This window comes from Cydia strobilella, chromosome 4 (assembly GCF_947568885.1).
Source record: "Cydia strobilella chromosome 4, ilCydStro3.1, whole genome shotgun sequence".
NCBI classification, from domain to species: Eukaryota; Metazoa; Arthropoda; class Insecta; order Lepidoptera; family Tortricidae; genus Cydia; species Cydia strobilella.
In genome coordinates, this window is record NC_086044.1 from 4,496,861 (window position 1) to 4,568,949 (window position 72,089).

Genomic DNA, 72,089 nt, shown 5'->3' on the forward strand with positions numbered 1-72,089 from the left:
TAGAAGATGTTGATGTCAACTTTAGCCAGTCTTCTCCGAGACCACGGGGACAACGCCGTCCTCGAAACGTCGGAGGTAAATTTAAAACTTATTTTACGCGATTAAGTCCCGTCGTTGTAAATAATAATGTAACTGTCTGATAACTAATGTTTCTCATACCTTTCAGGGTATGATTTTAACAATTTGCTACGGTGGGTGATATGAACTGTGCGTCGTCACAAATTCCATTTTATAAATGACCTTTACTGTTTAAGCACTCCTCCGTCTTTTTCCGCATATTCCGAAAATGCGAAAAACTTACACCGTGCGGTACTAAGTGAAAAGCCCTTGGTTAGATACGCTACGCCTCCATAGTAAAAGTATATATAATGCACGCTGCTCTGCTGGCCCAATACATTGTCACTAATTAATCCGGAACACTCACGAAAACCTGCGTCTTCCTCACACTTCGGGTTCGAAAGTTATTTTGAATTCAGAAATCTGCCACGGAAACCCGTTTACCTTTATACCTAATAGCCATATGACTACTAAAAAACACAAATTAAAACATTACTTAATATTTAGGTAATAAAATAATTCAATCAGTTCCCTTGTAAGATCTTCTTTATTTTATTTTTCTTACTTGTCCTATTTAAGTCACTCCCACCGTATATTCGCAATGTTGAATTTATTCAGGGAACGGCAGGTAGAATGCATAGTGCATACTTGCATAGCAAATACATCTAATTTGAATTCAATCTTAAATGTTAACTAACGGAATAACTGAGAGCCGAGCAGGATACCGAGTATACAAAATGCTAGAGCGGCATTCCAACCTAAAAATCTAAATTTGATTTGATATTGATTAATCTGTAATTCTACAACGAGCTCACGAGGAACCCGAAAGATTCTGACAATGTATTCCATTATATTTGCAGACTTAAATGTCCTATAAATTGTTCTGTTTACGTAGCGCCATCTTGTTATTACATTCAAAAGCAAAGCAACCAAATAACTGAACATTCCAAACAAAGTGATCTTCTTATTTTCATTGCTCTTGAGTATACTCAACAAGAACTGCAGCTTAAATAGACTCTTAAATTCCTATTTTCTGCTACACTGCGCGTTATTGCGTCCACACGTCCGAATAAAAACTGGACATATTTGCAGTTCAATATGGCATCGGGTGGCCATTACAGCGAGACAGGCGCGATATTGAGAAACACATTCATCATCAGACCACACCGCCGGTTATTAACGGACAGGGATAGAACCGCGTATCGTACTTAAATACAAGTTTTATTTATTTATTTTTTATTAACTAACTTTACATTTACAGTTAAACCAAACATGCAAGTTATGGGTTATAAACATATATGTACTTAAAACCAAGATAATATGCTTATCACGTGGATATTGATTCTAGGTAGGGGGCTGCTGTGGCTAGGAATTTCGGTTCTGATTGTGAGAATATGTCAAGAGTGGGATTATGTAAAATTATGTTAAGTTAAGTGCGATAAATAGAGGACTAGTGACTAGTGTCATTGTGCTGGTATTGGGAATTACGAACATGGGTGAAATGCGAGGTCTAGAGTTATCTAGTACGGGCCACGTGTTTTGACTTTTGAGAAGAGGCGAATGGAACGAATGAGAAATTGATGGAGTACATAGTGAGAAAAGTATGGATTTATCATTCGGTGCCACTTCATTTGGTAGCTTTTATATAGAATAGAATATAATATATTTTATTTGTAGTAATTGTACATCGTCATATTCAAAAATTATTTACAGTTAGAAGAACAGAACAATTATTATATTAATAATACATTTAGGTATATGCCAGTCAATACGTTTCTATGTATGTTGATTAGATTGTATATATGTGTATGTAAGTGCGTTGGGGTAAGTTGAAAACAGGGATAAGATAAAAAGTCCTCCATAATTCCGAATGGCGTGTAATAATTTTATTGTTGGCAACATTGTTTAAACTGCCATTTAGTTGTACCCCGTCGCTCAGTAATCAAACCCCACGTGAAGGGAAAACATATTTATGGCCATTGGTACCGTATCACCAGAGTGTTATCGATGGATTCGGGAAAGTCTATTATTTGTTCTTACCCCCAATGTACAATTATTCAACACAAGCGTTTTTATATTTTGTTTTACGCTCGTTCCAATGCAACACTAATCACTTCATCAAAAACCATTCCTTCTTACCCCAACGCACCTTAAATTATTTGTCAGATAGGTTCAGATTTTTCAATCATTTTTTTTTATTTCACTTTTTTTCGTTTGTTTTGTCAACAAAATATTTCGTTTGATTGTGATTTTTAAAATTCCCAGTAGGTAAAGTCAGCTGCAGAGAAAAGGCACCCCCCCTGCATACAAAGTTCTGTAAATTAGTATGGACGTGGGGTACCTTTTCTCTGCAGCTGACTGTACAACCAGAGGGTACAACTAGCTTTATTTTCGACACTGATACATTTAAAAAAATATTACATAATATACACTAACGTAATAAAAAAACCCTTTCTATAATAAGTAGTCTGGAAGCTGGAAAAATCACATACAAATCGTCCAACGCTGCTAAACTACCCTCAAGAATATACAAACTCAAACTACATAATATGTATTACAATTATGCACTATGCCAACTTAATCAGTGCTGCATCTCGCTCTGAATTAATTTCTGTCGGCAACTCGTTAACCTGGTTTCTACGTCTTGGAAATTAGTAAAAGCGCTTTTAAATTTAATCAGCTGCTAAATACTAAATGCATCAGTATGTGAAATCGGTGTAGTGAAGGAAGTTAAGAGGCCCCGGCAAGCTCGGTTCTCCATACAAACGTAGTTGGCTAGATTGCTCTGAATCTTTGTACTTACAATAGGATAAGGTATATCTAGGTCTGTAATTAGTTTATGTAGGTTCAGATACAATAGTTAAAAAAATACAGCGAATGTAAGTTTTTCATACAAAACTTGCTTTTGCTCTGTTTCGTTTGTTTTATAAACTAATTACAGACCTAGATATACCTCATGTCATTGTCTGTGCAACGTTATATTACAATCCAACACGTAGTTTTAAAATGAGAACGAAACTCCGTTTGTACGTGAAGGCGAAATTCGGTGCTTGCCGGTGACTTAAACAACTCTGTCGTAGAGTAGGTTACAGTCCAAAGTTTAAATTCAAATTGAATGTCACCCACAAAATATTGTCTCAAGAACACAAACAGAAGGATACGTGTAATATAATGTCAGCATTTCCAATACCTGGCTCAGCCGCAGCCGCCGCCGGCTGAGCAGTGTTCCATCTCGACATTTGCATCACAAGGGAGGCTGCGGCTTTGTGCACGGTGAGGTGACGGGTGATGGGTGATAGACGGGGGCAAAAATGCAATCGTATACTGCTAACAAGCATTTCATGGCGTATAATCTAACATTAGATTAAATGAAGTGTTGCCTAGAATATTTAGAATATGAATATTTTTATAATAGTACTGTTTTTAGGGTTCCGTACCCAAAGGGTAAAACGGGACCCTATTATTAAGACTCCGCTGTCCGTCTGTCTGTCTGTCTGTCTGTCACCAGGCTGTATCTCATCAGCCGTGATAGCTAGACAGTTGAAATTTTCACACATGATGTATTTCTGTTGCCGCTATAACAACAAATACTAAAAAGTACGGAACCCTCGGTGCGCGAGTCCGACTCGCACTTGGCCGATTTTTAACGTTTTTTTTTATGAATTACTACTATATGGGCTGAAAATAAGGTCAGATTGAATATTTCTAATGGGAAAAATTCTAAAATCGCGTTTAATTCTTAATTGTTCTATAGAACAGCAAAACATAATAGTTAGACCAAGATAACTCTGCAACGATTTTGACAGCGCAGACTGTGCAAGGGTTATATAAACGTCATAATTTCATAGAAGTTTGACGTTTAAAATAACATTTGCATAGTGGGCTATCAAATTCGCTGCATATTTATATTGGTCTAACTCTGGCAAAATTGTTTACTCCGCTACAATGGTTTACTTCAGTTAAAGCATTTAGTTTTAATAACAAAACTTCCGTGAGACACAGACATATTACAGTCTGCGCCGGTCCGTCACCGTCGACGCAAGCTCCTGATGACGCTCCTCGGTACGGAGTGAAATATGTCGAGCGTTTTCGACTTAAAACACGTGAGTGACCCGTTATTAATATATTTAAAGCATTTAGTTAATGTTCAATTTAAATGTAATGTATTCTCGTGTAATTTTACACGTGCAAACAATGTATAGGTAGTTATGTCTTTTTATTAAATACATTTAAAATTATTATGTTTTGTTTCAAGCTGCATGCCTCTTTTTAATTAACATTCCTTTGTTATAGTATATTACACAATATCTGCATGGGAGACATATAAAACATATCTCGGAAAACATTAAAAAACTCCAAAAACGGCTCGGCTCTAACCGTTTCCGAGATCCCCGAAATATATAAATATATCATAGAGGAATTGCTCGTTTAAAGATATAAGTGAAATGTATGAAAATTATCCGTAAATAAACATGAATAAAACTCTAGATTCTAGTTAGGACAAAGAATATATTTTCCGACACATGACATTCTTAGTCTCATCGAATCAACATAGACAATCATGCGGGAGGATACATACCAATAAGACATTGATGTATGTTGACGAACTAAATCTCAAAAAAGAAATGCATTTATCTACCTATATGATTGTTATTTGTGATATTGATGATTGTGATGAACTGCGGCCTTTTTGACCAGACAAAAAAATAATTAAGAGTCCCCAGCAAGCTCGGCCGAATTTCACCTTCCCATACGTGTTGGATTGTAATGAAACTTTGGACATACAATGTCATCTAGGACTGTAATTAGTTTATATAGCTCCAGTTTATAAAACAAATGAAATAGAGCAAAAACAAGTTTTGTATGAAAAACTTAAATTCGCTGTATTTTTTTTAACTATGGTATCTGAACATCTGAAGCTACATAAACTAATTACAGAACTAGATATCCTATTGTAAGTACAAAGTTTCAGGGCAATCTAGCTAGTTGTTTTAAAATGAGAGCGGAACTACGTTTGTGTGGAGAACCGAGCTTGTCGGGGACCCTTAAGTGCACTGAATTTCTACGATATAACAATTTCTCATTAAATTATGGAAACGCAATTTATTTCGCATTCCACTAAATAAGCAGACAGACAGAATATTAATTAATGCACCTACAGAACAGACGTAGCGCGAATTCCTTTGAAAGTCGAATTTACTGCAACACCGAGGGCGGCATTCGAACTTCACAAACTGATCTTAATTTGATCACATTTTTAGATACAGGAATCAGGTACAAGTCTCTCCTATGGACATACCCACAGTTAAGGGCTAGAAAGCCTAGTTTTCTGATTCATTTCTTCTCTCCTTTTTTAACCGACTTCAAGATTTCAAAGGTGTCGGACTCGAATCCATGTTTTAAGGTGATAATTTTTGCCCTGCAGTATAAATTGTGCCCCATAATCGGTTAAATTTTTTTGGGAAAGTTACCTACTCACACTATTTATTGGTGATTCAAACAGGTTTAGGGCATAGATGGCACTAATATAATTTAGTCGGTAGTTTTTAACTTTATATTATTATAGATTTATGTTATTAACTTATTAGTTTTATTAATATCTTGAGCATCTAGCTCGTACGGATATTGCGAGCGAGACGCACCTGCAAGTGACGTCAAAATGAATCAAATAGAGATCAATATGTATAATTCGAATATCTGATAGAAGACATCGTGTTTAGAATGCAGGTGCGATCTCAGCCTGAATACCTTCCACCTCAATTCAACAAGCGGCAAAGTCGTATGCAATCTGAATACAGTGCGGGGCAAATGAACCACTTCGTCTATTCAAGTTGTATCAAAATTGAATAGACAGCATGGGACTGACTGAAGACTTCCAGCATAGGATTGACTAAAGGAATACCTTACACACGATAGTAGACTGAGCCACAGAATAAGTAATAGTATTATCATACAGAACGGCCACGCACCGCCCCGCCCCGATTAGAATTACCTCGCCCCGCGACAGCAGATTGACGGCCGTTTGCCAGCCGTTCAGTACTATTTTTAAGCAACTTACTCACACAATGACGCATGCCGCGTGCACAGACGTACCGTTCACACATAGAAACGCAAGTGATTTTTCATGTATAGCGTGTCCGCCCTGGACTGAGTTAACTGAGGCGAATCGAATCACAGGGGGACTCAGGTCAGACACAAAAATCTATTGATATTTAAAATATTTCTTATGACTGGCGTCGCAGGCTAAGAGAAGAGACGTGCGGTGCAATTTTTATTGTGCTCATATCGATAGAATATTTGAAGTATTAACGAATTTTGCATCGTGATCCGATTCGCCCTGTGATCCGATCACGAATTAATAAACTAGTGGATGTGAAATGACTCCTATTTAGTATGAAAACCAGTGTCGCTAAACTCACACATTCATAGCCACGTTAAAATACGTCACACACTTACAAAATTGCTCTGATTCGTACCAACTTTCCATACCAAAAGGTTATTACCGGTGGACATTTCTCGAACGAATATCAACTGTAGGCTACATGAGTGACGGTTTAAAATATAATGTCAAAGCTATATGACATACGACTCTTTCATTATCTCATTCATCTCACAAAAGCTCGCTCAACGTTCACCTAATACAACTACTCAACACCAGATGGCGTTATTTTATATAGTTTTAAAATCACTTACTTATTACAGCCGAGAAAAGGGCTAAAAAACCAGTATAAGTAAGGTCTAATTACGCATGGTTTGTTACGGATCTCACGGTCACGTTACACTGGTGTTTTCGAGATCTCTACACGCCTGCGAGTAGCTAACCGTTGGAACTTCGTTCCATTCGATATAGGGAGGGGACAGTGTAATCGGAGTGTTTTATCGATATTTGTGTGTTCAGTTAGGTATTGATATTTTATTACCGTATGTTTTAACACATTTAGATGATACTTTATTTATGATTATAATATAGGTAGTGATAATCGTGATTGTATGAAAAAAATATGTAATACAGTACAACAAATATCTAACTAGAAATTTGTTTCTTATTAATTGACCAACTAGGTTGTTAATGTGAACATTAAATATATCTTAAAGTCAAACAGATAAAATCATAGTTCTTTAAAGGTCTATTAACTCAGTATTGCTGTTATTTTGTAATAACAAATCTGCAATTACTTACATAGGTCTTTAACAATATATTTACTTGTAGCAGCATTTAAGGCCAATCTAGACGGGACAACCTGATTAAATTGTCAAATTAATTGTATGGTGTGAAAGCATACATGAAACTGGCTCATCGATCCCACTTGATTTTATTGTAAGATTGTGACCTATCAAATCAGGAAGGGGGGCGGCAAAATTCCAATATTTGACGCTAGTTTGCGTGGTATGGAACACTTTTTATTAATTTAGTGAGCCCGAATGTCACTTATAATTACTAAATTAGTAACTAAGTTTTAGGCGTGTGGACGCTAGATGAGATGTATGGCAATTTTATCCCCGGAAATATTTCTCTAAGAAATGCTCCGAGCAAATGGTGCTATATTTTTGCGGAAACTAATTTTCTTGCCCAGTAGCATTGATCCATTTATTTTTAATATCGGCATCTTGTGGGAACCTACAATAATTAATAATAAAGAAATAGAAAATATAAATCGTTTATTCATGGCACATTGCATGCATTGTACGCATAAGTACATTAAGTACCTAGTCTAATTATTTTAACGATGAAAATATGATGGGTGTAAAAACCAAAAACGTATGTAAAGGAATACGAAGGTTTGAAAGGTTGCCATGAAATGACCCCGACTTAGTGCTTGATGACCAGAGCTGCCATATTTACTTAGACATTGATTATCCCAAATAATAATTAGAAACGTGTCTAAAATAATAATTTATTACCGAACCAAACATCAAACTTGAAATATCGTAACTTTAACTTTATCGATATAAATATCGACATTGCGCAGCATCTGAGTAGCGAAGTTATTTGACATTTAGGATAGCGAATATTCCAGATAAACGTAAAGAATAGTGACAAAGGATTGTGAACTCTAAGTTCTAACTGATAAAATATACATTTACTTAACGAACATTCGTAAACAATGCAAAATAAACAGATTTTTCGTATTTATCGGATTATATTTAAATAAATAACCACCGGTGATAGGAAATACCTCCACGTGAAAGATTTTTTAAACCGCTGTGATTTCTGCAGCTTAATACTGCACAATACGGCATTTTAAATTTAATTATCAATTTTTGTTAGACGAGCGTACGTACGACGTGAATGTCATTCGAGCATGAAGTTTACACAACAACTGAGCATAGTCTGTGCATAAAGTAAGTCGGTCGCTACTATCTGTCGGATAGACGGGAACGCCCACTTGCCATCTCCATCCTACTCCGTGGATCCGATTGCCTCGGTTTACCCTATTTGAGAATTGATTATATTTAGGCAAAGAGTTGGAAGAGTTGTTTGTGGTCACTGAATTGTCAAACATCAAATTTTGGCAACCAGAGTTACCGCATATGTACCCCGGAGCGGTAAGATTTATGCGAGAAGCGAGAACGCAGTAATATGATGAAATACTGGATATATCCACTAAGTAAACTTACTTTTCCCATTCTGGATATGAGTTTACTTTCGATGCTTCCGTAAAACACTCGACACAAACGGCCACACATACCTACAGGACCCATATACGGCTTTAATAACCCTTTCCGTAAAAAGTCGGGGAAAAAACTATCTCTAGAAAGAAAGCAGCTTTCAAAATTCGAACGTCTCATTTTTCTCCCAACACACGCAACGGGCATCCATCGAAGTATGAAAACTCCCGTCTTTTGTTTCTTTGTATGGCGCCACCAACTTCACTGAGACAGATACAGCGGCGCTGCAAGCGACGGAGTGGTATTATAATTGCTTGCCAGGCGCGGGCGAATGAAGAAAATACAGGTTGAAATTTTATTCACCATTCACTTCGTAGTGAATTTATAAGTCGTACTAAATAAATTGACGACAGTTTTTACCAACTCGGACTTATACTGGTTTGTGAAAGCGTTCGAGTTGTGAAGCAATAGGAATACCACATTTTAGTTTCAATTTTCACTGAAAGCGTTCGAGTTGTGAAGCAATAGGAATACCACATTTTAGTTTCAATTTTCACCACCGTCATAGGTAAGTCGGTACTGAGCTATTTTTATTTGTAGCTGTGTTTTAGAAGTCACCTTTAGTTCCGTAGTAATGAGAGCGGTTTTAATAAGGCAGGAAGCCGATTCCGTCCTAATAATTTGATAAGGTTTTGATATCGTTTTAACACTATCCTGAGTCATATCATCAATTCATCAGACATCTCACGCGCACCAAAAGTGCGAGCGAGATGCCTTATGAGACGAAACCTGATTGCATTTCGTGAGGCCTGATGACGGGCTCACGTTGGTTGGTGCAGCGACGGACGCTGACTCGTTGAGGTCGTATCAAAATAAGATCAATACCTTACCAAATAGTTAAGGCCCAGTAAGTTCGTGTTCTTCTCTCGCTCTCACAGCGTAAGCGTAGGCGAGATGGAAGAGCATGCCCGCGGGAGCGTGGATATCATATTTTTTAATTTTAATTTTTTATACGCTTAAATAAATAAAAAAAGTTCGCTACGTTTACGATTTTTAAAAGCAATTTTCATATTTTTAGCTTTTGTGCATAATTTGTAACAATTTTTTAAACTGCATTATAGATCTATGTTCGTGATTTTGAAAAACTGAAAAACTCAGAATTCGAATCAATACCCTTCCTCGAGAAAGGTCTCAAGATTGCTAACGCAGCGTACTAACGTAGGCGAACAACACGCGAAAACGAAGCGAAGCGATGCGGCGCGGGGTAAACCAGTCCTTTGATACCTATAGAAGTGTCCTACGTGGGCGATCTCGTTGCGAACGCGAACGCCGTGGGCCCGCCGCGCCGCTTCGCTTCGCGTTCGCGGGTTTTTCGCTTTTACGTAAGACGCAGCGTATACTCTCATTTGTAATTAGATTCCAAAAACTAACCTCACTTTTTCTCTTTTCCGTATGTTTTAAGAAACTAAACAAAGCTAAAAGGATACATCTATATTTATTTTAAATGCTAGAGTATGCAAAAGGGAAATTTGAGTTAACTTCTTTAAATATTTTCCATTATTACGAAAGAAAAAGGATCTGAGTGAGGTTAGTTTTTTGGAATCTAATTACAAATCAGACTATAATTAAATGTATGGCAGCCGTGTTGTGATCCAAAAAAGCTCTACGACTTTAAACTCCGTTTTCTGAACCTACTGCACCTTAAAGCAGAATGGGCCTCCAGGTCTCATCTTTGCGATGATTAAAATAAAGGCTTTCATCGAAGGTTTCTGTTTATGTCTACTTGTTAATGTTTAGTTACGGCCGTTACGGAGAGTAGATAGAGGAGCGTAAGGACCGTAAAGTAATATGCAGGGTGGCTAAAAAATAAGTGCATTCCCGTTGCCAGGGAGGTTTTCGGATTATACTGAGCAACTTTTACTATGGGACCAACCACGAAATCGCAAAAAAAAAAAATTTACCCTCCCGTAGAAAATGGACCAGCCTGAAAGACCAGGTATGAAACAGGCAATTTTTTTTCGTGATTTCGTGGTTGGTTTCATAGTAAAAGTTGTTCAGTATAATCCCGAAACCTCCCTGGCAACGGGAATGCACTTATTTTTTTGCCACCGTGTATAATATATAATGTATAACATATATAACAAGTATATTGGGAAACTAATGAATAGTTCTTACCTGAACTATATACAATTGTGACGTTTTCAACTAAAAGGTACTACATTGTCGCTTGTCGATAAGGTTGATTCCAAATTGAAGCTTTATGGAAATAGCGTCTTATTGACAACCGACAATAAGTACCCTTTTGGTTGAAAATGGCACAATTAATAATTAAGGGGATATCACTACACCTTATAAAACCTCCGCCGCGTTTGTCTGTCTGTATGCATGTATGTATGTTCGCGATAAACTCATAAAACTAGTGAACGGATTTTCACCTATCAATAGAGTGAATATTGAATTCTTGAGGAAGGTTTAGGTGTATAATTTGTTAAGGTTTTGTGTAAGCCGGGGCGGGTCGCTAGTATTTGATATGATAGGCTCATCTTAAATGCCAGCAACGCATTTACAACCCCTCTGATGTTGCAGGTGTCCATGGGTGACGGTAATCGCTTACCATTAGGCGATTCGTTTGCTCGTTTGCCTCCTATATAATAATAAAAAAATTGCAAACAGATAGGATATGCCAGATTTTCTTAATTTAATTGCCCGATAGCGATATAATATTGTAATTTTTTACTTTTATAAAGACAGTCCTCGGCAAGCCCGAATTTCACCTTCCCATACAAACGGAGTTTCGTTCACATTTTAAAACCACGTGTTGGATTGTAACGAAACTTTGCATATATACAATGACATGAGGTACATCTAGGCACAGAATAAGTAATATATCCATGGAGACTATATAAAGGAGCCAAATCTCTATGTATGAAAAGTGTCCATCAAAAAACAGTAATTAGGCGGCGCCACCATACACCGAAATACTACCCAAAAACAACCTACGTAATTTGGTCGGGTTATTTGTTGGTTCATGTTATACTCATGTCCCAGAGCCTAACTACCGCCACCGGAGAGATTAGGAACTATTATTTAAAGCTGAAAGCGGTCACTTTTGCAACAACTCTGCAATAAGAGATTGGCATCCTTTCTATACCATCCATAAATATATCATCTACTATGTCACGGACAAACACACATATTCACGTTTAACTTAATATTCTTTAATATGTTTTATTTTTGCGTTGTAGGTTTAAAACACATCAAAGCTCACTGCGTTTCCGGCTCACCAACCTATTTCTTTTATCGCAAAAAGGCACCTAGTATCCTTTACAAAATAAACATTTCAGGCGAATGGTTACTGACGGGCTCTTTGTTTGCGTTATACAAAAGTCGAAACTCGCTTGATTGACAGGTGCCATGCACGTTTGCCGTTTTGACAGATCCAAATGAAACAACGTCCGGGTACAGAATAAATAATAGTAAAGCCTGACCAGGAATATATGATCACGCGCCATGTTGCGGAATTTCACTGGAACTAATAGTTTCATACTATACTGAACTGTCACCCTATACATGCGAATAACAGCGCCCTCTTGACATTGATCATATATTTCCGGTCAGGCTTTACTACCGTACAGAAAGGAAACTTCCTACAAAACCGAAGTTTGACAGCGGTTCAGGGTCGAATCATGCTGTCCCTTTCTAATATATGGCACTATCCCGTTCGGCTATTTAGGGTTGTCAAAATTCAAGTCATTATCTTATCTGTGGTTGTGCACGCAAAGGGACGTCAGGTTGTGACAACCCTAATAATTGCTCGGAGCAATGTTGAGCCGAACGGAGCCGAGTTTGCCCGAATCGAGGAGTTTCGCAGTCCTGGTCCGGGGTCCGGGCCAGACAGCCAAATGTTTTTCTTTATGGACGTATTTATATCAATGTTTTACAAGAAAAATGCATTTAAATTTTTCATAAAAGGCAAAGAAACTAACGTCTATAAGAAAGAACACGAGTTAAATTACGATCTGAGTATAATAATTATTATTCTTCATTTTCTAAGAATAAAATTATCGACTTAAGGCACTTTATTAATCGTTACATAATTAGAGAGGGTATGTTTTATTTCCTTCCTTTTTTTTACTAGTTTTATTTACTAGTTTCCTCAATGCTCCCCTCTATCATTTTCAAGACAATCCAATTAAGGTCAGGTGGCGCAAAAATAACACAATTTATTTAGCCCAGGGTAAGACGACAATAATAATGACGATTCCATAAGTGTTCTCATCTCACCCCGGTGCTCATCTTACCCCACCCCCCCTTATTATTAAAAGAGGAAAACTAGTTAAAACCTAGCTTTCCTAGTAATCCATCCCGTTCCGCAGCTGCAGGTAGCCTCACAAAGCAGCTTTTAATTAAAAGCAAGTATTGCCGCCAATTAAGACGAACTGCGTCTGAGCAGCCCGCTCAGCGCGCTAGGGTGACAAGGAATTTATTAAAAGAAATATAGGTAAAAACAAAAATCAAGATAATATCAGTTGATTTCTGCGGTTCATGTCTGTGCGCGAGCGAAGTACATGTATACGCCCTTGCAGGGTGACCATGTACCAAATCTCTATGTAACACCTTTTATAACCATGGTTTTTGCATTAAATAAATGAAATGAAATAAATGAAATAAGCGCCACTTGCACCATCCCACTGACTCATTGTCAAATTGTATTGGTATTGGTAACCATGATAACTCCAGGTTTAGAGACCCCGGTAAGCTGGGCCGAATTTCACCTTCCCATACAAACGGAGTTTCGTTCTCATTTTAAAACTACGTGTTGGATTGTAACGAAACTTTGCATATACAATGACATGAGGTATATCTAGGTCTGTATTTAGTTTTTATAGGTCTAGTTTATAAAACAAACGAAATAAAGCAAAAACAAGTTTTGTATGAAGAACTTAAATTCGCTGTTAAGCTGTTGTTTTAAATTTATTCTAAGCTTAATAGCATCGATCGCAGACGTTTCTGCTTGTTAAGAATTAATTTAAATTCGCTGTATTTTTTTAACTATGATATCTCGCTTTTAAAATGAGAGCGTAACTACTTTTGTATGGAGACCTGAGCTTACCGGGGACTCTTAATCGGTTAACCCCGGGTTAGTGGTACGGTGCAAGTGGACCTAAGTATATTTAGTATCGCATAGGTATGTGACGTCTCCTCTGTCACTGACAACGTCGTGCCACAAGATTGTAACAGATGGCGTTAGCACGTTTTACATCGCGCTTACGGAGTTCCGAAAGTCAAGTCCTATAAATACAACTTCTGAACAACTCTCAGTGGACTTGGACCCCCCATGCACAACCCGCACAACAACCGCCTGATTCCTGAAGCTCTCTCTCTATTGCCCTCTCTCTACTTACCACAGGCATACAATACTCCTTCCTCTAGTCACGACCAAAACGTGAGGACAATTAAATAAGTGTACCTAATACCTACCTTTATGCAATGAAGTTTCGTTGAGTTAAAATAATTCTAATTATATGTTGCATACTTTTTAAAAGCCACCAAATTAAAACCGCATGAGACACCCCTCCGTGGTTAAAAATACTTTCTCATTTATTCAGCTTATCAATGCTACCAGCTACAATAAATCTGGATTAAATCATTTATTCCAACGATTCCGCTGTCATTTTTTGTCATGGCCACCCTGAACGCGACGGCGTCAGTACAAAAGAAATTACGGTTGTGACGCCATTTTAATTTTATAAAAGGTTGGCTAGAACTGCAAAGTAGAGACCTAGGATATACCTAGGCTGCCTGAAATCTGTGAAATAAACCTTAAATTAATTGAATGTAACACGACATGTGTGTCTGTCATTACGAAAATAATTTCTCAATCGCGAAAATGACGTTATTACGAAACATAACAATAATAACAATTAAGGGGATCCCATGCCCCAATGACCTTCGATTTGAATCCCTTAGTTTTGTAATGTTTTTTGTAGCTTATCATATTAACAGCAACGGATTTTAGAAATATAGTATCCCATATTTACTTCAAAGTTCATTGTTTTCGAAATATTTGGCATCAAAGTTGAACAATTTTAAGCTAAAAAAACTGGTTTTCTGGCCATAACTTTTGTGTTAATTAGTTTAAAATTAAAACCTTAGACAAATTTTTAGAGACGTCTAAGACGAACCCAAATATGTAGATTTCGTATAAGTAAGATCTTTCACAGCAATCGAGATACGAAAAAAGTGGTTTTTTAGACAATGTTTAAAACAATAATAAATAAATAAGTATTAATTTTTTTCACAATCCGGTAGACAAAAATGGAGATAAAAGATTGAAGAACCGATAGCCGCTTGTCTTATAATTCTATATGTAGTGCAAAAGTAGGAGATACGATTCAAAACTTGTCAAAAATCGATGAAACCTCAGGTAGCCCCTTAAGCTACACAGTCGCGGTAGAAGTATAAGCAGTTAAGTTGCTCGCCAGAAGCAATTTCAGCAAACATCATTTGGCAGGATTTTGACACAAATATATGTGCTTAAAATTTTCATTATCCTATTTTCAATGTATGTAATCTTACCAGTTTTTTAATGAGTACGAAACAATCGTCATTGAAAGAATGTTTAATATATTATAAAAATGAGTATAAAATTAATACATAGGTACATATTTGTATTGGCAAAAAGCAATCAGGTAGCTACAGAAAAGTTTTGAAGTCCCTGACTTCTGAGCTAGATAAAAACCTGTGTTGTAAGACGTTCTTAATAAAATTTAAAGTTATCAATTGTACTGAGATGACAGCTGCCGTATGCACCCAACCAATCTGATAATTTAAAATATTCTAGGTAAATATCTAAATCAAATATACAGCATCATTAAATAGTAAGGTACATAGAAAAAACCTTGGCACATAATTATACCGATTCAAACCCAGCATTTCCAATTTAGATTCAAGACATCAGCCACGATTGAAACTTGTATAACTCATCAAAACTTTTCGGCATTTTTCGGAAAGGTTTAAATCGGCCCCATTTATAAGCGTTCGCTAACAATAACTTTATCGGGCACTTTGAAACTGAAAATCGCTTTAAAAAATGCTATTCTATAACCGTAAGTGGGTAGGTTGAGATTTTCAGTCTCGAAACGCTTTTAACCCTTTTAAGTGAATAAAGGGCTAAAGTCTGTTATTTTAGTGCTTTAAGGCACTTTAAGCCCCATTAAAGGTAAGGGCGGCTGGAGCCGTAATGGCAGACTTTTAATGTGCTTTTAATGTACCCTAATGATGATGTTGATCTTATTTTCTATTCGGAGATAAAATGAGTTGTTTTTATTGGGTATTATCCGACCTCAACCATAAGGGATATAAACAAAAAAGTCATACGTACTTTTTGTAATTGTAAATACAATTTATACGAGTAGACACTTGACTGCGTAGAGGTGCGTAGGGGTGCAGGCGGGGTGCAGGCGGCCTCTACAGAGTAAAAATTAGTTTTATCAGGCCTATACTTATCCAAAAAAAAAAAAAATGGCCAGAGAGCAAATTGCGGATCTCTAAAAATAAGCTTTCCATTTGCTCGGACGGGCTTATTTTCTCATTTCACATTATCCAGAATTCCCAATCTAAATATCGAAAACAAAATGGATTGGATATCGCAAATCCGACAAGAGTGTTCGCGATCCGCTTAATCCAAGTTAATAAATTTAATTAAATAAATTTCAATTTATACGTTTTTACCAACGATACGCCAGTGATCCTATTAGAAATATACATACGTAAAATTCAATTTGTGTTTTTATACTTTTTATATGAAAACATGTCAATATTTTGTTTAACAGCTATATAATAATGTTTTTATATTTTCCACGAGGCAATCATCCCGGGCTAACAAATCTATTTCAGGCGACTGCTGATTAGTTTTACTGGGCTTTTTTCGCAAATCGACAACCATTATTGGGTGAAAAACTATAGGTACTCTAACCACCCCTCAAAAAATGCTCCTCCATGAAACCTGACAAGGTTTTCAGGTTGCTAACTGCCTCCTTTTGTGCAGATACACGGAGACCGTAGTACCTGTACATATTCTTGTTCCTACTTGTTTGCAATCCAGAATAATGTGTTTTGTTGTTTCCTCTACTTGCTCGTAAAAGTCTAATAGTAAAATAAAATATTTGTGTTGATATGTCGTATTTTTAAAGTTGAGTTACCTGTTCCTGTTTTAGACGTTTATTTTATTACGAAAGTATTTATTCTTTATTCTTTATTCTTTATTGTATTGCAGTCATGTTCATAATACATTAGGTGTTACAGTTTGAGGATGGTAGGTACATGACACCCTGTCAGGGCACTCAATTTTCTTAAGTCTAGGTAAAATTACATGCATCTCATACAAATAGCAATAAAATCTATATTTATAACTTTATATTTTATCGACGTTTATGCAACGTTAAATGTATAATGTATTTAAGCGAGTAATGTATTTAAGCGAGTATTATATTTATTATACTCATCAAGCAGCTCAAGTTATTAATGAGAGTGAATTTGTTAGAAACCTCGTGGGGATCAACCGGTAAAACTACAAACTACTGTTTTTTCTTGTTTGTCCGTTTTTATGGTTCCGTACCCAAAGGGTAAAAAAAACAATTAAAAAGAAAAAAAAAAAAAAAAAAAAAAAAAACAAAATGACAGTTGACATTTTCACAGATGATGTATTTCTGTTGCCTTTATAAGAACAAATACTAAAAACAGAATAAAATAAATATTTAAGTACAACAAATTGGATTTTTTTGCCGTTTTTTTGCGTAATGGTACGGAATCCTTCGTGTGCGAGTCCGACTCGAACTTAGGCGGTTTTTTGTTCTCAGTTATCTATTGACGTCGAAAACACTGTGCAGTTTTCTCAAAGGGTTTCATTTATATTTGAACAATCGAGATGAATATTTATTAGGGCGTCGTTTTTGTGATTGAACGTTCACTTCATTTCGCTCGCACCAATTAGCGAGTGACTTTAAGAGGGAAGAATATAGCTTTGCGAAATAACGGTACCTACTTTTTCTATGAAATTTCCTTTTTGGGAGTAACCGGTTTGATTTTGATAACGATCGCTTCAGCATAATATATATATTCTAGGCTTATAAGTTTCGCTTAAAAAAAAATTGTATTGCAAATTTTGGAAAAAGGAAATAAACCCAGTTTTTCATTGTCAATTTTGTTTTCTTAGCCTATTTTGGTGTCCCACTGCTGGGCAAAGCCCTCCCCTCGTTTTCTCCACTCGGCCCTGTCATCGGCATTTCCCCACCATTTGTGGTAGAATGCGTCCAAGTCGTCCCGGCATCTCCTTTTCGGTCTCATTGTGTCAATAACGTACTAAAAAATCATGGAGAATGGAAAATATTTAGAAGTGGAAAAACGTTTTCTCTTTTTGTATGGACGAGTACGTATACTTCCCTCTGGTCGTATCAAAATAAGATCAAAAACGTACGGTGCCTTACCAGTTGAATTTGAATCGGGTTCCTGGCGGTATGTCAATGTTATAATTTGCTTGACAGTTCTCTAAGGAATGACAGCTGCGGTTGTCATGTTTAACGAGGATCAATTAATTTTGCCCTTAGGGCTGAAAGATTGTAATGAAGTTTAATTATAATTATTTTTTGTAGATCTGTAGTTTAAAAAAAAAAAGAATATCATAGGACATTCACACAAATTGACTAAGTCCCACAGTAAGCTCATTACCTGAGGCTTGCGTTGTTGGTTCTTACACAAAGATATACATATATAAGTACTATATAAGTGAATGATGAGATGACGGGTGACAGAGAGGTATGGAAGAAAAAGACATGCTGCGCCGACCCCAAGTGAATGGGACAAGGGCAAGCGAATGATGATACACAAATACATAGAAAACCTTATTGCTCAGGAACAAATATCCGTGCTCATCACACGAATAAATGCCCTTATCAGGATTTGAACCAGGGACCATAGGCTTCATAGGCAGGGTCACTAGCCACTAGGCCAGACAGGTCGTCAACATAAACTTTACAATTTAATTAAGCTTTTAAAGTTTGAACTTGAAACTTCTTTAATAATTGCAAAGATAGATATAACTCCGTAATAGATGGATACAGTCTAAGAAAAAAACGTGCCTAGAAAATCACGAAAATTTGATTCTCGATCAGATGGCGCCACTACCTTTGGCTTACTTTCGTATAGAGGGCGCTGACGGTTTCGTTTGTTATTTAACAATTTTAACGCATATCAGTGAAAGAACATGGGTCAAAATCATAAAAAATAATTAATGTAAAATAAAATATTTTTGTTATCCATATTTAAATACATTTTATCGTATTTTTATAAATCTTCATTCTTACTTTTAAAGTGTGTCGATAGATGGCAGTGAATTTACTGTGGTTACAAAATTTACTATGACAATACCGCTCTATCTTATTATCTTATTATACCTCTTTGATAATTGATTTTAAGCCCAGTTTAAATTTAGATTAACCTTTAGCCAGAGAAGTTCGTAATTCAGTTAGGAAAGTGCTGATGTATAGGCGTCGCGGCGTCACCGCATTCCTCTTTAAAAACTTTCATAGACGTTATGAACCGTATCAGGACATACGGGGCATCACGCTGTTGCAAAAAATAATTGACATCCATGAAAATCTAGATATAATGTCGACACGTTTTTAGGGTTCCGTACCCTAAGGGTAAAAACCGGACCCTATTACTAAGACTCCGCTGTCCGTCTGTCCGTCTGTCTGTCACCAGGCTGTATCTCATGAACCGTGATAGCTAGACAGTTGAAATGTTCACAGATGATGTATTTCTGTTGCCGCTATGACAACAAATACTAAAAAGTCCGGAACCCTCGGTGCGCGAGTCCGACTCGCACTTGGCCGGTGTGTGTGTGAAGGCCATGTTATGTGTAACTTTTTTTCGGAAATTAAAGATACTTGTATTCTAATTTCGAAAGGTCTCATTGTCACCTGTATAATTTCTTATAAAGTTTTGTCACTATACCATTGGGATAGAGATGTACGGCGGTGTCCTTTTTTTTGCAGGGCTCAGCATTTTTTAAAGATAATTTAGTTTAGATTTATAAACTGAGAACTATGTCATACACTAATAATAAAATGTATATATATGTAGTAGTGTAACTACAAATCAATATTTAATAAAAATAATATAATGTTACTATCTAGTTGTATTAGTTTGATTTATTTATTTATTTTATTATACTAGGTGTCGTTTTTTTGGTGATACAAGATATATATATATACGGACTCGTGCTCATTTCTATTATCAAATTTTACTATAGCAGCAACTGAAATCACATAAAATCTCGGTCTCGATACAATTGTGTCGAATTGAACGTTAGTTTTTGCGATATCAGGGTCTTAAAAGTCGTAAAAAGTTACTTTTAGTAATGAGTGCAGACGCGTATTTATTTACATTTATATTTTATATCAACTTAATTATTTGGTTCACCCCGTTTAGAGTTGTCAAAAATAGTTATTTACGATACAAGTGCGGAAAAGAGGGAATTCGAAACGAGTGGCGATAAATTAAAACACGACCGCAGGGAGTGTTTTAAATCGACAGGAGTTGCGAATTACCTATTCGCACGTGTATCGTACAACGTTTTACAGTACATATGGCCCTTTAAACTTTCGACATATGCACGAAAAGTGCGAGAAAGTAGGACCATATGTACTGTAATTTTTTTTTTCTTTATTACATCGAAGACGGTTGTTGTTTCGACCTGTGTGTTCATCGACATCTAGTGTTAGGCGCTGGAGGTAAATTCAAACTTTAAAAATATAATTTTATTTTTGATTTTATATGTCAGGTTATATTGATAGCTGCTTTTGCCGGCACATTCAGCTCGGTCGGGTGAGATACCTATTTTTACGTATTATTATATCAAAATTATGTTATTTATAAATTTCGAATATGCCTCCTGTTTAAATAATACCTCTTTGTGTCGGAGCCGACGCTCCCGCTGTTCGTTATTAATCGACCCGATATTAAGGGCGTAATAAAATGTTTTGTGTAATTGGTAACTGTCGGGGTTGACGAGAACGATTATGACGAAATAATGATCATTAAAATGTTTAATTACTTATCGTTGTTTGTTGTTCTAAATACACAATTAAAATTTAGCGAGGTTCTTCAAGTCATTACGATTGGCACTTAATATTGTAAGTTACACAAACGGAGTTTCGTTCTCATTTTAAAACTACGTCTCTGATTGCAATAAAACTTTGCACATAGAATGACATGAGGTATATCTATGTCTGTAATTAGTTTATATAGCTCTAGTATCAACAACGGGGCAACTTGCCGAATTCTACACCAAGCCAGACGACGCAACGGAGCCACGCTGTTATGTCGTCGCCCAAATCTTAAATACTTAAGTTTTTGTGTTTTCTCGTAGGGCATTGTATCTTTGTATTTTTATTTGTTTTGTAGTTCGCAGTGCCTTGGTAGTAATACTGTAATGCTGTGTAACTAATTTGAATAAATAAATAAAACAAACGAAATAGAGCAATAACAAGTTTTGTATGAAAAACTCAAATTCGCTGTATTTTATTTATTTGGTGCTTTGCAGGTACCGATTTTCACTAAGGTTTGCCACAATATAGGACTACACCTATTATAATAGGAAACTTAAACTCACCGTCAGAATTACTCATGTCTAGAAATCTAAGAAAAACCCTAATTATTAGTCTTGGACAAAAGGGACAATTGTCAAAAATTAATTTTCCTAGATCTTATTTAGTCAAAAGTTCAGATGGAACAGAATATAGGAGAAATACTCAACATATTAAATTGTTTAATTCGTGTCTGTCAAAGTCAGTGTCTAGATCTAGTGATAATGTCGTGTGTCTCACAATGTCAGTCAGTCAAACAGTCTTAGTCAGAATCTGTCAAAGCCTCAGTCGAACCAGTTGAGTCAAACAATTACAAATAAAAATGATCAGTCACAGTCAGTGTTTCATAATAATGAAGGGTTCCAGTCAGAATAATATATGTCAAAATTATGAAAGGGGAGTAAACTGCACGTAATATACATACCTGATTATTATTATTATTATTAGTCAAGTCATGTCAGTATAGTCCAATAAATAATTTAAATCGCTTTCCATCAGGTGATCCGTCTGCTCGTTTACCTCCTATTTCATAAAAAAAAAAATGTGTCAAAGCTCAGATTCAAGTGCTAATAATGAGTATTAATTACATCTAGTAATTCTCATGATCCTGTGCCAAATCCAAATTCTACTATAAGTAACGATCCTATGTAACTACAATGTCTAAATTTAATGATAATGTAAACAATGTAGACTTACCACAGAGACTTACCATGCACGCAAACATACAATGTTAAGAAGGAGCATCCTCGCTATAGTTCGAGAGGTAGACTATTGAAAAAACTAATAGGTTAAAGTCTAATCAGGAATCCACGATCACGCGCCATGTTGCGGAATTTCACTGGAACTATTTTTTTCATACTATACTGAACTGTCACCCTACATGAGAAAGAACAGCACCCTCTTGACAATGATCATATATTACTGGTCAGGCTTTAGATTTATATTTATTAAATAAGTTGACAACATACTGTATTAATAATTATTATTATTCTTGACGAGGTTTCACTGAAGTTATGTCATCTGATCAGTTAAACATACCAGCCTTTAATTAATTATAGGTAGTGTAAAACCAATGTAAATTACATAATCTTTTGTGGTAAAAATAAATAAATAAAACTGATAAATTGAATAGAGGATCTGTATATATTTTCAAGTTCCCGGACCTTTCCACGGCACACCATTATTATACCACCATCGGCACCATCTTTCCCATCACGGAACAATGGTGTTCCGGACCTTTGGGAGGCGTGCGCGGAGCCAAAGCCAATACGTAGAGGGGCCCTTTTGACATTTTAATGAAATGTAAGGGGTACACCGAGCGGATGCTGCCCTTGCCCGTGTCATGCGACGCATGCAGAGTATGGCTGGTAATTAAAATTTCACCATGTATTACGGTTTGATAAGTATAAAATTCCTCCACTTTAGGAAGCGACAACATGCATTTTGATAATTAGTAGACCATTCTGATTCCAACAATAGTAATTGTCGGTATAAACCTTTTTGGTCCTACGAAAATCGTAAATAAGGTAGTTTCTACGAATTGGCCTCTCCTCTATTATAGGGCCCCGTATCGCCGTTGATGGCTATAAAGTCCTATCGCAGCGCGGAATTTTACACAACCAGCGTACGCCCCGCGGTATTGAAAGGGGACACCGAAGTCTATAAACGCTTGCAACTCAGGCGGTGTCACAAGCGATATACCGAACATTATAGATACAGAGATTCAATGTCATGACATGTTAAAAGACAAATGCAAGCCTTTCGCCAACAAAACAGTGTCTCTTTGGAAGCTCTGGCAATTTACTATCTTATTTACTATGAGAATCACAACGTTATTAACAAATTTAAATAAAAAAATAAGAAAAAAACGCACCTCTTAGCTTACTCATACATAAACGGTTATGAAAATAACAGAAAAAAATATAACTATGAAATTGCCCTGCATCCGCTGTGCGAATTACATACATTGTAATTGGCGTCGGGTGTCTATCTAATCGAGCATTTTCAGGTTGCACGTTGACGCAATGGACCGAATCACGTTCAAAGTTAACGGGGAGCCATGTTCAGGTATGGATTGTGTTTTAACAGACTTATCGAATATCTATCTACTCTAATATTTCGCGCCATTTTTTGTCACACAAATATTATGACGACACAAACAACATAATATGAAGTTTAGAAGTAATTATCCAAATGTTGTCCATAATGTCCATGAAAAGAAACAAACACTTAAAACCAGGGACCGAATACCGGTATTTATTTCATACAAATTAACCGGTTTTCAATTTCGGTATCTCGGTAATTTATGTATATTTTTTCATTTCATTTAGGTGATTTGATAACTCATTGGCCTTACCTAAATACCATTCTACAATATCAAAGAAATATTTCGAATGATACGTGATATTTTGATTTAAAGTTATACCGGTAACGATCCCTGCTTAAAACAGCCTCAACATGACAAAGGAAGCATAAATATGTGCGGTACCTAAATCACGGCACAGCACCAAAGCCTGATTTATTTTATTCAGTTTTGTAATTTTTTTAGTCTTCAGATTCGAAATTTTATTGAAATCACCAATAATAAATAAAAACCATTCCATTATAAAGCTTTCAGTTGATACCAAAAGTTTCACATCCGGGTATAGAATTACAAAGATATTGGGTGCGGACGAAAAAATAGAGTGGATGCAATACTTTTGCACGCGTGTAGTCTTTTTCTTCTCAAATAAGTATGTACAAATGTTTGCACTGCAACGCCATGACTCCAAGTTAAGCATCGTAGGCTCCCCAGATAAAATGTGTGGGCACAGTTTGATGACGATAAATTTAAACAATATTTCCTCTTCCCAGTGAGTTCCGAGGTGGACTCGGACACGACAGTAAACGACTACGTGCGCGACACTCTAAACCTCAATGGCACCAAGTTCATGTGCAAGGAGGGTGGCTGTGGAGCATGTATCGTCAACGCCACCATGCCGGACCCCTACACTGGCGGCCGACGAACTATGGCCATTAATTCTGTGAGAATACTTTCATCATCACCTGCTACTACTGGCCACAGGTCTCCTTTCACAAGAAGGATTGGGCTATAGTCCCCACGCTAGCACAATGCGGGTTCAAATTTGAGATACATCACACACCTTTCAATGTCTTATCAATTATTATAATATTATATATGTTTAAGAAATAAAGAATAATTATTATTGTAGTGCATTACTTGAGCTGTTCCCAAAATTGCACATTAAGACGTCTTTTCGAGAATTGGTTGAGTGTCACACCTAACCCAATTTCGGACACAAAAACTTTTTTTTTAAACTAGAGTAATATTTTTTCTTAACAGTGTTTAGTATCAATAACGTCATGTCAGGACTGGGAGATCAAGACAGTAGAGGGAATCGGCGACCGCCGTAAAGGGTACCACCCCGTCCAACGTGCGCTAGCAGAACACAATGGCACACAATGCGGGTACTGCAGCCCTGGTTGGGTTATGAGTATGTACAGGTAAAATGTAACATTTTTTTTATATAACTTGAATAAGGTCCAAAATGCTTCTGCTTAAATTAGTTATACTTTTTTGGGTTCCGTATTAAAAAGGTACAAAAAAGGAACCCTTATGGTGCGACTCTGTCCGTCCGTCTGTCTGTCACATCGCTAAATATCTCGAGAACTACTAAAGTTATCGATTTGAAATTTGGAATAGTCACGAACAACGCTAACTCAGACACATTGTAAGATTTTTATTTTATTTAATTAAATATGAAATATGCGCCATATGAAGAGGGCAAAATTTCAAAGTCTATTTACTAGGTCAATGGAGTATTGTTTGAAAGAGCTGATGTACCTTTCAAAACATTTTTTTTTTCATAGTGATTTAAAAAAAATCCCCCCCCCCCCGTTATCTGCGAAGTTTACCAATGAAAAATCATGAAAGTTTTACATTATTATAAATATGGAAAAATGTAATCACGGCTCTATCTCCGAATTGAATTTGCAATTTTGCCACCTTTGCGAGTGTTTCTTATACTTAAATTTTTTTTAAGTATGACATTACAATTTTATTAAAACACCTTCTTAATAAATAAATAGATTGCAGAAATCGGTTCACATGATAAAGAATTATTCCTGAAAAACCAACATGCCTACCGGTTTCGCAAATGAGTTAGGTAGCCGATTTGCCGATAGATGGCGCTGTACATAATTATGCTTAGTATACTTCTGGTAAAAAGTCTTTTGTGTTTATAATTACATGAGATAATTGAGAGTTTGTACGTAACCCTAGGTGCGCGAGTTAAACGAACTAACCTAACCTAACCAGCTAACAATTAATTTAATTCTATCCCTTCATCATCTTGTCTCCAACTCTCCACAATCCAACTTGTATTAGGTTACGTGACCGTTTCCGTCGACAGTGCTGGGTGCATGTTTTAAAGTTTTGATAACTTTTATGTCACTATTGGATATTTCTTAATACCATTTCTCCAAACCAGTGAGTAAATCTTTTTGATTCAATTACAATATTCACCATAAAGTAATATTTCAGCTTGTTGGAGTCAAATCATTACGATCTCACCCAGTTACAGATAGAACACTCATTCGGTAGTAACATATGTCGTTGCACCGGCTATCGTCCCATATTTGATGCGTTCAAGACATTCGCAAAAGATGCACCGAAGCCTGATCACCTCACTGATATAGAAGATCTCAAAATATGTAACAAATCTTGTGACAAACCATGCGATGGCAAAGATTGGTGTTTAGTTGACAAAGTTAACACTGGAACGAATGAAGTGAAGAAGATTATTTTGAAAGACAAACGTACATTTTACATAGTCTATGATCTCAAACAAATTTTTGAGATTTTTAATAAGGAAGGCGATGATTATATGTTAATTGGAGGAAATACCGGAAAAGGTAAGGGATAAAAAAAAAGAAAATTTAAAGCCTATTAATCTTTTGAATGTTACCATAGTAGTTCCGTTTATTCCCGACATTTCTTCTTGTCATACATGTTATATCATCTTCTAGGGGCCTACCCAATATTCGCATATCCACGTGTCCTCATAGACATAAGCAGAGTTCTGGAACTAAAGACGCACGTAGTGGATCAGAACCTGGTGCTGGGAGCTTCGACCACCCTGAATGACACGATATCGATCTTCTACGAGATCTCACATCAACGCAAGGAATTCAGTTATCTTGCTTTGCTTGCCGACCATATAACATTAGTGGCTCACATTCCTGTTAGAAATGTAAGTACCTTATCAATAGGTAGTTGTCCCTTACTTTAAAGGGATTGGATGAATTCTTCTTTCTCTGTCGCCCATCTTATCTAGTGCAACTACCTTACTTATGACCCTAATAGGCTGGACTTACACTGTCTGAAATTCGCAACGGAATTCATCATATAAATTAAGCTTCTTAATTCCAAACAGACGGAAATTCAACTGTGATTTTGACAAGCGTTACGAATTCAGAATATGCAAATCAATGTTATGAATTCCTATTGCACCTCTTTCCATACATTATCTATGGACGAGTACACACACGCCGGAATCAGATTACGAATTTGTCAGTTGACATTCTTGAGAGAGAGTGAGAGAGACGCTCGTGAGACTGCTGACACATCGGAATAGGCAGGTGTGAGGTATTATATAGCACCGGAATTCAGACTATGAAATTCCGTTGCGAATGACTGTGTAAGGCCGGCCTTACCTATACATGGAAAACACCTTAAACATTCTAATTTGCTCGGCTATCTTGCTTGTATCCATAATATTTGTACATCAATTACAGGATTTGTTCAATATATGAACTAACTTGGACTTTCATGTTTCCAGATAGGCACCATAGCTGGCAACCTTATGGTTAAACACAGAGTGCCCGTGTTCTCGTCTGACTTATTCTTACTGTTGGAAACTATTGGAGCTGTTCTTGTTGTCGGTAGGTCAATGTTCTATATTAATGTATTAACCGAAATTAATTTCATATACCTACGAAGAAAAAATGACCAAAGCCTCCAGTGTCCAGAGCTGGAATCGAACCAGTGTCCCCCGTTTACCGGACAGGTGCCTGAACCAGTCGGCTATCCGGTCATGGTGGCATGGGATGAAATTTCCAAGTACCTATATGATAATATGACAATTTCCTAAAGGCTTGTGGCACCCCCTGGCCATCTCTAAGGTAGAACAATATGGTTCAACCTTCTAACCGAATCGAACTACCTAATAAATAAATAATCATTTCGAATCACAATTTATCCCAAGTTGTTTTATCATTCACGTAGTCTTGTGTGGTATCATAAGCTTTAGAATTAAGTTTACGCTTTACACAATTCCAATCTCCTAGTTATTTCTCTATTGATAATTAGATTAAAATTATTGGTGTGTGGTTATGGAGAGCCATATGATTTGATAGTTCAGGGATACCTATTAATACTTCTGTCCCCGGAGATCACAATGAAAATTTTTCAAGATTCTATAAACAATCCAAGTTCAAACAGATTTTCCAATATTTGAATGAATGGATGAATCAATAATATACCCACGACCAGACGAACTGTCTGGCCTAGTGGGTAGTGACCCTGCCTGCGAAGCCGATGGTCCTGGGTTCGAATCGCGGTAAGGGCATTTATTTGTGTGAGGAGCACAGATACCTATTTGTTCCTGAGTTATGGGTGTTTTCTATGGATCTAAGTATTCATATATTATATATATCGTTGTCTGACTACCTATAACACAAGCCTTCTTGGGCTTTCAGTCTGTGTAAGAATGCCCTATAATATTTATTTATTTATTATTTATCTATTTAATATTGATTTCAGGTTAATAAAAATCCATATTCTTGTTAGTACACATATGTCAAAACGTTGGTTTGTATATTTGCCACGGTTGTTCTACTTGATGGTATAAGTTTTTCATTCGCCGGTACTCTGTGAGGAACTTTTTTTTGACGTGATAACGTCTTATAAATCGATGAATACCATGCATGGTAGCATGCACGAAAAAGTATCACGTTGTGGACAGATCTCCATGGTAACGTTACGTATACAAAATAACGATAATTCAGTGATAACTGATATTAATTCAATTCAATTCATAAATAAAAGTATATTTTTCATCAATGTTTTCTTATGACGTTATCAAGTAAAATTATCGTCCGTAAACCGACTTTACAGACAACCATTTTTTTCTAGTTGATAAACATGGAATGGTGTATATGGTGACCCCAGCCGAGTTCCTTCACTTGGATATGGCGGGCAAAATTATAACAGAAATCAGGATACCACCGTACTCGGATAATTATCGCTTTGTGTCACTCAAGGTACTGAAGCATTATTATTGCTATATATATTATCTAGTCTGTAATATAAACATAAAATAAAAAGAAAGGTTTACCTAACAGGCGAGATGTTCTTGAACTATGGACAATATGATGCGACAAATGATAAGAAACTTACGTTTCACCCTCGGAAATCTCGCTCCATATTTAATATTAACGTATAAAATATTTCTTGACGTGTATCGTTTTATACAAAGTAAGACAGTCTGTTTCGTTTTTCTCTGTCCCAGATCATGCCGCGAGGTCAGAGCGCGCATGCGCAAGTGAACGCAGCTTTCTTGTACGAGTTCCACAATGATGGCGAGACCGTGCGCTCGGCCAGGATCGTCATCGGAGGCATCTCGGCTACCTTCGTGCACGCTTCGCACACTGAGGAGTAAGCCAGTATTTGCAGTATTACTAAAGAATGTACGAAGCATGTATATTATTTATACTTATAGTACACATGCTCCGTACATGATAAGTGATGGAGTATTTGGTGCATAGTTATCCTACGACTGTTACCTCGACAGAGAAAAGGGTGCGCTTCGTTAGTATTGTCATTGATGTCTTGGCTGTTTCCGTGCAATCTTCACATACAATTAGTAAACTGAGTAAATTTTCTCTATGAATTTAGCAACGACGACGAGAAGGCGCTTTTGCATCAAGATCGTATTCGGTGGCCTCTCGACAAAACATGAAGAGCGTAATGTTTATGATCACTTGTATTTAATTATCGAAATTCAACAGATTCTAAATGTCCTCTAAAGGACCATGGGCAACTTTGTATGGAGCCTGGTCCAAAAACCAACAGAAATGAGAGTTAGGTCATTAGATAGGTATTTCTATGTACTTCATTTCGTTTAATGGGAAGTATGAGCACCAAGCGGAATTCCATTGCAGAACTGAGATATTGGTATTTTAGTCAAAATGTCGTCACCCTTATTACCTAGGCAATAGAGTCCACCGCTGGGCGAGCGCGGAAATCCATTCGCCGGACTTTAAGGACCTACAAGTTTGTGCTAGATAGTGGCTTCTAATTGAATCATCTAGAGGACTTCGTGACGATCTTAGTGAAGGCCGAGAGTTCAGCATTCTAATTTTGATTCTAAAACTCCTTCCGTGTGTCTAGATACGTGGTCGGCAAGAAAATCTTCACCGACGAGGTGCTGCAAGGAGCGCTGAAGGTGTTGGAACAAGAACTGAAGCCTGAGGAAATCGCCGGAGAATTGAAACCTGAGTATAGAAAGAAGTGTGCTTTGGGACTTTTTTATAAGGTGAGCAGAACAAAATACCGCTCTTGTTACGTTTTATGCAAAAGTGTAAAAGTTTAAGTACTACTAGTATGAACATGATGTGAAATTAACTCACAATAATATAACTAGTTGAATATTTCCCCATCATCAAGGTTTTAAAAACACCCATATACGAGATTTTGCTAACTAATGTAATTCGTGTCCAGGGTCTTCTGATCCTGATTCCTGAGAACCGACTGAACCCTCGCTATCGCTCGGGGACGCGACGCCTTCGTAGAACAAGACCTTTATCCAAAGGCTCTCAAGAATTTACTACCAATCCGCTCATCTGGCCTATTACGGAACCGTCTCCTAAGGTAAGAGACACCTTACAAATGTATGACGACAAGTAATTTCATTCGATAGATAACTGTTTTTATTACACAAATATATCCAGTGGTTATTCGAAAACCCTAATGGAGCTTATAGCTTTGACCAGGAACACAACTTCCGGCTAAAACAAAAATGAAAATCATGTTGGTTTACAGGTAGAAGCATTGATCCAATGTGCTGGTGAAGCAAAGTACGTGAACGACCTGTCAACACAGCCCCGCGAGGTTTTCTGCGCTTTCGTCACCTCGGACATCTGCACCGGAGAGATCGAGGAAATTGACCCTACACCCGCATTGGCAAGCAATGATTACAAGTTTTTGCTTAGTTTTGTTTTACATACCTGGAGCATGTGTATATTTGTCTATGTACCTATCTGTTAAAACGTGTTTAAATCTCTACATCTTGGTCGCGATTAACCTCCGCTATCGATTCCTGAAATAGACCCGAGACGCTGTTATGGCAAATTGAGAATACTTGGGCTGCCTATCCACTGAGGCACAATCTATATCGGCAATACTATCGGCTGATTCCCCGCAGTTCCGCTCCGCTCCGCCTCAGTGAAGCGAGGAGAGTAGTTATAGTTATAGTAACAGTCATTTATTTTATAGTTAGTTGGAATATATGTGGTCCAGTTAATGTACCTACTTTCTTTCCAATACCTACCTATATTTAAGGTTTTTTCAAGCCCTATACATACATAATGTTGTACTTTATGATTGACTGTCTTTTTTTTTTCATTTCAGAAACTACCGGGTGTCGTTGCTTTTTTCTCAGCAAAAGACATACCGGGACCAAACAATTTTCTACCACCTCAGGTACCGACAAATTTAAATAAAGAAGAAATTTTTAGCGATGGACAGATCAAATATTACGACCAACCTATCGGAGTTGTAGTAGCAGACACTGACAGACTAGCTAACCGGGCTGCTCTGCTGGTCCATGTCAAATATAAGAAAGATACGAGAAAACCAGTTCTAACTATAGCAGAAGCTGTAAAGGATCCTAATAGGTAATAAAAATAAGTAGGAATAGCGTATACCTAGCTTTATAACCTCTATTTGCCAAAGACAGGGTGATTTCTAAATGGAAAGTCCCAGTCAGGCCTGCCGGCTGCTGGTAGTAACAAACGTTTCTGATTATCGAATAAAGGATCATAAAGACTTTACCACCATAACCACACGTAACTAAAAAATAATGTAACCCGTGGACATGTATTCTGTATTCATGAGTTAATTGTAGTTGTATTTGGTTTTATGTTTTTTTTACTGAACGGCAGTTTAAATAATTTCATGAGTATACATTTCGATTCCAGGGTATCATTATACTATGCCCTACGAGCACGAAATGCAGGCGCAAATGTGCAAAGAGTTATCAAGGACTATAACAGGATATTATATCAGTACCACTTCTCAATGGAGACGCTTCACAGCGTGACCAGGCCTAGTGACGATGGCCTGGACGCATACGTCAGCTCGCAGTGGCCTGACGCCGTTCAAACTGCCTTGTCATCCGTTCTGGATATTCAATCTAATCGGTGAGTCGGTTATTAAGAAAAAAATACGAATAGGTACGTGCGATTTAGAAAAAAAACTACTAGGTGTTTATAACATTCGGCTAATTTCAACAAAGAAATGACAGCGTTTGGAGCAGTTTCTTGTGAGGACAGGTTGTTAACATGAACATGAAGCACGGAAAGACGTACAAGAAACTACGATGTCATTTAAGGAACTACGATGTTTATGAAAAATCATCATACCCTTACTATTAACATTATAAGTATTATAACGCTACCGTCGGCTCTTTATTCGAGACAACTGTTGCGATTTTTTGTGTCTAAAATCATACTACTTACTTACTGTAAAGTGAAAGTTTTAAATCGTTGCTTAATAAAGTTATTCCGTTGTTTTCATAAAGCATAAGCCTTGTCATACCTCGGAACGGTGGTGGATACGGAATAAAGATATCTCGACCTGGCTGGAATGCGACAACGTGCGCATTGGTCACTTATCTAACGAATCGACCCTGCCGCTTTACCATGGGTATCCAGTCCATGTTGAGAGTTTTAGGGAAGAGGCCTCCGGTAACTTTAGAATTTGAGGTAAGACTATTTAGCTGTATTAGACTAATCTTTATTAGGTGCGACATCATTTGACCATATTTCAAATGTAATGGGTTGATACCTAAATAAACAACATTTTTATTTTTATTTATTTAGGTGAAAAAAGCGCATGATTTTTTGCTCTTCAAGATTTGATGATCATTAAATTATATTTGGTGTTTGAATACAATCTGAACTGTCGCGATTAAAATAGTAGAATTTGTGTCATTTTAGACTTTATTTTTTTAGTGTTAGGTGTAGTTTTTAAAGTTAGGGCCTGTAGAGTTAGAAGCTTGGCTCTACAAAAGATCTGATAACTTCTTGACAGTGCGAGCCTTATGGTTTCGTCTTGGCAACATTTTACATGAAATGTTTTTTGGTGGGATCACATTATTCACATTCAAATCTGATGCTTATAACAAGCAAAAAATGCAATGTTTCACAATATTAACCGTTCCAGGTAGGTGTTGATGACAGAGGTGAGATCCAGTACCTGGAATACCATATGTACGAGGACCATGGCTACGTGTTCAGTGACGGATTCATCGCTCTAGCGCCACCCGCTATTAAAAACTGCTACGAGAATTCACGCTGGTCAATGAAGATTTTTAATGTTCTCACAGATACAGCAGCCGCCGTGTGGATGAGATCGCCAGGTACTTAATGATTCATTAAATGATGATGATAGATAAATATAATTGATGTTTGCTTGATACATAAGTAAAAATTGTCTATTTATTTATGGACTTTGAAGGTTTTTAAGGTTTTTGAAATAATTATTTTTTTTGCTGGCAATTTTTCAAGACTAACTGCTCCGCATTGTTTTTATTATTTTTATGGTAAAATATATTTAATATCTTATAAGTTTAAGGGTCCACTGAAAATCAGCGTCGTTGCACTAAGTGCTCCGACAGTCGACACATGCTGAATGGTACTTATCCTCTCAACAGACACCAAATTACATGTGTCACATGTTTAACATGTGTTTATTTTAGGATTGTGTTGCTTCAAATAAATTATTTTCACTTCCTTTCATATACTAAGGAGTTAAAATGCCAAACATTGTTCTTAATTTAAGGCACCCTTGAAACAATTTCACATACTGAAATGGTGATGGAAGAAATATCTTACATACTAGACAGAGACCCCGTGGAGGTTCGACGTGCCAATCTTAACCCTCAATATCCGGAAGTTTCTGAAATGCTCGACGAACTGTTGCAAGATAGAGAATATTATAAGAGAAAAAGAGAAGTTGACGAATTCAATTCCAAAAACCGTTGGAAAAAAAGAGGAATACGAATTTCCCTCATGAGTTGGTCGACCCCAATTAATTCCGGATTTCAAGTTGATTTGAATGTGTTACATAGTGACGGAACTGTGGTTGTAAAACATGGCGGTATAGAGATAGGTCAAGGGGTGAATACTAGAGTGATCCAAGTGATCGCATACACTTTGAATATTTCTACAGACATGGTGAAAGTAAAAACAAATGATTCAGCAAATGCAAATAGTTACACAACTGGCGGTAGTAGAACTACAAGCTCGGTGTGTCTTGGTGCTATTAAGTGTTGCCAGTTGCTGCTTGATAGGTTATCAGTAATCAGAGAAACGCTGAACAACCCTACTTGGGCACTTTTGGTGCAAACTGCATACTTAGCAGGAATCAATCTTGAAGCCAGTTATTACACGACATCAAATGATTTGGTGATTTACAGAGTGGGAGGAGTTGCTATGGCTGAGGTTGAGTTAGATATACTTACAGGAGAGCATGAAATTAGGAGAGTCGATATAATTGAAGACGCTGGAACACCGGTCAATCCGGTACTTGATATTGGACAGGTAAACTTTGCATCATAACATATTTTTAAACACGCAATTACATATAGTCGTTATGTTCCCTATAATACGCTTCGAAGTTGCCAGTTTCGTCTGTAACAGGATTTTCATACAAAAATTATTCGTAACGTTAATTAATCGTTTTGCAGATCGAAGGTGCATTTATCATGGGCATGGGCTACTGGACCACAGAGCACATCATATACGACGAGCACACCGGAGAGGTCCTCACGGACCGCACCTGGTTCTACGAGGTGCCGTGCGGGGCCGATATACCTATTGACTTTAGGGTCAAGTTAAGGAAAAATTCTTACAACCCCAGAGAAATTTTGGGCAGTAAAGGTGAGTTCCATTATTGGAAAACATTAAAATTATAAAATTCATAATAAAAACGTAACGCGCGCATTTGTCTATTTTATTTATTTTTGTACCTAATAAATATCCCATCAATTGTTTTAGGCTGAAATTAAAAATTGTTCTTCATGTAGATTGTAGGCCTACTTAAGGATGAATATAGTAAGAAGTAAACATAAAGAAATATTATGTAATTTTTAGAAATGATTTGTTTACAGCGGTTGGAGAACCTGCCACATGCTTGTCGATATGCGTAGCATTTGCTCTAAGAGAAGCTATAGCAGCATCTAGACAAGAGACCGGATATCCCCGCACGGAGTGGTTCCATGTCGGTGGGTACTAAAATAATCCTTTTGGGAGAAAAATTTAATTAGATAATGGAATTTTTTTAAAAGGTGTTGTTATTTATATCTAAATAAGCTTAAAATAGGGTTACTAGCGCCATTTAGTTAATATATACAACATGTGTGTTTCATTACTTTATTTAGAATAGTACGTAGTTTATTTCGTTTGTAATAAATCGGGAAATAAAGATGGAGATACGCGTGCGCATAGATAGGTGTGTACCTATTTGTAGACGGGCCAGATCAGTCCTGACCTCGCCTTAAAGATAAGACTTAGTTTTCATTTTCATTAAGTAACTATTTTATTTTCTTGCAGACGGCCCGTTCACATTGGAGGCAAACGTGCTATCAGCAGACGTGCGACTTGATGAATTCAAATTCAAATAAGGGTATGATATAGTTAATCACCAAAGAAATGTACCTAACTTCTATGACCTAATTAATATGATATGACTGGTCACTAAAGCGCTGGTGGCCTAGCGGTAAGAGCGTGCGACTTGCAATCCGAAGGTCGCAGGTTCAAACCCTGGCTCGCACCAATGAGTTTTTCGGAACTTATGTACGAAATATCATTTGATATTTACCAGTCGCTTTTCGGTGGAGGAAAACATCGTGAGGAAACTGGACTAATCCCAACAAGGCCTAGTTTCCCCTCTGGGTTGGAAGGTCAGATGGCAGTGGCTTTCGTAAAAACTAGTGCCTACGCCAATTCTTGGGATTAGTTGCCAAGCGGACCCCAGGCTCCCATGAGCTGTGGCAAAATGCCGGGACAACGCGAGGAAGATGATGATGACTGGTCACTAAAATAATAGATCAGTCACCAAAATTGAATTGGTCGACGCACCACTAAACCACAGATTATATAATAGTTACTAAACTGGCGTTTGCAATAAACTGTCCACCACATCCATTCAATACTGGACCACAATTAATATCGCAACCTATTAAATTAGTTAACGCGATCCAAGTCATGGGGTAAAAGGTAAAAGATCACTCACTTAAAAAAATATATGCTTGTCAGTAGAATGACTAAGTAAGTAAATATAAAACAAAATCAGAAACAATGTAACAGCTATCTGATGTACAAGGGGCCAATAAGTTGTTGTTACACTGCTAGTGCTAATATTGAATTGATACAAGAGCAAGCGAAACATTCCAAAATTGGAAGTTCTAAAAGTAAAATCTTGAGTGTTGCGAGGGTTTCAAGGAACGAAAGTTTAAACAAACTTGGCTACCGAGTCAAACACAAAATTTTCACCACACCATCTCGAGGAAACAACTTAAAACTTGCAACAAATTTTTTTGCCACTCTTGTGGGTAAACTGAAACTTTCTCATCAGTCTTTAAGAATAAAGTGTGGCTTTACGAGCTCGTGTAATGAAAATAAAATTGCATCTGTATGCAGGCGAAGTAGGCGAACAAATAGATTTCAAGACTTGCTGCGTGTGAACCCATTATCTTATGAATGCTGCCACATTAAGAACTAGCGGACACGTAAAGAAAACACAATTTAATTGCCATTAATAGAACGGATTGAGAAAGAACAGACTATAACCATTTTGCCCCGCCTTCCTCTTAACCCTTGCAATGCTACCAATCAAGCGGCACAAACAAACGGCAACTGCCCCAATTAAAGTCCAATGACGGGACAAAAACGTCGCGTTAACCCTTCACGTATGGCAACCCCAATTTGCGTTATAGCGTAACGACCGCGGTTTCTGAAAATTAGCCGTGTTTGGTCTATGATAAGCAGTTGAGGGTTAAGTGTGATTAGGTTTTAAAAGGCGAGGTTAGGCCTTACATGTGTGTTTAGGCTTGGCCTTATTATAGAATTATGGAAATACAAATTATATTCATCTAGCAACCCGCCCCGGCTTCGCTCGGGTGCGATGCTGATGTATTACATATAAACCTTCCTCTTGAATCACTCTATCTAACAACCTTTAGGGCGCCAATGATGGATATATCGGCACCGCAGGTCCAACGCCAAAGACGGATTAATCGGTTACAAACCACAGAGCAACATAGACCTACGTGCATGTGCATAAAGTTCAATTTCAGTTTGTACACTTCGGTGACGTGACGTGGCGTCCGAGTGATAGCTTTTGTGTGTGACATGGCGTCGAAAAGGTTAAAAAAAACTGCATCAAAATCCGTTGCCTAGTTTTAAAGATCTAAGCATACATAGGGACAGACAGACAGCAGGAAGCGACTTTGTTTCATACTATGTAGTGATAGCTTATCATGTAAACCTGTTAAATTGTTTTTTAAGGTAACCTTGTAACGTTAATTCGTTGTTCCGTAACGTTAATATCAAAGTAATTTTAATTTTAATTTTTAGTGTTATTTTGTTTTTGTTATGTTTGTTTTTATCTGTTGTTTTGATATTGTTACTTGGCAAACCAGTAAGGAAGAGCGGTGTCTCTTGACACAAATATCTTGTATACTTGAAAAGAGACACCAACCTGCATATTGTTAAGTTATTAAGTTACTGAATAAATCATTTTTATTTTATTTTATAATTTTTTACCCTTGTCCAGTTTTGCACTTTTTAATTTTAATTATTAGTGTTATTTTGTTTGTTTTTATCTCTTGTTTTGATATTGTTACTTGGCAAACCAGTAAGAAAGAGCGGTGTCTCTTGACACAAGTATCTTGTATACTTGAAAAGAGACACCAACCTGCATATTGTTAAGTTATTAAGTTACTGAATAAATCATTTTTATTTTATTTTATAATTTTTTACCCTTATCCAGTTTTGCACTTTTTAATTTTAATTATTAGTGTTATTTTGTTTGTTTTTATCTGTTGTTTTGATATTGTTACTTGGCAAACCAGTAGGGAAGAGCGGTGTCTCTTGACACAAATATCTTGTATACTTGAAAAGAGACACCAACCTGCATATTGTTGTTATTAAGTTACTGAATAAATTATTTTTATTTTATTTTATAATTTTTTACCCTTGTCCAGTTTTGCACTTTTTTTAGTTACAGGCTATACATATTTCAGCAGACGTGAAATAGTTTCATGCAGAGCACTATTCATATTTATTGGGTACGGTTATCCCGACATGCCACCCGTTTTACACGGAGTAATGTAAAATATTGACAAAACACTCGACATACGATTTCGTAGATACATTACAAACACCCGCTTACGCCAATCAATAAAGTACCTACTTGGGTTAAATATTAAATTTTCCATAACTGAATGACATCAGTTAGATATCATTCTGACATCCGTGTTCGTTCGAATTGAATTAAAGTTTAAGTAACAGTTTTTTTTTATATCGTGAAAGATACTCTTAGATATTCTTAGTTTACGCCTTCGTTATACGCTAAAATTTCCAGTTTTCTTCTGTAATAAAATAAACCATTTTGACCTTATTTATTTACTTGTTTATTTTATTTTAAATTTAAATGAGGCAACAAAGCCCATATGACAAATACCTTACAGACTAGCATTCATATGACATAAGTATTTTATAAACTTTAAGCACTATTTATAAGAATTACCTACTGCTAGGAAGCTAATAAGCTGGTTTTCATTATTAGTTTGTTTTTAATTTACATATAATTTTGTATTCATATTAAAAAAAATCTTTTGCAAGAACAATAAAAAATAAATAAAAATAAATAATTAATCAAGAAACATGCTTACAAACTAACTACATTTGAGTACTTCAGCCAAACCACAAGGTGATTGTTGGCAGACGAGGCTCCTATTGTAACCACCTATTATGAATTATGATTGATCTCAAATTACGATTTTATTTTAATTTTCTGATTGACTGCTATTATATTGCACACAGCGGTTTATAATATACAATACATTACAAATATTCTTTATTGCTTATCAATATGAAAAAAAACATGACATACAAATTAAACACATAGGTAACTTAAACTATTGTAGACAATAGGCGGTCTTATCGCTAAAGAGCGATCTCTTCCAGACAACCGTAGGGTAGTGGATACAAGGTAAAAAAATCAAGTAATGTAGGTGATGCAGGTATACTATTAGCAAACGTAAACATCCGTCAATATACAAACGGAAGTTAGTAAATGCAACAAAGTACCTAACATACAAAGTAAATAGGTATTCGTTAATTGGAGTACGTTTTTAGGGATATCCTACTCAAACAGATTCACGCATGAGTAACGCTTATAAACTACGCAACCTTCGTATACGTTTCGAGACGATTTAAGTACTTGGCCAGGCCTCCTTCACTCGCTCAAGGCCTCGCGCTATATGCCTACCGCTCGGAGTATCGTCGACGATACAACTGACAGAGGGCCGCCGAACGCCCGCCTGAGCGCTCGCACCGCACGTTTCCCGCGCCTACGCTTCGAAATGCCGAAACCACGTAATTATTGTGCAGTAGATGGGTGTAAAAGTTAAAAAACAAAGGAAAATTTGTCGTTTTTTTCATTTCCGAGAGACGAAGAAAGGTGAGTAGTGTTTTAAATCTATCTTTATGAATTTTGTCACCATTTATTTCTTTGAACATAAGTAGGTAAATCGTAAATTAAGGAGTTTTTTGAGTCAGGTTGTTTTTATATTTGATTGACTAATAAAAAATATGGTTGATTCGCAACATTAGTTTTATTACAATAATAACATAATTAACAGTACAACCCTAGCGCATTCTTACGATGACGCGTTGGCACGTGACTCGCACGGCGAGCAAGTCAGTGTCGACTCTTTGAGCGCGTACTTATGGTACATTTCTTCTCGTCCTGAGCAGCAGGTATTATTATTAAGACTTTGTAGGCTATTATAGCGTAGGTATTTTCGCTTTAGTATGGGAATGATGTATCTGTTACGTAGTAACTATTTATTAATCTGTGACTTGGCATTCTCATTCTCTTATGCTAGCCACACACGTATATACTTGCACAAGTATATCGACGTGTGTTGAAAGATACTTGCGCAAAAGTCTTGAAGACTTGTACGATTTTCGTTTCCGAACTTGTGCAAACTTTTATTTGCGCAAGTTTACCGAAACGTGTGTGGTTGAGTTAGTACAAGTTTAAGCCGACGTGTCCGTCCACTACAATATTATAGCATATAGTAGATGTAGAATAATTTATTAATAATAAAAAATACAATGTTAGATTTTTTTTTCAGTAACACCCCAAGCCGGTCGACGGTCATGTAAAAGCTTGTGAAATAGGTTTTATGCTAAAGCTCGTTTCACACCTAAAATTAGGGTACGATACAAAGTTGCGTAACTTTTAGTAATATTCGTGGATTTCGCCAAAACTTTCCCTGAAAACACTAACGAGGTTCGCTAACTACATAGCTAATTTTCCTGAAAATGCTGAAAGTATTTGCTTTCACGCCGAAAGCCGTTATTTGTTCCTAACTCCTAGCAAAGATTTACATTGTACTATGTGTTAGGTAGGTACCTACTTAGGTATTGTAATGTTTGTGCTACCAAAGAGGATATAATAGGATAGAGCGGTACTGTCATAGTAAATTTTGTAACCACAGTAAATTCACTGCCATCTATCGACACACGATTAAAACTAAAAATGAAGATGTATAAAAATACCATTAAATGTATTTATATATAAATGATTTTTTTATTTGCATTAATTATTTTTATATGATTTTGAGTGTTTTGACCCATGGTATTTCACTGATATGCGTTAAAATTGTTAAATAACAAATGAAACCGTCAACGCCATCTATCCGAGAGTAGGCTAAAGGTAGTAGCGCCATCTGATCGAGAATAAAATTTTCTTGATTTTCGAGGCACGTTTTGTCCTTAGAATGTATCCATCTATTACGGAGTTATATCTATCTTTGGTGCTACATAGGGGAAGTACGGACAAAATGACAGGGTGTTTTGTTTATCTGGCACGCTCAATGTCTGTAGATATAAGCCGACCTTTATTTAGCGGTTAACTTTAACGACTACTTTCAATATTACAACACCTGATACTCTCTAAAGTTCCTAAAAACACCCTAATTTCGCCGCTCAACTTCTCCAGATTATATCAGAACTTATATTTTATGAACTACGAGGCATTTATTATAACACAGCTGGGCCATCAGAAGAAAGTACAAAAAGATGCAAAGCTTACCTCAGATAATCTGCATGTTCGTCTGTTATTCAGTTACATGAAATATACATGAGGTGAAATTAACTCTGGCCTCACAAATGACTGGGTGTTTTACATTTATATTAAGGCTGCGACACTTTTCTTTGGAGTAATTTTCCTTTATGATCGCCTTTCCATGAAGCGGCGAGAATTTGGTTAATATTTCCAGGGAGTATTAGGGATTGGAAATGACCTAAAGGTAACAAAGAAGGTTGATTCATCTGACTATAACCAAACCAAAAGGAGAGATGTAACGTGCGTTTCTAGTTTCTACTACTGAGCCAACATTAAAAACGACTTATTTTTGTAGTAAAAAAACTTGTTACCATAAAAACGAAAGCTACATTTTAACAGACTTCCAAAAGGAAATTCTATACTAAAAAACCGGCCAAGTGCGAGTCGGACATGCGTACCGTAGGTACCGAACAAACTTGCCTATGTAAATAGATTTATTTTCGATCCTCTAACGAAAAGAAACTGTACGGAGGGACAAACTTAACTTAGAAAACTGACAACACTCATGGGGACAGCTCTGTACCGTAACTGTTGAGACATTTAGGGTCCTAGATAAATTGGTTGTTCAATACTTCCGCTATTGAGTGACCAATTTAGCTAGAACCCTAAATGGCATAATAATCACGGAGCGTGACTGCGTGACTGTACATCGACATATAGTGGAAGCCGTACGAGCTCGATTTCAAAGAAAAACCGCAAATCGATGTACAATTGATTGGCAATGGATAGTTAATAAGAGATCATAGGCATAATACCTACATAGTAACTATTATTGTAAAATAGTCTTGTTAGTCGTTACTGCTTTGTTTATTTTTGTTTTTGTTTTTTTTTTCTTTACTTTGGCTCTTTCTCCCTTAGTAGTCATAATTTTGTTTGATGAGCTTGCACCTAGTGTTAGTAAATTGGTAACTGTATTTAGTACCCTAAGAGTAGTTTAAGTGTAGTATATTTCCATTACATGTTTTAGTGAGAACTGTTAAGGAAATAAGTGAATGTCCTTAATGTGTATTTGTAAACTCATCTTCTGCTCACTTATTTCTGTTTGCTTTCCAAATAAATAAAATAAAATAAATTTAGCCATTTGGCACACGCATCTAGAGGTCAAAACAATATTTTTTCTTATTCTTAAAAAAAATCCCTTAGAAGGGTAATTTATTTTTGTATGGGAAAAAGAATGTTTTCAGAAACCTATCGTGTATGGTATTATATGAAAGGGATTTTTGAGGTTATTCTAAAGATAAAGATATCAGGATTTTTTATTTTTATTAAAAGCAAAATATTTTTCAAAATATACTGAGGTTGACTGAAGTAGCATGACAAATACGATCGTTTTCGATAAAATACGATGGAAAACTATTATGCACTATTACATATACACGGTGTTTCATGACCCACTGAAAACCTAAAAACAGTTTGTTCAGAATCGATAGGAGAATCGATTGCGCTATATTTTAATGGGGGTATTTTTTATTACTTTTTTATTATTTTTACATGCCCAGATTGCCCAGTCTACAAGTTTGTAATGCAACAATATCAATAACTAGCATTTGACAAATAACGATTTGTCAATGAGCAACACCCACTGGCTATTGGTAAACCTTATCTCGTTGCAGTAAGATAATTATGCAAATGGTCAGTTAACAGTGTTTACGATGGTAGCTAGCAATTGTTTGACTTCACTAACGGCGAAGCATCTTGTGTAGAATTACCAGTCGAATAGAATTGTTAAGAAAACTAAACAACGAATATTTTTTTAAATATTTATCGGATTAAAGAATAAATACTCAAGATGTCCAAAATAAAAAGAAAATCTGTTGGGGTGTCTCAGGTTTTCAGTGGCTCAAGTAACACCGGTCCGTGTATACATCTGTACAAAAAAGTGTTTTAGGGTTGTGCAACCGGGGTCTGTCTCAATTATCCTTTGAGGTAATCTTTACGTTTTTGAGTATAGAATGAACAATTATTTTCTATTTTAACAATATGTTCAAGAACAAAAAGTTAATTATATTTTCATGTTGTCTATGACCAAACTGTTATGGCAACACTTTTTTCCTTCAACTTTCTTCTTAAACAATCATGGCCATCGCATGTTGTTACGGGTTGCAAATAATTTGTGTTTCTACATAATACAAGTGTTAAAAGTTCATTCCATGTTTTATTTACACTACATGGATCGTGGTCCTTCGAACCGGATATGAACCAGTGACCTATGGTAGAGTAAGAGTGGCAGAGGTAAAGATGGCTGGCTCTGGAAAAATATTTCTGCGCTCTTATAGAAAGCTATGTCCTTTACCCATTAATGACAATTAATTAAGTTATTTTTAAGGCATATGTTATGCAATTTTTATGTTTTGATTTCTTTTTGGGGCATATTCTGGCCGCCCCAACTATGTTCAAGAACAAAAAGTTAATTATATTTTCATGTTGTCTATGACCAAACTGTTATGGCAACACTTTTTTCCTTCAACTTTCTTCTTAAACAATCATGGCCATCGCATGTTGTTACGGGTTGCAAATAATTTGTGTTTCTACATAATACAAGTGTTAAAAGTTCATTCCATGTTTTATTTACACTACACAATATATGGTGTAAAACTGTTGATAGTGTGAGTGAAGTCTTTGGACTTTGGATAGAATAGAATAGAATAGAATAGAAATAATTTATTTGTTAGCACACACAAATAAAAAGTAATACAGAACAGAGAAACATAAATAAAAGAAAAAGTGCCACGAAATGGTCTCACCTCAGCATGTTGCTGGCGACTTCCAGCGCTGATCTTCCGGTGAGACCATCCGGTAAAACAATCACGACAGGTAACAAGAAAAACAACAAAATTAATATATAATTCATAATATATTATAAAATAATGATTCATATTATAAATTTGTTATATGACGGATGATGATGATGATCATCTGTACACTCATTATTTACTTATGTAACCCAATATTCATATGCAAATAAATCATTCATTCATTCATTAGCTGTGAAAATTTGATTATTCCACTTAATTAGGTATAATTTATTTAAACAGAAATAGTTTTCAATGTCAAGTTATTTATTTAATACCTTTTTATAAACTATTGAACTATGTACACAGCATACATAGAAGTTTCTATGCAGCGTGGCACCTTTTCTCTGCAGCTGACCGTACATGCAATTGGGGTTTTTGGCTTGAGTGTTTTACCCATATCATAGTGATATCAGATACTATACTATACCATTTAGAAATGTATCCGATACACATCTTATGCTCAATTTATATCAGCCCTCGCCTCAATAGCGTTGTATCAATAGGTACATAGTGCAATCTACTATACTCTAAACTGCAATTAGTTTAATTATACTTTTTGTCTCGGCCTGTAGACCAAATGACTACAATCACATTTAGAAGACGTAATAAAAAAGCCAGTTATATGTATAATAATCATCCTTTATTTTTGTTTATTTTAAGGTTCTTTTCAACTTACATACGTCTGTTTATTGTTAAGTAATAGTGCATTAAAAATGAGGTAGTTACCTCAAGTACAACAGCAAACAAGGCACATCATTAATGACGTCGAACCTTTCATTCGAAGAACTACTATTGTTACTCGTATACTGTATTGGCTTCCTTCACATTGGCAATGCTATCGTTACTCGTTACCAGTCAACTGGAAGAGTGAGTTGCCAGCATGGAAAATATATCTGAAATCTGGGGTTTTATTCCCAAGGGTAGAAATGTAAAACTCTAGAGGACGCATGATGAAAAAAATAAGGGTTTCATGCCCAATAAGCGGTTAAATCCTAGCGGTAAAACATGTGGCTTCCAAATCAGAGGTCGTAAATCCGAAACTCGTAGGTACTAATGAATTTCATGCTGACGATATATCATTTGATATTGACCACTTGCTCAAAAACGCTGAGATACCGGAATAATCCCAAAAAGGCCTAGATTGCCCACTGTATTAGATAAGGTAGTATAATGGCAATGACTTTCGTAAAAAAAATGCGTCTTATCTTGTAAAAAGGTTGCTTAAAGCTAACCCCGGTCTACTCTAGGATGCAATTGGAAAACGCTGAGATATTAATATATATAGTCCTCCTCATCGTTTTCGATGACTGCGACCCCAAATGAACATTATGGACGTTGTCTAGCTGAGATAATAAGAAGGAGTAAAAGGCGAATCTCCAAAGGTGGTCTCCAAACTAAAACCCGCGGGCCGTATCGAGCCAATTTCTATACAAACCAAATATTTTCTATAATGTTAATATCCAGGGAGGAAAATGGAGACTACGTTTGTATGAAGAAGCGGTCGTCCCCTTTCCTCTTAACACTGAGCGATCAAAAGAGGCAGGCACTGCCAGTATCATGCTGTCATACGAATAGACAAATACAATCATTATACCATTTATAGAGTCCGTTCGGAAAGAGAGGAGTCGTGGAATCTATTGGGCCTCATACATATCAAAACTCTTCTCTTCCCGCACAGACTCAAAACAAAATCAAAAAAACTAAATTCAGGGTTCATTCTCCGTCGAGTACTGCAACACTTTAAACAGAGATCGCAGTTAACAAGCAAAACTCTCAGATACCGTTTGATATGGAGGCGTGTAAACGCCTGCATGTATGCAGACTGAATGCAAGGATTTCTGAAAATAAAAATAAAAAACCTAACATCGAAGTATGGAAGGTAGAGGTACATCGAAGGCTAAGGCAGGAGCGAAGCGAAGCGAAGCTTTCTGAACCCGAAGCCTTCTGAACCTAACCGAGTTGGTTTTGCCCTGATCCATCTAATACGCTCGCTTTATAAAATTATGCTAATTCATTTTGTGACGGTTAAAGTTATAGTTAATAATGTTAAGGGTTAAATAACTTGTGATGAAAATGAAATGAAATGAAAATGAAAATGAAAATTGTTTTATTTCCTTGTAAGCTTAATCTACAGATTGCCATCAGTGGTTGGGACTTCCTTTTAGGTGAATGAACCTGTATCAGATGCCCCGCTCCTCTATAACTAACAGTCTTGTTATTTTAGAAAATATTGTATATACATGAGTTACTTTTTAGGGTTCCGTACCTCAAAAGGAAAAAACGGAACCCTCATAGGATCACTCGTGCGTCTGTCTGTCTGTATGTCCGTCTGTCTGTCTGTCCGTCTGTCACAGCCTATTTTCACCGAAACTACTGGACCAATTAAGTTGAAATTTGGTACACATAAGTAAGTTTGTGACCCAAAGATGGACATGTAAAGGGGCCCACTGACTATCAGTCCGCCGGACGATATCGGCTTGTCACAGTTGTTCGGAACTGTCAAAGTTTTGTTCTAACTGACAGGCCGATATCGTCCGGCGGACTGATAGTCAGTGGGCCCCTTTACGTAAACAAATTAATTTTAAACACGGGCGGGGGCCACTTTTAGGGGGTAAATGAGAAAATTAAAAAATAAAGTTTGTCAAACTATATCGTGTTACATATCAAATGAAAGAGCTCATCATTGTGAGAATCTCAAGTATATTTTTTTAATAATTTTAAGATAAATAGTTTAGAAGTTATTCAAGAAAATAGGCAAAAAATGACCATTCCCCCCTTTATCTCCGAAACTACTAGGACAAAAATTTTGAAAAAAAATACACAAAATAGATCTTTACCTATAGATCACCGGAAAACCTATTAGAAATGTGCAGTCAAGCGTGAGTCGGACTTAATTACTTAGTTTTTGATCCGACCCCTACGGGTTTTTTAAAGACATTTCACATAAAAAATCCATTGTTTAAATTGTGTAATGTACGGAACCCTTGGAACGCGAGTCCGACTCGCACTTGGCCGGTTTTTTATTTATAAACTACTTGTAATATTAACTTATAGTTTAGGTATTTATGCTATTACTTAGTGATAACAGCTGAAAGCTGAGAAAATTATTACCTACATGTCTCTTTCGCTTCGAATTGAGCAACTCGCATAATTAAGAGAGAATTTCACGTACAGCACGGTTATGATAATCATACGCCTGCAGCCTGCAGGTTAGTTCGTTTTATCATTACTAATGCGGAGTCTGGTAAGTACTAAGTAGTCTGAGTGCCATACAAAGGCTGCAGAGGAGAGGTGACACGGGAAATCCGTAGGCAGAACAACGAGACGAGACTGGTCTGTGCGAGAATAATTATCAAAGGAATAGGTTATTTTAATGTGCTTTTTATACTACTAGCGAACGGTAATGGAGTGTACTTTGATTATCAATAGCGCTTTAAGGCCAGTCCAGATGGGATGATCAAATTGACCGATTTGATCAGAAAAGAAATTGGCGTCAATAGGAAATCACCAATTTGAGATTTATGGTAATATTTGAGCACAATTAATTAAAAAAATGCCCCTAAACTTGAATACCGGTATACAAATTGGTACCTATTCTTGCGTCCGCATCTCCATTTTATCGGTAATATCGATCATAATTGGCGGTCGAAATCGGCGAGCCAAATTGGCGTCGGTGTCCACACCACCTGATTTGATCAAGCAATTTAATCAGATTGGCGAAAAATTGTTCCCGCTTGGTCTGACCTTTATGTATTAAAGTTCAAAGTTTGGCCACATTACTCAACATATTAGCAATTATTTATTTAGTTTTCTTCGAAATGTCTTTTGTTTTTCCTTATAAATGTTTGCTTGATTCCTGGCAACAGCAACAGCTACAAAAACCGAGTTCAAAATATAAAGACTTGCCTAAAGATTATATTAACAGAAATATCTGCATATCGAGTACCACAATTAAATTTACCGTCTGACCCAAGCATCAGTTCCACATAACTGGAATTTTCCACAAAGCCGCAATAGCACAATGTAAGTTGAAATGCACATGGACAATGCAACTTCGTGAGCATACTTTTAACCGCCCGAAGCCATGTCAGTTGCCTGGTGGTGTATTCCGTACCCCGTGGAAGTCCAAACGAGTCGAGGTCTTTCGCGAAATAGCTAGAGACAGGCTAAGTTAACTCTGCACCGTGTTTGATAACACTGCGTCTACGTACGCGAACAAGTCGCGGCGCGGCGGGCCCACGGCGTTCGCGTTCGCAACGAGATCGCCCACGTAGGACACTTCTATAGGTATCAAAGGAATGGTTTACCCCGCATCGTACATGCGTTGTTCGCCTACGTAGTACGCTGCGTAACCGTAACGCTTTGTATAGGCGCAGTTTCCCCAAAGGAGCATTTGCTCTAACTGGCCTTATATTGGTTCACTCGCACGGTGAACTCGCCCAAGCCCGGGTAGCGTTTAGAATGACATTGTTCTGTTCTGTACCGGGTGAACAAATATACCTGTTTTGTTTGCAAGGCTAACATGGGCGGTGGCATAGACATGTACGTAACTGGTCTGATAGTAAGAAGGGTTGCTATGAAAATGGCTCCTCTATACCATCGGCAATGATGTGCTATTACAGAATGGACGGCGATTGTCACTATCATTGCGCAGCACACAATTGTGCATGCGTGGTACATTTTCTTCATTGTCATCAGTCCGAGATGGATGTCCACATAGCAGTTGCAACTATTTATTTAATAAGTGTGTACCTTCACATATATAATACCAGAAAAAGGTAGTGAAAAAGAAATGGAAGCGAAGAAGATAGTGAATGCTTAATACATCGAAACAGAACAAATGAAAATCAATATAGGCCACAATACACAGTTGCGGTGCTACCATAAATATAACCAGTAGGTAAAAAAATTCTATTCTTAAATATTATTCAGATTATTGAACTTCTTGTATTCTTCAAATACTAACTAAATTAAGTTACACGAAACGTCCACTCTCAGCACCGAACGAAGATTCGAACTGAACAGAGGACGATCGTGTGGGCACGAGCACAATCATGGCCGCCACTTATAGGCCATTAAGCCCTCCACACGATCGGTATCGCCAGGTGATACCGATCGATCGACTAGGTATCTAAAGATAGGCTAATAGACTAATTGCTAATTGTCTAAGTCGCTAGAGACAAGTAGTAAAAAGCAGCTATATGGTTAGATGCTCATTAAAGTATCGAGAAAAACGTTTTCATAAATATCCTATAAAAAAAATATGTATGAACATGTTTATGCCCGTAAACACAAAACAACATTTTGTAGGATTCTACTCCGTACGTAATACAAAAATATACTCGTATTCAATACACTAGATAATTTGGCTAATTATGAATTATTTCCATTCCGCCATAATACTAACAGAGCGTAAAATTACTGGATTAATAACCGAGTTCCTCAAACGATCAAGGCACGTCTTACTTCCTACATACAGTCTTGAAGTGCTCAATACCGTAAAATGTGAATTGGAAATGTAATTTTTTTATTTATTAAAAATGCCCAAATAAAGAAGGGGCAAAATTTCAGTCTAGTTAGAGTGGGATATCATTTGAAAGAGCTCAAATTGGACTATTAGCCAATTTGCCGATAGATGGCGCTGTACACAATTATGCTTACGCCCACTTGCACCATCTTACTAACCTGGGGTTAAGCGGTTAAACCGTTAACCTAGTGTCAAATTGTACCGGTAACTCCAGGTTTAACCGGTTATTTCTTATCACCGGCCAGTGTGCTCGGTGGCTGCATGCAGGTTTGCCATGTTATAGTTTGTCAAAGGACTGTCTCATTTCAAACATAGACAGGGAGAATCAAACTATCTTTGTCTTACACTAGTACTAGCACCCAAAAGAAAAGGATGAGTATAGTTTTTTTTTTCTTATTTACTCACAATTTGGTTTAACCAACTATACCTACCACTTCAGCGGTCTGCAACCTTTTAGCAGCCAAGGGCCACATAGACTATGTGACATAGTAGTTAACGGAGTTTGCTCATATTTGTGACTTTATCAGTGTCAATACAAAATAGCCAATAGGCTAGCGGGCTGTTGCCGACCGCTGCTTTAGAGTGCTTACATAAATAAATGACGAAGATATATAATAATGTAAGCCAACTTTTTCGGTAGAAAAAGGAGCAAAATTTATAACTTGCACAATCTGTCCGTAATTGTATGTATATGTATGACTCAGTACAGTTAACTGAGACCATTTGACCTGCTCTTGTCATGATTCTAACGGCTACATCAAATCTCTATATAGCTTCTCATTTGAAGCATAAACCGCTTTTATGCTCAATATCAGCTTAACCACAAAACAAAATTGTCCAGTAGTCAAACTACCTTTTGAGTCTTTTGACTACGTATTGTATTGGTACATTTTTTTTATATTTCCTAAATGGCACTATGCGAAGTGCATCCCCTGGGGGTAAGTAAAGCGATCGCAGCGCATGAGGTGGTAAAAATAGACACTAACGGGAGAGCGTCTTAACATTTCATACAAGTTATATGGCTTGAAATGGAACTTTAATTTACGATAACTCCTGAGATATTTATTTAAATTCTATGGTGTAAGTGACCATTGTAATCTGTAGGAAATGCTTAATATAACTAACGTATTTAATTTGATAATTATTAATACTGTATCCGTGAAAACAGCTTTGCAAATACCACATATTATGAAATCTTTTTGTAGAAGATGAGAATGGGTATAGTAATTAAGTTATCCTTAAAAGATAGACATACACCATCGCGGACTTTTTTGTAGATCAATGAAAGAGAGGCAATTCCACCATATATTGTGTTGATATATCTCAAGCGGATTGGGTAGCGTTTTCGATTAAAGCTCTTAGCCAGCGTGATTTTTTTCTGACTTATCGTATATTTCAACCAATTTACACAAAGCCTTTACAAATTATACGCCTTAACCTTCCTCAATAATCACTCTATTCTTAGGTAAAAGCCGCATAAAAATCCGTTCAGTAGCTTTCACTGAAATTATTACGATTTACTTACTTCTCGCTTTATAGTTTCTGACAAAAAACGAGCCTATAGTTGCAACCGCTGTGTGGCGCTGTCGTCGTGCACGGTCCCAGTAGGTATTTCACTTTCAAATTATGCAATAAAAATGTGTTACAATTGTGACTTTGTGACACAAATTCTATTTTGGTTAAAGTGACATTAGAAATAAAAAAACTTACTTACTGATAACTTCACATGGATCTAACAATTCTTGCTACAAATGAAATAATCCCTATAAGAAATACACTATAAAATTAATATCACTAGTAATACACCTTCTGCGCCTATTTATATTATGAATAGGCAACAAAGTATAGGGTACGTAAAGGTTTACGATCCATCCAGACTGGCGACAGTCGTTGTAAAATGGTTTATACAGCTGCCATTTCAGATATAATAACTCATTTGCATATTCTACGTGGTTAGGGGGACAGCAAAAAAATGTTGTCAACACCTGACATTAGGATTGAGATGTAGTAAGCTCTTCAAATTTCCTTTTATTGCAGGGGTAATCAACTTTATTTTCTTTTTAACGCGCGTTTGGATAATTTTATTTTATGATACGTTAAGTACATACATTAATGATGCGTCGTTTGAAATTCTGAGCACGTAAGGTTTAATGCTGTTAGGAACAAGTATAAATGCCCTGCAATGTGCCTAAATAAATTAGGTACTCACGAAAGTTTATTCGAGTCTTCTTCTTTCTAAAAATATTATTATTTATTCATACATCAAAGAAATTTAATAAAACTTATTATTTAAGTACAAAAAACCTACAGATAAAAAAATTGGCCCAAATCGACGTCAACGGGCAAGGTATTCTATTAAATAAATTTACGACAGGTCCACTGTTTTGGAAAAGATATATACTTAAAGGATTATCGACGAACAGCATTGTTAGCGTAGTGTACGCAACCTGCTACTGTATGAGCAGGGCCTCCGCTGCAACTATTTAATTAGTGTTAGATTAGGTAATAATTAGTTTAGTTTAGTTTAGTTTAGAATAGTAAAATTTAATATAGATTAGAATGTATAAATTAGATTAATAATTATTATTATCTTAATGTAATGGGTTGATACCTAAATAAATAACATTTTTATTTTTATTTATTTATTATTGGATAATAAAACTTTGAAACAAATAAAACTAAGGTTATTTTGTAAAAAAAACTATTAGATTAGATAAGTTTAACCACTGAAGTTACGGTCTCACTATAAAATGGCATTCCTAATTTACATGAAACTTGACATGATCATTTACGTCCAGGTACGTGTTAGGTCTAACATTTATATGTAAGTATGTATCATTGCTAAGATTTGTTATACAGTGAAAATATAGCGAGTAGAAGTTTGACTTACGACACAACACAAATATTTCATTGTACTAATTAGAAACTTTTACGAGTAAGACGTAAAGGAAACAAAACAACAAAACACATTATTCTGGATTGCAAGCAAGTAGGAACAAGAATAGGTACAGGTACCAGGGTCTCCATGTACCAGGGGTCGGAAACCGGTATTTGCTCCATACAAAAATACCGGTATTATTACGTTCTTTTTCGTTCTTTTGTTTATAATTTCATTTTTAATGGGACGTTTTAATAATGCAAAATTGTTTCCTAAATACACGATACAGCCCAATATTTTGAATTTTTTTATGCTCATTACGCATAAAAAAATTCAAAATATTGGGCTATTTCGGGGTTTTTAAAAAATACCGGTTCCGAGCTCTGCCATGTACACAAAAGGAGGCAGTTAGCAACCTGAAAACCTTGCCAGTTTTTGTGGAGGAGCTGGGGTGTTTAGAGTAGCGCTACTTATAGTTTTTCACGCAATAATGATTTGCGAAATAAGCCCAGTAAACCTAAATATACAGTTTAGGCAGTCGCCTGAAATAAATTTGTTAGCCCGGGATGATTGCCACGTGGAAAATATAATATACATTATTAGCTGTTATACAAAATATTGGCATGTTTCCATATAAAAATACTACTAAACAATGTACATTTCTAATAGGATCACTGGCGTATCGTTGTTAAAAACGAATAAATTTAAATTTATTTAATTTCCAACCTGGATTAAGCGGGTCGTGAGCACTCTTGTCGGATTTGCGATATCCGATCCATTTTGTTTTCTATATTTAAATGGGGAATTCTGGATAATGTAAAATGAGAAAATAAGCCCGTCCGGGCATTAGGAGGGAAAAAAACGTGTCGATATTTTATCGTATCTAGGTTTTCATGGACGTCAATTATTTTTTGCGATAGCGTGATGCCCCGTATGTCCTGTAATACTGTTAACAACGTCTATGAAAGTTTTTTAAGAGGAATGCGGTGACGCCGCAACGCCTATTCATCAGCACTTTCCTAACTGAATTACGAACTTCTCTGGCTAAAGGTTAATCCAAATTTAAACTGGGCTTAAAATCAATTATTAAAGAGTTCAAGTTCAAACTTTAAACGCTTAATTTAATCGTAAGTTTATTTGTTGACGACCGGTCTGGCCTAGTGGGTAGTGACCCTGCATATAGAAGGTTGTTAAGCATTAAGTGTTAATTGCTGTGTTTTTGAATAGTGTTAAAATTTCTTACTGATATGTACTACCTAAAATGACTATATGTTTTTAATATAGCATATCTTCTCTTCTTGCCTTGTCTTGCCTTGTGACTATAGAGGCAAAGAGAGAATAAGACTTGTTAAGTAGGAATTAAGTCTTGTACTTAAGTAGGTACTGAACATAGCTTTCAATGAAATGAACACAGTTTTTGACGAGATTGGCCTAAAAATTAACATAAACAAAACTAAGATACTTATAACTTCCAAACAGACTTCGAGAAACACCTCATGTAAAGACCAAAGACAAAACCCGATAATTTTAAGTAATAGTACCATAGAACAGGTCAAATCATTTAAATATTTAGGCAGCATAATTACTATAGTGACTCCAGGTCCAGATGTACATAAGATTTACGTACGTACGTACACAACTATATCATACCCTTATTTGAATTTGAATTCATCAAGTCGTACGTTTGCTGATAGCACATTAGCTTCCAATGTGAACGGGCCGTCTGCAAAAAAATAAAATAGTCACTTAATGAAAACTACTTTAAGTCCTATCTTTAAGTCTTCTCTGTAAGGTCAGGTCTGATCAGGCCAGTCTACAAATCGGGACGCGCGTGGACCTATCTATACGCACGCGTATCTCCATCTTTAATTCCCGATTTATTACAAACGAAGTAAACAACGCATTTTTCCAATTTTATCCATTATATCCAATATCCAATAACATTTTTCTCCCAAAAGGATTATATTAGTACCCACCGACATGGAACCACTCCGTGCGGGGATATCCGGTCTCTTGTCTAGATGCTGCTATAGCTTCTCTTAGAGCAAATGCCACGCATATCGACAAGCATGTGGCAGGTTCTCCAACCGCTGTAAACAAATCATTTCTAAAAACTACGTAACGGGTGTCTCAAAAAGGACACAAGATTTCAATTTGCCGCCATTTTTGTATTTTAGTGCTGGCAACCCTAAAAAAAACTATTTGACAGCTGAATGTTTAGGGTTTGTAAAAAATGGCGGGTTATACAAAAGATCAACGCGTTTTTATTATTGACCAATATTTCAAAAGTAATGAAAGTTTGGCGGGTACGGTTCGAAAATTCCTAGTCGTGTGATCTCTCGATTCGGTGATCAGAATTGGCCCCCTAGATCTTGCGATTTAACGCCTTTAGACTTCTTTTTAGGGTTATTTAAAGTCTATGCCAATAAGCCCACAACCACTCATGCTTTAAAAGAGGAAATTCGACGCTGCATCGGAGAAATTCAGCCGCATCTATGCAAATGGTCATAGAAAATTTTGGCAAAAGAGTGCGTATGTGCCAGCAAAGCCTAGGAGGACATTTGCCTGACGTATTATTCCACAAATAACCCTATTTTATGTATTTCAAGATTTTATATACAAATGTATTATAACGAAAAAAATGTGTTTTTCATCAATTTCAAATCTTGCGTCCTTTTTGGGACAACCTATTTATATATCTTTATGTTTACTTCTTACTAATTACATGAAGCCTTAAAAGTAGGCCTTAGAATCTATGTGAATAACAATTATTAATTTCAGCCTAAAACTTTTGATGTGATACGTATTAGGTATATATATAAATAGACAAATGCGCACTACGTTTTTATTATGAATTTTATAATATTATTGTTTTCAAATAATGGAACTCACCTTTACTGCCCAAAATCTCTCTGGGGTTGTAAGAATTTTTCCTCAACTTGACCCTAAAGTCAAGAGGTATATCGGCCCCGCACGGCACCTCGTAGAACCAGGTGCGGTCCGTGAGGACCTCTCCGGTGTGCTCGTCGTATATGATGTGCTCTGTGGTCCAGTAGCCCATGCCCATGATAAATGCACCTTCGATCTGCAAAACGATTAATTAACGTTACGAATAATGTTTGTATGAAAATCCCGTCACAGTCCTCTGGAGCTACTGCGCCCGAAACCGGCTACTTCGAAGCCTATTATAAGGAACATAAAGACTATATTTTGTTGCGTTTGAAAAAATATTTTTTTTACAAAATTTACCTGTCCAATATCAAGTACCGGATTGACCGATGTACCAGTATCTTCAATTATATCGACTCTCCTAATTTCATGCTCTCCTGTAAGTATATCTAACTCAACCTCAGCCATAGCAACTGCTCCCACTCTGTAATCCACCATATCATTTGATGTCGTGTAATAACTGGCTTCAAGATTGATTCCTGCTATGTATGCAGTTTGCACCAACAATGCCCAAGTAGGGTTGTTCAGCGTTTCTCTGATTACTGATAACCTATCAAGCAGCAACTGGCAACACTTAATAGCACCAAGACACACCGAACTTGTAGTTCTACTCCCGCCAGTTGTGTAACTATTTGCATTTGCTGAATCATTTGCTTTTACTTTCACCATGTCTGTAGAAATATTCAAAGTGTATGCGATTACTTGGATCACTTTAGTATTCACTCCTTGACCCATCTCTATACCGCCATGTTTTACAACCACAGTTCCGTCACTATGTAACACATTCAAATCAACTTGATATCCGGAAGAAATTGGGGTCGACCAACTCATGAGGGAAATTCGTATTCCTCTTTTTTTCCAACGGTTACTGGAATTGAATTCGTCAACTTCTCTTTTTCTCCTATAATATTCTCTGTCTTGCAACAGTTCGTCGAGCATTTCAGAGACTTCCGGATATTGAGGGTTAAGATTGGCACGTCGAACCTCCACGGGGTCTCTGTCTAATATGTAAGATATTTCTTCCATCACCATTTCAGTATGTGAAATTGTTTCAAGGGTGCCTAAAATTAAAAACAATGTTTGACTTTTAACTCCTTAGTATTATATATTTTTTGAAATGAAAGGAAATGAAAATAATTTATTTGAAACGACACAAACTTAAAATTAACACATATTAAAAAATATGTGACACATGTAATTTGATGTCCCAAAGAGGATATACCACTCAGCACTCAGCATGTGTCGGAGCACTTTCAATGGACCCTTACACTTATAATATATGTTTCAACGTAAAAGTCAATTTGTGTAAGAATGTCCCTATAATATTTATTATTATTATTATTATTTATTATTAAAACAATAAAAACAATGCGGAGCAGTTAGTCTTAAAAAATTGCCAACAAAAAAAACTAAAATCATTTCAAAAACAGGGAGAATGGGAACAGAGGGGAATTTAATTATGCAAATTGAACTTTCAACCATAAAGTTCATAAATAAATAGACAATTTTTACTTATGTATCTAGCAAACATCAAATATATTTATCTATCATCATCGTTTTATTAATCATTAAATACCTGGTGACCTCGTCCACACGGCAGCAGCTGTATCTGTGAGAACATTAAAAATCTTCATTGACCAGCGTGAATTCTCGTAGCAGTTTTTAATAGCGGGTGGCGCTAGAACGATAAATCCGTCACTGAACACGTAGCCATGGTCCTCGTACATATGGTATTCCAGGTACTGGATCTCACCTCTGTCATCAACGCCTACCTGGAACGGTTAATATTGTGAAACATTGCATTTTTTTTCTTGTTATACGAGTAAGGATCTGATTTGAATTTGATACTGCTATATCCATAGTTAGGTTAGAACTCCCCCCGCGGGTTGCCCACCTTGTCGTGGTGGAGGCGCTTAGTAGCCGTCGCTTGGTCACCTACGGTGAAGCGAAGAGGCAACCAGGGCCGGCCTGTTTGAAGTGCGGGCTGGCCCAAGTAGGATGCTCCAAGTGGGCTTGTCAAGCCCGCTTGTAACGTTGGAAGTGGACCGTCGTCGAGGAAGAGGAGTGTCGGTATTGCGGTGAGACGTTCTCCCTATCTTCGTCGGCCGAGGTGGGATCGCAGGGTAAGAGGCGTGATGGTATTACGGTGCGCCACTCTCCCTTGGAATTTTGAATTTGGACAACAATTTGCTTTAATAGGATAGAAAGATGTAAAAATTTTGGCTATAATTTTACATTAAAATGGAGTTTTAATTTTGGTGATCATTTACTATTTCTTGCAGTAAAAATGGCTTTTTTGACGTTACATATTATTATATCTGGTGATCACTTAAATACCAGTCATTATCCAATAAAGAATTTAAACGCGGCCAAAGAAAAGAAAACTGGAAATATGGACAAAATGATGTTGCACCTAATAAAGCTTAGTCTAATAAAGCTAAATAGTCTTACCTCAAATTCTAGAGTTACCGGAGGCCTCTTCCCTAAGACTCTCAACATGGACTGGATGCCCATGGTAAAGCGGCAGGATCGATTCGTCAGATAAGTGACCAATGCGCACGTTGACGCATTCCAGTTAGAACGAGATATCTTTACTCCGTATCCACCACCGTTCCGAGGTATCACTAGGTTTATGCTGGAAATCAACGGAATTACTTTATTAAGCAACGATTTAAAACTTTCAGCTGACAGTAACATCATTTTAGGCAATAAAAACTCAACAGTGCAGTTGTCTCAAATAAAGAGCCGACGGTAGCGGGTAGCGTTATAATACTTATAATGTTTAAGGTTAATAGGTAGGGTATGAGATTTTCCATAATCATCGTAGTTCCTTAAATGACCTTCTTGTACGTCTTTCCGTGCTTCATTCTCATGTTAACAATCTGTCCCCACAAGAAACTGCTCCAAAAGCTGTAATTTCTTTGTTAAAATCAGCCGAATGTTATAAACACCTGGTAGTTTTTTTTCTAAATCGCACGTATTCGTATTTTTTTCTTAATAACCGACTCACCGATTAGATTGAATATCCAGAACGGATGACATGGCAGTTTGAACGGCGTCAGGCCACTGCGAGCTGATGTATGCGTCCAGGCCATCGTCACTAGGCCTGGTCACGCTGTGAAGCGTCTCCATTGAGAAGTGGTACTGATGTAATATCCTGTTATAGTCCTTGATAACTCTTTGCACATTTGCGCCTGCGCTTCGTGCTGGTAGGGCAAAGTATAATGATACCCTGAAATCACAATTTATACTTATAAAATTATTTAAACTGCCGGTCAGTATAAAATACAAACAGAAAAAATACAAAAAGACAAAACAGAATACAAATAAATACAAATACAATTAACTCATGAATATAGAATACATGTCCACGGGTTGTAACCCATTGTTTTTTAGTTATTTGTGGTTTATGGTGCGGTAAAGTCTTTATGATCCTTTATTTGATAATCAGAAACGTTTGTTACTACCAGCAGCCGGCAGGCCTGACTGGGACTTTCAATTTAGAAATCACCCTGTCTTTGACAAATAGAGGAGGTTATAACGCTAGGTATCCGCTATTCCTACTTATTTTTATTACCTATTAGGATCTTTTACAGCTTCTGCTATAGTTAGAACTGGTTTTCTCGTATCTTTTTTATATTTGACATGGACCAGCAGAGCAGCCCGGTTAGCTAGTCTGTCAGTGTCTGCTACTATAACTCCGATGGGTTGGTCGTAATATTTGATCTGACCATCGCTAAAAACTTCTTCTTTAGTCAGAACTATCGGTACCTGAGGTGGTACAAAATTATTTGGTCCCGGTATGTCTTTTGCTGAGAAAAAAGCAACGACACCCGGTAGTTTCTGAAATAAAAAAAACACTTGTCAATCTTAAAGTACAACATTATGTATGTATACGCAAAGGTAAGGCTTGAAACATCTTAAATATAGGTAGGTATTGGAAATAAAGTTAAAAATAGGTACATTAACTGGATCACATAGCTACTAGCTATAAAATAAATGACAGAGTTACTAACTATAACTACTCTCCTAACTTCTAGCTCCACTGAGCCGGAGCGGAGCGGAGCTGAGGGGAATCAACCAATAGTTTTGGTTGCTCCGCTGGATTACAACCAATGCTATTGATATAGCTTGTGCCTCAGTGGATAGGCAGCCTAAGTATTCCCAATTTGCCATGACTATCATCAACGTCTGGGGTCTATTTCAGAAATCGATAGCGGAGTTTCGTTAGGCAAAATTTGGCGTACTGGTTAATTGGTTAATCGCGAAGATGTGGGTAAAAGAGGTTTAAACAGACATACAGATACATAGACAAATATACACAAGTTCCAGACATGCAAAACTAAGCAAAAACTTGTAATAAATGCTTGCCAACGCGGGTGTAGGGTCAATTTCCTCGATTTCTCCGGTGCAGATGTCCGAGGTGACGAAAGCGCAGAAAACCTCGCGGGGCTGTGTTGACAGGTCGTTCACGTACTTTGCTTCACCAGCACATTGGATCAATGCTTCTACCTGTAAACCAACATCATTCTCATTTTTATTTTAGCTGGAAGTTGTCAGTTCCTGGTCAAAGCTTCAAGTAGGGTTTTCGAATAACCACGGATATATTTGTGTAATGAAAACAGTTATCTATCAAATTACCTGTTTACCTCGGGTACCTACTGTTTTTTTTTTTTGAGGTTGGTTAAATATCAATTTTTCCGGGTGAAGAAAACCCCTAATCCCAAGGTTAAGACCTCCTGAGACCCGGAATCAGTTGTTTTGTTTTTGAATTTGGAACCTTTAGTTAATCAATAATAAATAAGCAGATTGTAGAATTTTTTTACATTACAAAATCTTATACTAGAGGGGTCTTACCCTTCCTAATATAGCTCTGCGAAACTGTACGTTTCCCTGATTTAATAACTCTCGGTATATAAATTTCGAACGTTTCGAACGAGCGAGCAATGCGAAGCGAACTTTTAACATTTTAAAACTTGCAGCAGTTATAGTAGGGGCACCTACCGGTGTTTCGATTTATTTACTGATTCACAGTAATCCCTGATTAAGGTGCCGTGTTCAGAGAGCGGAGTTTTTGTAAAATCGTACCGCTTTTTTAGATTACAAATTCACAATACGGTTGCCAAAAAAATAACTAGCAATCTTGAGAATTTTCTTTAGTGACTTTATCGATTCCAATTCTGTATTTTTGACATTCGCTTGATAGAAAATCACGAACATAGGTCTAAAACGCACTTAAAAGATTTGTAACAATTTATGCACAAAAGCTAAAAATATGAAAAATGCTTCTAAAAATTAGCAATTTTTTTTTGTCTGACATTAGTTGTCGTCATATATTAATAAGGTGTCTCTTACCTTAGGAGAAGGTTCCGTAATAGGCCAGATGAGGGGATTGGTAGTAAATTCTTGTGAGCCTTTGGATAAAGGTCTCGTCCTTCGAAGGCGTCGCGTCCCCGAGCGAAAGCGAGGGTTCAGTCCGTTCTCGGGAATCAGAATCAGAAGTCCCTGGACACGAATTATATTAGTTTGTAAAATCTCGACATATGGGTGTTTTTAAAACCTTGATAACGGGGAAATATTCGACTATCTATATTATCGTAAGTCAATTTAACATCATATTCATACTAGTAGTACTTAAACTTTTACACTTTAACATAAAACGTAACATGAGTGGTATTTTGTTCTGCTCACCTTATAAAAAAGTCCCAAAGCACACTTCTTTCTATACTCAGGTTTGAATTCTCCGGCGATTTCCTCTGGCTTCAGTTCTTGTTCCAACACCTTCAGCGCTCCTTGCAGCACCTCGTCGGTGAAGATTTTCTTGCCGATCACGTATCTGGAAACACGGAAGAAGTTTAAGAATCATAATTAGAATGCTGAACTTTCGGCCTCCCTAAGATATTCACGAAGTCCTCGAGATGATTCAATTAGAAGCCACTAACTACACTAACTGTATAAATAATATACATGCTTCGTACATACTTTAGTAATACTGCAAATACTGGCTTACTCCTCAGTGTGCGAAGCGTGCACGAAGGTAGCCGAGATGCCTCCGATGACGATCCTGGCCGAGCGCACGGTCTCGCCATCATTGTGGAACTCGTACAAAAACGCCGCGTTCACTTGCGCATGCGCGCTCTGACCTCGCGGCATGATCTGGGACAGAGAAAAACGAAACAGACTGTCTTACTTTCTATAAAGAGAAACACGTCCAAAAATATGTTATATGTTAATATTAAATATGGAGCGAGATTTCCGAGGGTGATACGTTAGTTTCTTATCATTTGTCGCATCATATTGTCCATCGTTCAAGAACATTTCGCCTGTTAGCTAAACCTTTCTTTTTAGGGTTCCGTAGCCAATGGCAATAAACGGAACCCTTATCGTCATGTCTGTCTGTCCGTCCGTCCGTAGGTCACAGCCACTTTCTCTGAAACTATAAGAACTATACTGTTGGAACTTGGTAAGTAGATGTATTCTGTGAACCGCATTAAGATTTTCACACAAAAATAGAAAAAAAAACAATAAATTTTTGGGGTTCCCCATACTTGGAACTGAAATTCAATTTTTTTTCATCAAACCCATACGTGTGGGGTATCTAATATGGATAGGTCTTCAAAAATGATATTGAGGTTCCTAATATATTTTTTTTCTAAACTGAATAGTTTGCGCGAGAGACACTTCCAAAGTGGTAAACTGTGTGTCCCCCCCCCCTGTAACTTCTAAAATAAGAGAACGATAATACTAAAAAAAATATATGATGTAATGCAAACTTCCACCGAAAATTGGTTTGAACGAGATCTAGTAAGTAGTTTCTTTTAATACGTCATAAATCGTAAACCGCAATTTACCTTTAACTTACGTTTCACATAAAAAATACATTGTTAAAATTATGTAATGTACGGAACACTCGGTGCGCGAGTCCGACTCGCACTTAGCCGGTTTTTTTTATTTTATGTTTATATTGCAGACTAGATAATGTATAAATTTACCAAAAAAAATAATAATGATTCATTACCTTGAGTGACACAAAGCGATAATTATCAGAGTACGGTGGTATCCTGATTTCTGTTATAATTTTGCCCGCCATATCCAAGTGAAGGAACTCGGCTGGGGTCACTACATACACCATTCCATGCTTATCAGCTAAAAAAAAAAAGTTCCTCACAGAGTACCGGCGAATGAAAAAATTATACCATCAAGTAGAACGACTTCAACATCTTACTACTCGCAAAAATTTCATTGACATCTTTCACGATCATCTACCCATATTTAAATCTAAGATATTGCCAAAACGAAAATAGTAGTAGTAAACCATTAGTATTAGTATTTATTAATTTGTTTAAGGATTGCCGTAAAATTGTAAATAATGTATATATTAGTTAATTGTTTTAAAAATTTAATGTTTCTTTTTATGTATAGTTTAAGATCTCGTTCCCAGTCCTATTATACACAGTCAACGCTATGTACTCCTTAATTGTCGTACTGTATCAGGTGAAGTACCTTGACACAATTTTAATGCAACATATGTCATACATACGATGTGGATGTACTTAATAAATAAAATAAAATAATACAACCGTGGCAAAAATGGAAAAATCTGTTTGTACTTAAAAAAAAAAATGTTTTTTCGATCGCTTCTGTATAGCCCCCCAATTTCGCTCAGAGTGCGACATCGCTCTGCGGTTGTAGCACGGTAGCACTTTTATCGCTTGTCACCATGCCTGTCACGTTCTTACAAGTATGTAAGTGCGAAAGTGACGGGCATAGTGACAGGCGATAAAAATGGAACCATGCCGCGCCCGTTGGACACTGGAGGCTTTGGTAATTTTTTCCTTCGTATATGACATTTATTTCGGTTTATATTTGCATTATTCTGTACTGACTGCTATATGTATATAGAACATTGACCTACCGACAACAAGAACAGCTCCAATAGTCTCCAACAGTAAGAATAAGTCAGACGAGAACACGGGCACTCTGTGTTTAACCATAAGGTTGCCAGCTATGGTGCCTATCTGGAAACACGAAGGGTCAAGTTAGTTCATGTATTGAACAAATCCTGTAATTGACGAACAAATATGGATATGAGTAAGATAGCCGAGCAAATTAGAATGTTTGAGGTGCTTTCCATGTATACGTAAGACCTTACACATCAGTCATTCGCAACGGGATTCATAGTCTGAATTCCGGTGCTTAACCTCACACCTGTCTATTCCGATTTTTCAGCTGTCTCACGAGCGTATATCTCACTCTCTCTCAAGAATGTCAAGTGAGAAATTCGTAGTCTGATTGAAAGAGGTGCAATAGGAATTCAAAACATAGATTTTCATATTCTGAATTCGTAACGCTTGTCAAAATCACAGTTTAATTTCCGTGCATTTGTAATTAAGAAGCTTAATTTATATGATGAATTCTGTTGCGAATTCAGACAGGATAAGGAAGGTAGTGCACTAGATGAGATGGGCGACAGAGAAAGAAAAACATCATCCAATTAGTAAGGGACAACTACCTATTGATATGGTAGTTACTTACATTTCTAACAGGAATGTGAGCCACTAATGTTATATGGTCGGCGAGCAAAGCAAGATAACTGAATTCCTTGCGTTGATGTGAGATCTCGTAGAAGATCGATATCGTGTCATTCAGGGTGGTCGAAGCTCCCAGAACCAGGTTCTGATCCACTACGTGCGTCTTTAGTTCCAGAACTCTGCTTATGTCTATGAGGACACGTGGATATGCGAATATTGGGTAGGCCCCTAGAAGACGAAATAACATGTATGACAAGAAAAAAATGTTGGGAATAAACGGAACTATTATGGTAACATTCAAAAGATTACTAGGTTTTTAATTTTCTTTTCTATATCCCTTACCTTTTCCGGTATTTCCTCCAATTAACATATAATCATCGCCTTCCTTATTTAAAATCTCAAAAATTTGTTTGAGATCATAGACTATGTAAAATGTACGTTTGTCTTTCAAAATAATCTTCTTCACTTCATTCGTTCCAGTGTCAACTTTGTCAACTAAACACCAATCTTTGCCATCGCATGGTTTGTCACAAGATTTGTTACATATTTTGAGGTCTTCTATATCAGTGAGGTGATCAGGCTTCGGTGCATCTTTTGCGAATGTCTTAAAGGCATCAAATATGGGACGATAGCCGGTGCAACGACATAAGTTACTACCGAATGAGTGTTCTATCTGTAACTGGGTGAGGTCGTAATGATTTGACTCCAACAAGCTGAAATATTACTTTATGGTGAATAATGTAATTGAATCAAAAATATTTACTTACTGGTTAGGAGCAATGGTATTAAGGAATGTCCAATAGTCACATAAGGGTTATCAAAACTTTAAAACATGTACTCAGCACTGTCGATTGAAACGGTCACGTAACCTAATACAAGTTGGATTGTGGAGAGTTGGAGACAAGATGATGAAGGGATAGTATTTAATTAAGTGTTAGCTGGTTAGAAATAAAAAAACCGGTCGCGCGATTTTTAGGGATAATTATTTTTCATGTGAACCGATTCACAGTTTTTTTTAGTTTTCACAGTTTTATTTTATTTATAAGAAGGTGTTTTAATTGTAATCTCATAGAAATTTCAAGTATAATAAACACTCACAAGGGTGGCAAAATAGCAAATTCAATTCGGAAACTTTTTTTTGACCATAAAATATTTTTTTCTGTAATATTTATGATAAAGTTAATGTTATGTAAAAATTTCAGATATTTAGCGATGTGACAGACAGGCGGACGGACGTACGGACAGAGTAACCTAAAAAAGGATAAGAAGTTTAAGCAGAAGCATTTTGGACCTTATTCAAGTTATATAAAGAATATTAGTTAGGTTTTACCTGTACATACTCATAACCCAGCCAGGGCTGCAGTACCCGCATTGTGTGCCATTGTGTTCTGCTAGCGCACGTTGGACGGGGTGGTACCCTTTACGGCGGTCGCCGATTCCCTCTACTGTCTTGATCCCCCAGTCTTGACATGACGTTATTGACACTAAACACTGTTAAGAAAAAATATTACTCTAGTTTTTAAGTTTCGCTATGAAAAAAAAAGTTTTCATCTCCGAAATTGGGTTAGGTGGTTAGGTGTGGCACTCAACAAATTCTCGAAAAGACGTCTTAATGTGCAATTTAGGGAACAGCTTAAGAAATATTTGCACACAATAACAATAATGATTCTTTATTTCTTAAACATAAGTATATAATAATTATAATTGTTGATTATGAACCTTAGATACGTAATAACCTTACCAATTAAGGAAAACATCCTGAAGAAACAAATTTGCTAAGACATTGAAAGATGTGTGTGATGTATCTCAAATTTGAATCCGCATTGTGCTAGCGTGGGGACAATAGCCCAAACCCTCTTGTGAAAGGAGACTGGTGGCCAGTAGTAGCTGGTGATGATGATGAAAGTATTCTCACAGAATTAATGGCCATAGTTCGTCGGCCGCCAGTGTAGGGGTCCGGCATGGTGGCGTTGATGATACATGCTCCACAGCCACCCTCCTTGCACATGAACTTGGTGCCATGGAGGTTTAGAGTGTCGCGCACGTAGTCGTTTAATGTCGTGTCCGAGTCCACCTCGGAACTCACTGGCAAGAGAAAATATTGTTTAAATTTATCGTCATCAAACTGTGCCCACATATTTTATCTGGGGAGCGTGCGATGCTAAACTCGGAGTCAATGGCGTTGCAGTGCAAATATTAGTACATACTTATTTGAAAAAGGTTAAGGTAAGGTAAGGTTAAGTTTTACAAAAGTATATTTTCTTTTTTGTTTTTAATGTTAACAATATTATACGAAAATTGGCATTGATTCTGACGAAAAGTCATGCCATTTCATATAAGTTTGAATTTTGAAATGTGCTTACTTGGGCTTTGGTGATATGTGCCGTGATTTAGTACCGCACATATTTATGCTTCCTTTGTGTCATGTTGAGGGAGTTTTAAGTGTTTGTCCCTTTTCATGGACATTATGGACAACATTTGGTTAATTACTAATATAAGATAAGATAAAAGATAAAATAAAACTATGAAAACGGATTATATCGCGTATATTGAATTTATAATACATCCCTCTCCCAACTCTTTACAGCGTTCGTGGTCAACGGGTGTCACCCGTTGACCACGAACGCTGTAAAGAGTTCGAAACGTCGGGATGTATTATAAATTCAATATACGCGATATAATCCGTTTTCATAGTTTTATTTCATGAGTAACTATCGCGGTAACCGAAGACAATATAAAAGATAAAAATTATTTCATTGAAAAATATCCAAAAATTAAAACAATCATCATTTTATGTAGTTTGTGTCAAGGTATTTGTGTGACTAAAAATGGCGCGAAATAAAAAAAAAGTCTAAAGATGATCTTCGAATATTTATAGTCTGTTAAAAACACAATCCATACCTGAACATGGCTCCCCGTTAACTTTGAACGTGATTCGGTCCATTGTGTCAACGCGCAACCTGAAAATGCTGGATTAAATAGATACCCGACGCCAATACAAGATATATGTAATTTGCACTGTCGGATGCAGGGCAATTTCATTATTATAATTTTTAGTAATTTGCATAACAATTTATGTATTAGTAGGCTAAGAGGTAGGTACGTTTTTTTTTTTTTCAATTTAAAAGAGGTATGGCATGGAGAAGTTTCGTCTTGCTAGAACTTAGAGCAGCCTTGCTAGAGCTTAGAAAGTAGCTCCACCTTACATAACACAGACATACATTATAACTAGCTCTTTCGGTAGGTATAATGTTGTGATTCTGATAGTAAATAAGATTGCCAGAGCTCCCAAAGAGGCACTGTTTTGTTGGCGAAGGGGATTTGTCTTTTAACATGTCATGACATTGAATCTTTGTATCATTAATGTTCGGTATATCGCTTGACTCGCTGACACCAACTGAGTTGCAAGCATTTATAGACTTCGGTGTCCACTTTCAATAGCGCGGGGCGTATGCTGGTTGTGTAAAATGCCGCGCTGCGATAGGACTTTATAGCCATCAACGGCAATGCGGGACCCCATAATAGAGCAGAGGCCAATTCGTATTCGTCGAGCGAAACCTTTTCAGTCCTATACAAAAGTTGCTCTTCTTCAACTTCACCTCTCCACTATAAACAGTGTAAACCCACAAGCGCCACAACAAGCATCTACAGCAGATGATGTAGCCAATATGATGATGAGATCTCATTATCACCAAAATATCGATAGAGGAAAGCATAATTTTATTTCCAACGTTAAAAAAGTTTACAAACATACTGAGCTTATCTATAATAAAAAGAAAAAAGTCAGTAACAACTCTTAAGCTATGTTGTAAAATTACAACTGTTATCGTAATTAAATTATCACATTAACGACGCAAATTAAGTAGGTACTTAAGTAAATTTAATTACTAATTGAAAAGGATCCGGTAGCATTGCATAAACATTTGATAAACTAGCTTTTGTCCGTGACTTCAAATGCGTTAAATACTTAGGGTTATGTTCTGTCACAAAAGTTTTGATTGATGAAATGTAATACAAAGCTTTTAATAAAAAAGTTAGCCGTGATTTTAAATATTGTTTTAAACCAATCAAACTGTAATACAGGGTGAAATTTTAATCACCAGCCATACTCTGTATGCGTCGCATGACACGGGCAAGGGCAGCATCCGCTCGGTGTACCCGTTTCATTTCATTAAAAGTGTCAAAAGAGCCCATCTACGTATTGGTTTCGGCTCCGCGCACGCCTCCCAAAGGTCCGGAACACTATAGTTCCGTGATGGAAAATACATGGTGGTATAATAATGGTCTGCCGTGGAAGGGTCCGGGAACTTGTAAAGGGACATCAGGGAGAACACGGTCAAAACTGTCGAACGCCTACACATCCTCTATTCAATTTATCCATTTTATTTATTTATTTATACCACAAAGGATTATGTAATTTACATGGGTGTTACTCTAGCTATTAAATAATTAATCTTGTTCTCCTATTAAATTAATTAATTCTAACCTAACCTAGCCCACTTTTCTAGTATTATTTCGTTTCTGTAACTCTGTAAGGGTCGCAGTTCTAACCTAACCTAATAACCCACTTTTCTGATAGCAGTTCGGTTCTGTAAGGATCACATTCAACTCTAACCTAACCCACTTTTCTAGTAGCATTTCTTTTCTGTAAGGGTCGCAGTTCTAACCTAACCCTATATACCCACCCAGCCCACCCAGATAGTTTTTAAATAGGTAATGTCTGTCATACGCTACTTTTGATGCTGACTGCAGGTACATGCTGAAAAGTAGAGGAACATGCAAACTAATATCACTACTAATTCATTTATTTTATTATGTTATTGTTAATTTAAACCGAATTCCAACTTCCACGTAACTAACTACAAGCTTATTTTGCATCATAGTCAAATGATTAGTTTTCATTAGTCCAATTCGTATCAAACCTGCATATTGAACACATTCGGAAATTAATTAATTGTATTTGCTGGTAGATTATTGCGAACGCGCCAAATTGCGCAATATGTAAAACCACAGAATTGATATAGGCAGAGTAAGCGTTGCACGTTGGTAGTCTAGCTGTGAGGGCGTGCGACTTTCAATCCAGAGGTCGCGGGTTCGAACCCTGGCTCGTAACAATGAGTTTTTCGGAACCTATATGTACCTATGGTATCATTTGATATGTACCAGTCTCATTTCGGTGAAGGAAGACATCGTGAAGAAACCGCACTATTCCTTTAAGGCTTCGTTTCCCCGCTGGGTTGTAAAGTCAGATGGTAGTTGTTTTAGCAAAAGCTAGTCCCTCTGCTAATTCTTGGGAGAAGTTGCCAAGCGGACTCCAGGCTCCCATGAGCCATGGCAAAAAGCCGGGACAGCGTCAGAAAGATGATGAAGAGACAGAGTAAGTTTGCGAAGACAAAACTGTGATTTCATGACAAACCGATATTGCACGCACTGCATCGCATTCGCATGTTCACTTGTTATCAGGTTTGAATTGAACCATTTACTACTCAGCCATCGAGTTGTAGGGGCCCACTGACTATCAGTCCGCCGGACGATTTGGGCCTGTCAGTTGTTCGGAACTGTCAAATCTTTGTTCTAACTGACAGGCCGATATCGTCCGGCGGACTGATAGTCAGTGGGCCCCCGCGTCGTGCGTAAACACAAGGAGATCAGCGTGTAAGTTGCCTTGCCACTGAGGAGGGAGAAGAGGGAGATGAGAAGAGACGTGGATTGCAACCAATGCTATTATTTGATTCCCGTGTACGTCTCCTCTCATTTCCGTTCATCTTCGGCTCAGTGGAAATGCAGCCTAAAGGTGACATTACCATTGCTACCAGAACAGTGTCATTGTTGTGACATTATCCTTTCTTTTATTTATCATCTATAACTTTAAAAACTGATTCCGATATCCTGTCTATCGATATTTTATTTAATTTTAGTTTCAAACACTCGTTCATTTCAGACACAAAAAGTTTTAGGTTCAGAAATTATCTACTTATTTTATTTTAGCAAACCTACCTCTGTCTATTTTAATTTCTGTGATGAGAATGATATTGTTTGTCTGCAGTCTAATCAGTATGCAATAATTAAACGGGCCACAATTGGTTACGCGTCAGCATAGAGTAACTTATTACGGAGTTATATCTATCTTTGGCATCAGTGAATTTATATGATCACTCTGTGGTGCCTTTACTAACAGTGTCTCATGTACCGTAAAATATGCTATACATTGTTTTCATCTATTTAATAAATAAATGTATTAATATTATAGGACATTTTTACACATTTAATTATATAAAATGTAGTTATCATACTTAATTAAATCGATCTACCGACCTGTTGATGCCTAGTTTAGGAGATATTAATCAAACTAAATCTTTATCAGTGTTAAACTGAAAATCGAAAATTTTAAAACCATCTGATCTTTTATTATTGACATGTTTAAAATTATTTAACTCGAGCAATTCGAGCATGAACCTTATTGGGACATAACAAGTTAATCCTCTAGCAGACCACCATAGAACAAGAAAAATTGACAGTGGTGTTACTAGGTACAAAATGTAATGAAATGTGTGTTGTTTTAAAATTGAACGAAATAAAACAAAAGCAACTCTGTTCCATATAATACTTAGTGTAAGGCCTAAGGCCTGAGTGGACGCTTGAAGCGGAGCGTTCGGCGGGGCGTGCAGCGTGGCGTCGGGTTCAGAAGTGATTTGAGCAGCGTGCACTAGCTAAGGCCGCTCCTATACGTTTGCTCCGATACGGATTAGCACGCCGCGCCGCTCAGGTTACATACGCGCAAAGCGATATCAGTGTCACGCTCATACACTGGAGCGACGTGCGAATAGGGAACGCGAAACTCTGCGTAGGGGCGCCACTACCACTATCGCGAAACAAGAAAATCGAAATTTCGTTATCTAACATCTCTCTCACTCTTGCATATTCTAGCGATAAAGAGGCAGTTAGCGAAATTTCGGATTCGCGTTTCCCGGTAGGTCCTCTGTAAACAAACCGCCTTGATGCATCAATGTCATATTTTATTATCTCTGAAAACTTGTCAAAAACCAGTTAAAGGTACAGTATGTATAAGTCACTCTATGGTTTACTAAAAAGGCTAGTGGTGCACTCTGGTGGCAGAACATTGCAGTAATATCCCCTATTTCTAAATACGCTTCAGACTCTTACGACAAACTGTCTCATAATATAAATGTCTGTTTTCCGCCAACCGCCATTATTCAGATCAGTATTATCGTTGAATAACTTGCAAAGTTCGGAAATGAAATGCAAGAACTTGCAGACAACCACGCTGAGATCCTTCTTTACGGTTACTCTAGCTTTGGATAATGTATTAGCTTCTGCAGTGCGATCTTATTGCGTTCTAATGTAAATGAGGGTACGTACTCTGTCTAAAGTTCTTTCTAAGGAAATAAATTTGATATAATTTTCAAAAACGAAATTATGTAAAGTTAAAATGTAATCTTTGGGAGACCTTATGACTAAAAAAATGTGTACAAAGTTAAGATTAAAGAATATTGTACTTTGCTGCAAATGGAATAAAACTATTTTTGACATATTATATCGGGTATAATGAATTTAAAAAACTTACATCCCAACGTTTTGAACCTTTTAAAGCGTTCGTAGTTGGTTCGTGGTCAACGGGAGACTGAGGAAAAAATATTCACCTGAGCTGTTAAAATTAAAATGTGCAAAACTACCCACATACTTACAAAAACAAAGAACAAAAATTATAAAGCTGCACACAGGTAAAAAGGCTCAGTTAAAATAACTAGTTATATTTTACAACTATTTTACGGCCCGGCAATAAATTGTAGAAATTGATTGAGCGCACCACTGGGCTTCAACAGGCGACACATAATGAAAACATCTAAAAATCTATATCTTCCTTCTGCCGCATTAGTGCGTAAGTACTTTACGTTGACGGTTTGACATTTGACGTTTTCCAATGACATGTAACATAACATAACGAATATTTTCAAGTAACTGGAACCGGCTAATGGAATGCGCTTCCGCCATCTGTATTCCCTGATAAATATGACCTCGGTGAGCTCCATCTTAGGCCCTGTCTTCACTTTCCATCAGGTGTGACTAATAGGGCCAATCGCCGATCAGTTTATACCTAATAAAAAAGACTGCAATAATTAGATAAATTAAACCAACATACCCGACATTTCAGCATAACATTCATAAACAACAAATCAGATCATAATCCGCCAAACAGATCATATACTGTATTCACATTCTGAACTGTGAATGTGGTCTTTCATTACTCGGGGAGTGAAGGAATACATAGCTGATGTCAGTTCCTTTGTCTTACGTCAGAAAGTTCGTTCTTAATTTCAAATATCATACATAATATATATTCAACCAGTCTCAAGGAACAAAAGCTC

The 72,089-nt window shown here is 36.8% G+C and overlaps 2 protein-coding genes across 2 annotated transcripts; one reads left to right on the top strand and one right to left on the bottom strand.

Moving 5' to 3' along the window:
- The first annotated feature begins 24,166 nt into the window (after positions 1-24,166).
- Positions 24,167-35,309, top strand: LOC134740519 (uncharacterized). The gene is made up of 18 exons (XM_063673025.1): positions 24,167-24,340; positions 24,661-24,821; positions 25,861-26,231; positions 26,346-26,569; positions 27,158-27,260; positions 28,513-28,640; positions 28,889-29,034; positions 29,770-29,914; positions 30,100-30,249; positions 30,421-30,561; positions 31,009-31,274; positions 31,578-31,799; positions 32,180-32,363; positions 32,824-33,019; positions 33,442-34,202; positions 34,349-34,541; positions 34,772-34,885; positions 35,214-35,309. Exons 1-18 carry the CDS (start codon positions 24,248-24,250, stop codon positions 35,282-35,284), a joined length of 3,669 nt encoding a protein of 1,222 aa, XP_063529095.1. The 5' UTR covers positions 24,167-24,247; the 3' UTR covers positions 35,285-35,309.
- An 18,559-nt stretch (positions 35,310-53,868) lies between these two features.
- LOC134740859 (uncharacterized) lies at positions 53,869-66,646 on the bottom strand. The gene is made up of 19 exons (XM_063673512.1): positions 66,604-66,646; positions 65,618-65,787; positions 65,033-65,193; positions 64,045-64,415; positions 63,707-63,930; positions 63,087-63,189; positions 62,190-62,317; positions 61,182-61,327; positions 60,863-61,007; positions 60,527-60,676; positions 59,543-59,683; positions 58,749-59,014; positions 58,182-58,403; positions 57,623-57,806; positions 56,748-56,943; positions 55,472-56,232; positions 55,115-55,307; positions 54,199-54,312; positions 53,869-53,945 (listed from the first exon to the last, which is right to left on the bottom strand). Exons 1-19 carry the CDS (start codon positions 66,644-66,646, stop codon positions 53,875-53,877), a joined length of 3,789 nt encoding a protein of 1,262 aa, XP_063529582.1. The 3' UTR covers positions 53,869-53,874.
- Positions 66,647-72,089: the final 5,443 nt, after the last annotated feature.

What these genes read in the sequence shown, in the direction of transcription:
- LOC134740519 (XM_063673025.1), top strand. Translation starts at nt 24,248, where the DNA reads ATGTGCAAGGAGGGTGGCTGTGGAGCATGTATCGTCAACGCCACCATG. An exon ending in CTTTGGGACTTTTTTATAAG is followed by an intron (nt 29,915 to 30,099) that starts GTGAGCAGAACA and finishes ATTCGTGTCCAG; the next exon opens with GGTCTTCTGATCCTGATTCC. An exon ending in CTGGATATTCAATCTAATCG is followed by an intron (nt 31,800 to 32,179) that starts GTGAGTCGGTTA and finishes GTTTTCATAAAG; the next exon opens with CATAAGCCTTGTCATACCTC.
- LOC134740859 (XM_063673512.1), bottom strand. Translation starts at nt 66,646, where the DNA reads ATGGACCGAATCACGTTCAAAGTTAACGGGGAGCCATGTTCAG. An exon ending in CACGCTTCGCACACTGAGGA is followed by an intron (nt 61,008 to 61,181) that starts GTAAGCCAGTAT and finishes CCGTGTTTCCAG; the next exon opens with ATACGTGATCGGCAAGAAAA. An exon ending in CGGTAACTCTAGAATTTGAG is followed by an intron (nt 56,944 to 57,622) that starts GTAAGACTATTT and finishes TAACCGTTCCAG; the next exon opens with GTAGGCGTTGATGACAGAGG.